This window comes from Aricia agestis, chromosome 7 (assembly GCF_905147365.1).
Source record: "Aricia agestis chromosome 7, ilAriAges1.1, whole genome shotgun sequence".
Lineage (NCBI taxonomy): Eukaryota > Metazoa > Arthropoda > Insecta > Lepidoptera > Lycaenidae > Aricia > Aricia agestis.
Window position 1 is genome coordinate 7,508,945 of NC_056412.1, and position 62,373 is coordinate 7,571,317.

Genomic DNA, 62,373 nt, shown 5'->3' on the forward strand with positions numbered 1-62,373 from the left:
CAGCCGCCCGCATGTCGCAACTCGCAAGTTTATCTTTGGCTAAACTGTAGGTATGTGGACTCGATTAGCCCTTTGATCAAATAATCCGGCGATAAAATAGGGTTTGCCGAGGAAATTTAATTACATTAAATGTCATTGTCCGGGCGCTCTGGCGGCGAAACGGCCCCGGTAATTGCATCGTGATAACTGTAATGTGTATTCATTATTCTATTAGGTACTACTTCATGGTATACATGTGCCTCCCATTGTTATTATTTTGATACAGCATTTTTAATCTGTCCGATACGTAATAAAAAAATAAACGATGAGAATATTTTATCATCTACTTTTTATAATATAAATACTTCTTAGAAAGATTAACAGTGTTTATTTATTGGCTTTTAAATGCTTATTAATATAGCATAATTAATTAGTACTAGAGATCGCTCAATGGTCGAACTTCGACCTTAGTTTCAACGACATTAGGACTGCTACTTTTTTCAAATCTTGTTTTTGGGACTCAGCTGATCTCAGACTGGCTATGTAAGCATTGTCTTAAAGTATCTTAAGATTCAATAAAAAAACTATAATCCATTTTCAATTTGATAACTTGTTGTCAACAGACTTCAACCATAAATAAAAGAGTATAATTCGTATTGCGATTATTCGCTTGTCACTCAAAAATCTTGCATTGTTCCTAGTGTGTGTGTTGTAGTGTGTGTAATGTTTTATTAGTTAAAAAAATGTATGATAAAAGCATAATTTCAAAATAATATTAGCTCGATGCACTCCTTCACCATATAAACTATAACTGTGCAAAATTTCATTCACCTACGTTTCCCCATTTTTCGTCAAAAGGGATACAAAGTTTTTCACTCGCGTATTAATTTAAAGATGTGGTTAAAATTTTTAATAAAGTTAACGTCTACGACGTAGCGCGCCGCTACGAAGCCGCTCGCTTGCTACGCAACGTGTAGCATCGTTGCTACGGGATTACGGTATAATATTATTTTTCTGCAACTCTTTCCCAACCTACGATAGTTTTTAGAAAGTAATAGAAGTACATAAGTAATTAGTTAAATTTAAAAAGATGCACATCTAGAAATATATTTCTCAAATAATTAATAATAGAATCAGGTGTTACTTTGCGGAAATCCAAAGTTTAAAATTAAGTATATAAATATTATTATAGTTAACATTATCCTAAATAAACATTCATTTACTTACAGGTCGAGATATATTTATCAATCCTTCTTACCCGGAAAAAATATATCGTTATACCTCGTTATACTTTAGAATTTTAAACGTTAGGATAACAGTTAAAATTATATACCGTTATACATAATACTCTACTGTTTATAATATAATGGTAGTATGTTTGTTATAAAGTGGTATGTAGGAGGGCAACCTGTGCAGTGGTCAGTCGATTAATACCGACATTAATCTCGGCCGGGGCCCGCCGGGGCTTATTTATGTGCTCGTTGTAACAATTGATGGCCGCGGGGCCATCAATTGATCAACAAAACATATTAAACGGTTTAAATACTCAATCTAATGATATCTAAATATACATTATAGGTACTTGTATTTTAATAACTAGATGACGCCCGCAAGTCCGTTGCGCCTAATCTCGTTTATCGCGCTCAGACCGTACATTTTTCCAGTTAAAATCAAATTGTAGTGGAAGAAGCGGACATGTGTCTTAATTTCTTTCAAAACGCCATTGACTTACAAAAGATTAAGTTTTCTTAGGAATGTAAAAGCACAAGACACTTTATTAAATTCTTCATTTGCTACATAATAAAAACTATAATCTATATATGGATGCTGTTAAGCATTCGTGTACTAACCGACATAAAAATTACGTATTGAGTTACGAATGCAGTTATGTTCTATAAATGATTTAGAACAAGACTGCATTCAAAATTTATCAACAAAAAAAATGTGGGTTAGGACATTAATGCTTAACAGCGACCATATATAAAAATGGATTTCCAATTGTGTTAGTAACGCTAAAACTTGAAAACGGCTGAACGGATTGGGCTAATTTTAGTCTCAAAATATTTGTAGAAATCCAGGGAAGGTTTCAAGTAACACGAAGTTCACCGGGACAGCTAGTACATATTATTTTTATGTAATACCTTAATTTCACCTCCTCCTCCCGATAGCAGTCTGAGAAAAACTCAATTTTCTTAAGCTAGTGCATAGCTTTTATCGCGGACCTTGAGCATGGCGACCGAATTAAGAAATTCCGTAACGAAAATAAACCTCACACCAACCTACTCCGACCGGCACTCCCTCCCCTAGTTCCTTCCCTTCCCTTCCCTACCCTCCTTTATTACCCTATTCCCTCTTAAAAGGCCGGCAACGCACCTGCAGCTCTTCTGATGCTGCGAGTTGGCAGTATTTTTAATCTAGCTCCTAATCCACTTCCCGGCCCGTTGTAGAAGTCGTGCAGGAATGTTCTACACAATATTAGCTATTTATTTTTACAGCTCGTGAGCATTAACGACCGATCCCTCTTGTAGGGGGAGGGGGGGTTGGCTTACGTAATGTGAATAGGTATAATAATATTATATTGCTAGTTACTCACATGCGGTTTTGCTCGATAGTTTTACTCCAAATCGAGTAATAATGACTTTGTGGACCGCAAAACTGACAGCTCGAAGGCCCGCATCGATGGAAACAAATATAGGTATATTTAGAATAAAACTATCGAGCAATGCTGAATGTGTGGACGAAGTCCCGAGCCGCGGGTTTTGCTCGACGTTATTGTTCGATCGAGCAAAACCGTATGTGAGTACTTAAGCATATGATCAAAATCGAAGACATCAACCTTTTTTCCTTATCCGCTTGGCGTGGAATGCATCTATCTCCCACGAAAAATTCGATAAAGTTTTTGAAGCATTCAATGATTCAGGAACATGTTCACAGATTCAGGAATCTTCCATCAACCCCAAGCCCTATGGAGGGACCCTAGACTGTTTAAACCTAAATGTATATGTGCCAAACCCGGAAACAATGGACAGAGCAGTTTATCTTTACATGTATGGGGGCAGTTTCATTAATGGTCAAAAAGGAAAAAGCCTATATGGACCCAAATATCTAGTCCGTCACGATATAATAGTAGTTACTATCAATTATAGACTCGGTCCGTATGGTTTCATGTGTATGGACATACCTGAAATACCCGGTAATCAAGGACTATGGGACCAGTACAAAGCAATTAAATGGGTAAGAGATAATATCCGAGCATTCGGAGGGAACCACCAAAAAATCACCATCGGTGGCCACAGCTCGGGTGCCTTAATGGTTGACATGCATCTATTGACTAATCAGCCCAGGATGTTTCAACAAGCTATAGTGCAAAGTGGAACTGCCACGGCTCCAGGTTTTGTAGCTCCTTCTAACACAAATGCGCTCCTAAGTATTGCTGAAGATCTGGGATTTATAGCAAACGATACATACACTGCTCTGTCATTCCTAGCTAAAGCAGATCCCGAAATTATTATCAAAGCAACAACCGATAAATATGATTGGAAGCCATGTATCGAAAAAGAATTTAAAGGAGTCACACCTTTTATCATCGAAAATCCAGAATTATCAGAAGAAACAAATATTGATGGACTTAACATACTCGGTGGATTTACATTCAAAGAATGCATTTTTAGCTTATATATTCCGTCGTATAAGAAAATTTGGAGTAATCCAGATGCTGTCCTCAGTAGTTTGGAACGAAAGTTCAATTTTAAGAATAATAGTAACGTTGTAAATATAGTAAAGCACTTCTACTTAGGAGACGATACAGATCGTAAAAGTAATAAATACAAAATTGTCGATTTTCTTTCTGATTTCGATTTCGTGTATCCTATACAAAGGCAGTTTAACAAGTATGCAAAACACAGGAACACAAACGTATATCTCTACATGTTCTCTTACGAAGGCCACCTAAATAAAGTAAGAAGGTTCTACAAGATCACAGACGCTGGGGCGACTCACTCTGATGAGCTGGGGTATATTTTCACAATGGATATCGTTCCAGATATACCAAACATCAATGATCAACGTATGATCGATCAAATGTCTACATTATGGACTAACTTCATTAAATACGGGTTGTGAAGTAGCAGCAAACTTAAGTTAATAAAATAATATGTGAAGTGGCAACACCGCGCTTCCGCCCGGCGTAGGCGCCATCATCTGTATTCCAAATATGTCAGTTTCATGTGAGGATTCTAGTAAGCTCACTGTGGAGGAAAATGAAAGGAAACTTATCAGGAAGCGAGGTATTTGTAAACAAAAATTAACACATTTTAAAAAATATTTAGAAACATTAGAGTCATCTCTTTCAGCTGTAAAGATTTGTGAGTTAAATTTGAGATTATCTAAAATAGAGGAATTGTACACAGAATTTGATCTCATCCAATCTGAAATCGAAATTATCTCCCAAATTCCAGAGCATCAGTTCACGGAGCGGGAGGAGTTCGAACTCACTTATTTCGAAACATTGGCAACTGCACGCGAGCTGAGCGGCCGCCATGCAGAGGCTAATGCTACGAGCAACACTACGGGCAGCGAGACGGGTACAGTACTTGCCGCACCAACAGGTCTGAAATTACCCACTATTAAGTTGCCTACATTTTCTGGTCAGTATCAAGATTGGCTTGAGTTTCATGACACATTTACCTCTCTTATACACAACAATAACACAATACCAAATATCAATAAGTTTCATTATTTGAGGGCTGCATTAAAGGATACAGCGGCTTTAGTTATACGTTCTCTTGAATTTTCCTCGGAAAACTATGAAGTTGCTTGGGACTTGCTGTGTGATAGGTTTAATAATGATCGAGTGTTAGTTAACAGTCACATCACTAATTTGTTTAATATGCAACCAATTTACAAGGAATCAGCCCAGGCTTTGCGGGGCATAATTAATAGTACTAATCGAAATCTCAGGGCTCTGAATACCCTGAAGCTGCCTACAGATCAGTGGGACATACTCGTACTCATTATTCATTTTGTAGCTGCTAAATTGGACCCTAGCACAAATAGGGAATGGGAGGAAGAGAGAAACAAAATGAAAGTTCTTCCGACCCTTAAAGATTTTTATGAATTTTTGAAATCTCGTGCGGACATGCTGGAGGCTATGGGTGAGACAAACCTCAAACCTAAACAACATAAAACGTTTATTACCTCTCTGCAGCAGAGCAACGCTAACACTAGTACTAGTAGGTTTGCTTGTCCAGTATGTAAAAACAAGCACTCAATTTATAAATGTTTTAAATTTAAATCATTTTCCACTCCTATGCGAATTCAAAAGGCTAAACAATTAGATTTATGCATAAATTGTTTGCGTTCAGGACATAAAGAAAGGGATTGCAAATTAGGGCCATGTCGTATTTGCTCGCAACGACATAACTCGTTATTACATGGACAGCAGGCAAGTTCTACTTTGGATTCAGCTGCAAGTACCTCGTCCAGCGTAGTCCTCGCAGCGGCTGCACCACAGCCCGCTGCCCCTGCATCGTCGCTCGCACCCCCCGCATCTGTCTCGTCTGACAGATCGTGACATAACGCTGTCGAATACAGGAGGTAAAGTTGTTTTGCTTTCGACGGCTCTGCTAAAGGTTAAAGACAAGTATGGGAAGGAACACCATGTGCGGGCTTTGCTTGACAATGGAAGCACGGCAAGCTTCATAACAGAAAGCTTATGCACTAAATTGCAATTGCCATTTTATTCTACTGCTGCGTCGGTAGAAGGATTAAATTATCAGTCTTCACGTATAACTAAACGTTGTGAAATAAATATTGCTTCACGCATGTATCCATACAATGCGAATGTCAGTTGTTTTATAGTCCCTCACATAACTCAAAACTTACCTACTATGATAATTGATGTCTCATCATTCCAAATCCCCTCTGAATTGAATTTAGCTGATCCGATGTTCCACACCCCTGAAAAAATCGAAATGCTGCTAGGTGCTGATATATTCTGGAATGTTTTATTGAATAACAACATTTCTTTGGGTAAGCACAAGCCCACACTTAGCGATACGAAGCTGGGATGGTTGGTCTCAGGTTCTGTACCGAGTTATCAGGGTATTCCTAAGCACTTCACCGTCCACTGCCATCATTTGTGTGAGAATCAACTCCACTTTGAGATGTCTAAATTTTTCGAGTCTGAAACAATTAATAGTCCTGAGAGTTTAACTCCTGAACAGAAACAGTGCGAACAAGATTTTGTTGCCAATACAAGGCGAGATAGTGAGGGCAGGTTTGTGGTAAAAATACCTTTTAAAGAGGATCCAGATACACTGGGTGACTCATACATTTCTGCTAGGGCTCAGTTCTTAGCAGTAGAACGAAAGATGGCGCGACAGCCGATTTTACAGGAAAGGTACAAAACCTTTATTAAAGAATACTATGACATGGGTCACATGAGTGAGGTAGGTCACGATATTACTAGGCCCACACAATATTTCATGCCTCATCATGCTGTGTGCAATGAGGAGAGCACTAGTACAAAGCTAAGAGTTGTATTCAACGCTTCAAATCCCACATCAAATGGGAAATCCTTAAATGATTTACAGATGGTAGGGGCAACAGTCCAAGATGATTTATTCTCGATTCTAATCCGATTTAGATTGCATAAGTATGTTCTTTGTGGGGACATTGAAAAAATGTATAGGCAAATATTAATTTGTCCTTCGCAGCGTCATCTGCAACTTATATTATGGCGTTTTAACACGAACGACCCAATAACAAAATATACCTTGAATACTGTCACATATGGCACAGCATCGGCTCCCTTCTTAGCCACAAGGTGCTTACGAAAGCTTGCTGAGGAGTGCAATGACCCTCAAGTTAGCAAAGCCATTGCGAATGATTTTTATATAGATGACTACATTTCGGGTGCTGACTCCATAAGTCAGACGGTAGATATAGCAAAGGGTGTAATAAAAGAATTAGAATCCGCAAAATTTAAACTGAGGAAATGGCGGTCTAATAGCCCGCAAATTTTAAATATAATTCAAGGTGCAATTGGAGCGAACGAATCAATCCAATTTCATGATAATAGTACAAAGGCTTTAGGCTTACGTTGGGCATGTGATGATGATCAATTGTATTTCACAACTTCTGACATTTCACATAGTCAGTCCATGCCGACGAAGCGGACAATCTTGTCCACGCTAGCTCAGATTTTCGACCCTTTGGGGCTTATAAATCCATATATATTACAGGCAAAACTTATTTTAAAAAAGGTCTGGGAGTGTAAAATAGGCTGGGAGGACCCACTACCTCCAGAAATTCAATTAGAATGGTCAAAATTTCTTAAAGCGTTGCCAGACTTAAACAATGTTAAAATACCTAGACGTATGTTAGGGAATTCGGCAAAAATTGAACTTCATTCATTTTGTGATGCATCTGGTCAAGCGTACAGTGCATGCATATATGTTCGCACACTCTCTAGTGATCAGACATTCTCTGTTCATTTAGCTGCCGCTAAGAGTAGAGTTCAGTCAGCTCGAAAGACTACTATTCCTCGGTTAGAGCTCTGCGGAGCTCTACTGTCGGCACGACTTACAAAAAAGGTGAATAAGGCGCTCAGTTTGTACAGGGTCATTGACCGGGTGGTATTCTGGTGTGACTCTACCATTGTTATTAGTTGGATTAAAACAGAGTCTTCAAGGCTTAAGGCTTATATTAGGAACAGAGTGGACGAGATAGCTGAATGTTCTGATCCTTTGTCATGGCGTTACGTGCCTACAGCTCTCAATCCAGCCGATATAGGGTGTAGAGGCCTCGATGCCACTCAGCTTCTGCACGAGCAGAGGTGGTGGTCCGGCCCGTCTTTCCTTAAATACGACGAGTCAACATGGCCAGAGAATCCTGTAAAAATAAAGGAAGAATTACTACCTGAGGTAAATAAAAGAAATTTAGCTTCGTCCATTCCTTGCGATGTCGCACTGTCATCTCAAGTAACTTCCAGCGTCTCTAGTGAGATGGGAAATTGGATAGAAAGGTTTTCAAATTTTTGCAAACTACAGAGAGTCATGGCATATATTCAGCGCTTCATATATAACTGCCGTCACTCACACAATAAATACACTGGACATCTAACAGTCAAGGAACTTGTGTCCTCTAATCATACATTATGTAAATTAGCACAAATGGAAATATTTCCTAAAGAATATTCCACTTTATCAAAAAATAATAACTTACCTGCAAAAAATTGTTTACAGAATATGCGACCGTTTATGCATAATGACGGTCTGATACGCGTCGGAGGACGACTATCAAATTCGGAATATTGTTACGATACCAAGCACCCTATCATACTTCATGCTTCACACCATCTTACGAAATTAATCTTCCAACACTATCACATACTCACTATGCATGCGGGACCACAGCATTTATTATCCACAATTCGTCAAAAATACTGGCCAATCGCAGGTCGTAATCTAGCAAGAAAAACAGTTCATGATTGTATTAAGTGCTGACGTTTCGCAGGTAGATCAATCCAACCTGTCATGGGTAACTTGCCAAAGGAACGTCTTTCTATGACGTATCCGTTCTTAAATGTAGCAGTCGATTACGCAGGCCCAATCTTGATTGCTGACAAGAAAGGTAGAGGGTGCAAATTGATTAAATCGTGGATTTGCGTTTTTGTTTGTCTGGCGGTAAAGGCTGTACACGTTGAGCTGGTGACAGACTTGTCAAAAGATGGCTTCCTCGCAGCGCTGCAGAGATTCGTTGCTCGTAGGGGAAAGCCCATCAGTATCTATTCCGATAACGGAACCAATTTTACTGCGGCTAGCAGGGATCTGGCTAGGTTCTTGAAGGCGAGTGGTGAGGAGATAGGTGTCTCGGCATCAGAGTTAGCGATTAATTTTAAATTTTCTCCCGCGTATTCACCACACTTTAACGGCTTAGCAGAAGCAGCAGTAAAGTCGATTAAGCATCATCTAAAAAGAGTTTTAACACTTACCAATTTAACATACGAAGAAATGTACACTCTATTAGTAGGGATAGAAGGCATACTCAATTCTAGGCCCATAACTCCTCTTTCTTCCGATCCCACTGACCTAATCCCACTTACACCGTCCCATTTCCTGATCGGAAGAACAATGACCAATATTCCAGAGCAAATAGATGATCAGAGGCCATTACACCTACAGACTAGATATGAAAGAATAAGCACATTAAAGGGCCACTTCTGGAAACGATTCTACAAAGAATACTTTGCTGAGCTGCAATGCCGCCAAAAATGGAAAGGTGATCACAGTCAACTTCATCTAGGCGAGATGGTGTTGGTCAAGGACGATCGATTGCCTCCGAACCGCTGGCTGCTTGGACGTGTGGTCCACCTCTACCCTGGCTCAGATGGCATCGCGCGAGTAGCAGACATCCAGACGACCTCAGGGACTCTACGGCGCGCCTACAACCGGCTCTGCCCGCTACCTGTTTTGGAATCTTCGCTTCCAACGGGGCCAGCATGTGAAGTAGCAGCAAACTTAAGTTAATAAAATAATATGTGAAGTGGCAACACCGCGCTTCCGCCCGGCGTAGGCGCCATCATCTGTGTCTTGCATTTTGACATTGACCTTTTCGTTTCCGCGCTCTGGCTGGTACTTGTGCCAGCCAGAGCGCCGCGTGTGAACTCTCTTTTTCCAAAAATATATTTTGTCAAGTTCCTAATTAATTATCTTGGTTATTGAATACAAATCGTTCGATAGGAATACCTTTTTCATTTATCGCCTTTACACGGGTAAATACTAAAATAAATATTTTTATACCACGTAAGAATAATTCCTGGTCTTAAGGTTACGTAGTGGGAAAATGGAACCCTCATAAATTCCTCATGACTCTATCTGTCTGTCTGTCGTTCTGTCCTTCCATATGTGATATGACACAGCCTTTTTTCTCGAAAACTATAACACCTATACTGTTGAAGCTTGGTAAATAGCATGCTTGGTGAGCCGCATAAATATTTTAATACATAAAGGAAATAAATAATATATTTTTGGGTTCCCCTACTTAAAACTGAAACTTTATTATTTTTTTAATCATAAAGTGAAAAACGTACCTGTAAGTCAGGTCATCTATGGATAGGTCTTTAAAAATATTGATGTTTCTAATAGGTATCTTTCGTTTCTAGACTAAATAGTTTGCACGAGAGACACTACCAAAGTGGCAAAGAGTGTGTTAAAAAAGAATATAATATGAAATAGAGATCGAGATCTACTAGCAGATTTACAGTTTTTTAATACGTCATAATTCATAAATCGGAAACCACCATTCACTTTTCATTCCATCAACTCGAATATAAAAACAAAAAGTTTTTGCTTATAGCGGTACGGAACCTTCTGTGCGAAAGTCTGTCTCGCACTTGGCCCGTTTTTCTAAGGTCAAAGCAAAATCTTTACCAATCCGCTGTACCGACCTCACTAACCAAGAACAACCGGTGTGGCGTAGAAAACTTGGTGACCGTGGCGTCCGACCGACCTTGGTGAATTTTCCATTTATTTTAGAAAGGAACTTAGTGACTAAGTTCCTTTCTAAAATAAATGGAAAATTTCTAAATATTTACGTGATGTAGAAGGTTTTTGGCCTAAAAGCGAGTTTAAGTACCTACAACTCTTACTGCCACACTCAGGGACCAGCATTAAATACTTGACTATTTTTTTTCTTCTGAGTATTATCTGCGATCAATCCACGGATTGCTCAGCTGGGGAATTATACAGGTTAGTTGACCACCGCCAGTGACTCGGCGGCGGCCAAGTAACCTTCTATTTGTTAAGCACCACCCAGGGGACACGTGTAGGGTGGGTCTTAGGAAAGATGGTAAATCCTACGGACGCAAGCAGCATCATCCCTTAAACTGTCTGACTGTAATTAAATGCAGATTTAGACATAATGACATTCTGCCGCACTCAGAGTGGAACATTATTTACTTAATTGTAATTAATTCAACATTTTGACATAATCCAAATAATTTATCTGTCAAACTCTTCATTAAATTCAAGGTTAATCGTAATTAAATGTCTCTGATTACGGCGGTTTATCTGTTAAACTCTTCATAAAATTAAAGTTCATTATTAAATATCTCTGAGTAAGTACAGCCGATAGGGCTTTTGATTTAACAATATTTTCTTGAATCTTAAATAGCAAATTTAGGGAATATAATACATAAATTGCGGGGGCGCTGCTGGTAAAGGAGAGCTGTCAAAAATGGCAGCGTTAGTTCCTTTTTTCGCCACGTTCATTTAAATCCTTGTCAAGCTCTACAAATTATTTATTTTTGCATATGACGTCATTCCAGGAATCCAACGCCCAATCGCACGGAGCTGCTGCCGGTGTCGTGGCCGCCGCTGACCGCGGACGCCGTGCCGTGTCTGCAAATAGACACCAACTTGACCGTCATCTCGCGACCCTTCCGCAGAAACATTGCATTCTGGGATCTGTTTTATGACGCGCATTTAGATAAGCTTAAAATGTTGTCTGAAGGAAGATAGATACTTAAGAATGTTCATAGTAATAGTATTAAGTATCTGTGAGAATTAAATAAGTAAGTACTCTTAAAATTTTTCATTTAAAACATGGGCTTTTAATGATAATAATTTCATGAAAACGCCAATACCATAGCATGCAAAATATTTGTCCACTTTGTATTTATTGTTTGCAGTTTTTCTCGACTGCATTACTACTTACTAATAAGTACTAAATAAAACTATAAAATTTATTTTTATCAAAATCAAGATTAACATAAATACGTAGGTACTTTGTATATTAGACTCGTACTTTTACAAGTTTCATTCAATTAGTATTTATCGTTTATTTACTAGCTTGAATTGCACGTTTTATTTCCAATTATGCGTGTTATTATTGGTGGTGTGAGGTGTCTTTTTATTTGAATATTAATTAATCTGAAAAATATGTTAATAAGCTATGATCCGTCATACATATTGATTAAAATATCATGTTATATGCCTTAATAATATTTAAATATTTAATATCTTTAATAATATTATGTATTTAAGTCATTTATCGTCACGTTTTCAAGCCTTTTTTTTGTTTCCACTAAAATGTTCACGTGTGCGGCGATCTTGCTGCTGGTCACGAGTCATGTGGAGCTGAGGCTAGTGGTACACACGGAAGTGGACAGTATACAGGGTGTGCCGGCTGACGACGGAGACTATATCATGTTCCTCGGCATATAAAAATTATTCTATCCAAAAAATAATTATTATTAATGAAAACAATTCACATAAAACTATAGTCTTTATCCCGAAACATTCATAATAATTGACAGTAGCCCACTGACCCAAAAAATCAAACATCGTCCCTCTCTCTTCACACTCACGCCCGTCTTTCATATGTCAGGTGAAAAAGGACGACGCGAAATCATCGCCAAGTTAGTTTTACTCGAATATAAGATGAACTATGAAATGAATGAATGATTATGAAAAAAGTGTTTTGAGCAAATTTAGGTTTTATCAATGCCTTTTTAGATATTAAAAAATATTAAAGAAAAGACAGCAAAATCCGAAGATCCAAGCAAAAATGTGTTTAAAACAAGGTTTTTTGTAAAACCTTGTTTTAAACACATTTTTGGGTTTCTTATCTTATCTTATTCTTAAAAAAGAAACCATCGAGAATTTTTTCAGTCATCGTGTTTTCGTCTTGAGCATTTAATCTTCGTGAACTGAAATTACTTGTGTAAAAATCAGTTTTCTAGACCTTACAGATTATGAGATCTAGGTTTAAGTATGTAGTTAAGTTCGGTTCAGGTGCATTCTTAAGTACAATTATTATGCCTTTAAACAAGCTAAGTTTCTTAGTCTATTTAATGAAAATGAACATTTCTGATACACAAGGAGTAACAAAACAAAGTGATTATACTTTAGAGTTTAGAGTGTGTATGTGTGTCCCTTGTATAGAGTTTACTGTGAAAGTAGCAGTGCTGAAAGAGCAGTTTTTTTTTGTGATTTGTATAGGCAAGTGCCCCAGAGTCAGGAGTTTGCCCATACTATTGTTAAAAAAGTAATTCTTTCAGCGCTGCTACTTTCACACACTTTGAACTCTACAGGGTGTAACAAAAATAAGTGATAATACTTTAGGGTGTGTACGTGTTCCTTGTAGAGAGTTCACTGTGAAAGTAGCAGCGCTGAAAGACCAATTTTTTTTTCACTTTTGTATGGGGAAACTCGTGACGCTCGGGCCCTTGCCCATACAAAAGGGTAAAAAAAAATTCGTCTTTCAGCGCTGCTACTTTCACAGTGAACTCTCTACAAGGAACACGTACACACCCTAAAGTATTATCACTTATTTTTGTTACACATTGTATACAGGGGACTCGTACACGCCACAAAGCATTATCACATAGTTTTGTTACACGTTGCATAATATAGATTTATAATAATAATTATTATTATTATAAATCTATATTATGCGACGTGTTGAACTTTAATACTTTTCAATACTTTCAACATATTATGTTGAAAGTATTGAAAAGTATTAAGGTTCAACATTCATTAAAAATATTATACTAACTTTAAAATTATATTTAAAGAAAAATAAATAAGGTAGCATACCTTATAAAATGTCAATGGAAAATTAATTTAATGCAAGGTTACTGTAAGCTATACGTATACGATATACGAAACGAAATCCCTTTAAAATTATGTTTAATATGTTTAACCTAGAGTTTGAGAAATAGGACGTATTAATATGATAATTCCAACTACCAAGTTAGTATAATATTGTAAAATAGTTATCTCCGCCTCGGCTGAACTACGTTATCACCAGTTTCCACCTCAATACGAGAATGAAGTCGGTCCTTTTAGTTCACCCTTTGTGTTTGTCTAGTTAAATTAACTCGAAAATTTATTCCGCACCTATTAGTTTTGTGCCCCCATATCAAAGTCCGAATTATAATTCAGAATGTGTATGAATAATCGCTTTTTGATGACAATAACTTAAAACAAATGCCAACTTAACCGCATCTAAATTACACTTTCAAACTATCTTAAAATTGAATACCACTTTGATGATTCTAATTTTATATATTTGAGCAGAATAATAATATTATCATCATCATAAACTTCATTCAAAATCCTGCTGTCGGTGCAATATATGACGTATCTTCAAAGCATTTTAAGTCGTTTGTGTGAACTTATCAGTTGCAACTTGCATATTATGCATATCACCGTGTCCACTCCCCATGTAAAGCCCTAACATGCGGATTGGAGCTTATAATAATTAAGTATTATGACTTAAGACAACACAGTAGATACACTGTTAGACTACTGGAGTACACTGTTACTTGTGTAATTTTTGGGTATTGTAAACCGTATTTTACAATACCCAAAAATTACACAATCATAGATATTCTATGATTAATCCAATAAAAATAAAATAATAACCATTCCAAGCGGACAATCCGCGAAGAATGCTCAATTTATGTTGCGTTTGATGTCAAAAAAGCGTTTTTTCAAACTTCAGTAATTAATTAAAAATGTTTGGTTCAGCGTCGATGTTTGTGACGGCATCAATCGTCAGTAATCGCAGTCAAAGGTCGAAATAATGAAATCGTGTCGGCGGTGGGCGGCACTCGCCGGCGACCGCACGCCGATCGCCAATTACGATGTAACCGATGTCCAGCGAATTCATTACCTGAGTTATTCATTCAATATTATTTAGTATTCACAAAGCTACCGTTATCCCTAAATTGGTTTGACGTCCATGGGTTTTTGGGCATCATTTTGATACATGCTGTAGTTTTTATTCAAAAGCGATTATTATCGATAGCTTACGATACATGGCATTTTTAGTTAGCGTCGACGTCTGCCATGACTGTAGTTAGTAACGTGCGTCGTGACTCGTGGTTTGTCGGTACTCGGTGGATCTTTCATTGGTCTCAACTGTCAATTATCCAGTCGTTTACAATCCATTCGTATAGTCCACTTAAAAAAGAAGATGTAGAGTGCGTGAGCTGCAACCTAAGCAATTTCTTCAGAAATGTGTTCAGGATGGCCAGAAGGTAAACATACTAAAAGTCCCCGCTCCTACGGGTGGAGCCGGAGTGGGGGGAGGGGGTTAAAGTTCCCATTTTGCTCATATTTTTAAAACGGTGCGTTGTAGAGAAAAGGTGTTTTCTACACAATAAAAGCTGATAAAATTTACTACAACTTTTGTCTTTTATACTTTTAAGAAATTCTAATAAGTTTTCGAGTATCGCGCTCTGAATTAGAGAAAATGAACGGTTTTCAGCATAGCCCGTCATCTGAAGTTGAAAACTATAAATTACATATTTTGTTGATAGCATAAGCTGAAAGTACCTCCAAGCAGTCAAGGCGGACAGTTTGAGATCGCATTTTCGACCAAAAGCGGGTAATGGAGCGAAGTTGGGTCATTACTTTTCCTTCCATATCGCCGATGCCCACAGTCACAGAAACCCGATCTTGCTGGCTGAAACTCCCACTCTCACTATCATCTATGCCTTCGGGCTTATGTTGTCATCGTCTCTTATCTAATTTTAACCTTTGGAAGAAGCCTACCCGGTAACGGAGAAGAGTAGCTGACAGGTCGAAACGATTATTTCATCTACATAGAAGTTAGATACGAATTGCAATGAGTTGTAATAAGTGTCCTGTGTGTGAGGAAGACATCGTTAAAGGGAATAAGGACGTCACTGAGATGAAAGAAAAGGGAATACTGGAATACTTTTATTAGTAAAATCCAGTCAAGAACGGAAAGACCAAAACTTCCGTGGTTTGAAATCCCTTCAAAAATTAGATTCACTCAAATTGCCGCAAAAATTATACCCAAGCTCAATTTATAAGGATTTTTTGTGTGCGCATTATATAAAAGAGGAAACCAAAATACCTTGTAGCAAAAGGAGAATAGTACATAAACCAGAAAACACTAATAAAACACTATTTTTCGTGCACTTTTTCCACTATATTCAGAAATAATTATAAATTTTAACAAATAACATGACCGGTTTCGAAATAAATCATCTTCAGGTGTTTATTTCGAATGTTAAAATTTATAATTATTCCTGAATATAGTGGAAAAAGTGCACGAAAAATAGTGTTTTATTAGTGTTCAACATGAATTTCCACCAAGAACCAACAGTACAATCAATTACATATATAAAGCAGAAACTCTTACTCTTTAGTATAGTAGGTATCAGAGAGGCGTGTTCTATGCGGAGGGATTCCTGGGGGTGACGCTGTCCTTTGTCGCTTGTCTTCGATTATCGATCTTGTGGCTGGAGGAGCAGTATACCATAAAGACTCTTACTATACCTTTGTAAGGCTTAACAATTTCCCAAGATCAAAAGCTAAGAACCCTAGAAACAGCCATTATGGTAAAAATGGATGGATGTATGGATACAAAGGTAAATTAGATTCTGAATTAACCAAGCAAGCTATTTTTTATCCCAAAATAGCACGATTGAAGTAGCAGGCAATAGGTAAGGTTTGATAAGTCGGTATTTTTCGAAAACTTCACTTTTCCAGAACGTGTACGGTAACGGGAATTGTATGTTTACCTTCTGGCCATCCTGAACACATTTCTGAAGAAATTGCTTAGGTTGCAGCTCACGCACTCTACACCTTCATTTTGACTATTCTTTGGGTGGACTAGTGAGGCCGTGTGTAATATAAGTGATATTGTTCTTATTTCTATATTTTGTTGTAGCATAAATCAGAATATATAATGCTAAATATATCTACAATGAACTGGTCAATTCGCTAATTACTCTTTGCGATTTACTCGGCACGTTATTACTTGTTACAAAAGAAAGGGTAAATTATGGACGATTTTCGCCGAATTAATAAACAACTTCACATTCGAAATATTGTAATTAAGTCAAACGATGCCGCCGACGCATCTGTCGCGCAAACAAAACGAAACTCTCGGATCAAATTTAATACTCGTAAAATGAATATTTATAAAGGCGTCAACTGCTAATCCGCCATTGTTACAGTTCTGTGACGGATGGCGTCGAGACAATACAGGCCTCTTATGAGCTATACACCGGTACACTTCTGACGATCGTGCTGGGAATCTGTTGTATATTTTCACTCCCCCAGCTAATATAAGGTGAAAGATTGCGTCAATATCCTTCAAAACTCTTATTTACATTGGTACTGTTATGCCGTATACCTGTCCAAAAGTTTATAATTTACTTTTATCCCCGAAAGTGCAAAAGAGCATTTTACTCTAATTATCTTGAAAACTACTTTAGAGTATCTACAGCTATCGTAGAAAGTAGTATTTTAAGTTTTAGCCCACTTTTACGTTTGAAGTGGGTCAACGACAAAATGAACAGAAATATTATTTTAGATACTACCATATTCATAGCAGGGCACCGTTAATCAAATAGTTAACTTCGTTAATCGTTAATCCGTTAAAAAAAATGTTAGCTTCGTTAAACGTTAAAACGTTACATTTCGGACGAATTAACGCAAGTTAACGTTAATCGTTAATCCGTTAATATGTGAAATATGGCCTTGTTGTAACTTATATCATTGCGTTAGTGTACATATAAAACCTGTTGGTTTAAGGTTTTGGAAGTTAACATGTTAGGGACAAAACAAAATACGTCTATATACCTGACTAAATTATACTGCACTCTTCTTTATCAACATGCAAATGATTTATAATAAGTAATAACAATAAACAAATCACTCTCTCTATAAGCACCGGCGCTGAGTAATGATATGATACAAATCTCTTCTCACTCGCATGCGCCTGAAAATGTATCTAGTCTATGAATAACAAAAACTAGTTTTTGTTATTCGTAGTATCTAGTATTGTTTTTGTTTCGCTGCTGCCGTGCCGCGGCGCCGCGCTACCCACCCGCCCGGCACTTGTCGTTTCATACTCTACCCAGCCGCCCGGCACTTGTCGTTTCATACTAACTGTCTGAACCTGTTTTCGCGCCGCGCCGCGGGGTCGTGTGGTAAATAGTAGGCATTGGATTAACGATTAACGGACTTCTGCATATTAACGGGAGTTAACGAGTCCGTTAATATTTTTAAAAGTTAACTTAAAAGTTAATTCGTTAATCAAAATGTTAACTTCGTTAATTACCGATTAACGGATTAACGAGTTAATGTCCAGCTATGACCATATTATACCAAAATTATTATTATCTAAATATTTGATAAATTAATCTGAAGAACTATGAAAATTTATTAATTGTTAAGTAAATTTGTTCAACATTGTACGTAAATGAATGAAAGCCCTCTTCGCTCAAGAATTAGCGAACAAAGGGCTCGAATCAAACGCCTTTACCGTGTTGTTCGAGAGAGATCCCAACAGTTGACGGCCGGCATTACTTAAGTAGCTTACTGTGCTTTATTATTGCTCGTGTTTTGTCTAAAATCGGATAATTTAAGTACAAAAAATGCCCTTACACCCTACAAAATAAATACTGAATGGACAAAGATTATACTTTTTCGTTGAAATATTTGGTGAACCCTACGTGGGTTAATTTGTTAAATGTCTTGTAGTTCTATCGCAAGTTGCTATTCGTTATTTAATAGTATATTACTAAAAAAAAATCCTTCGAGCCGGATTTGAACCAGCGACCTATGGATGTCAGTTAATCAGCTACAGTCCACCGCTCTACCAACTGAGCTATCGAAGGTACATACGTTGTCGGTTGTATATCATAATCCCATTCACTTTCTGTTTCATACGACGTTTGTTTTCTTGCGTAATTCAAAATGACAGGTTTCACGATGCGATAGCGTAATGAGTAAGGTACAAGTTCGAACCGAGCGACACGCGACCACTGCAGACGACGTGTCGTGCGACACTAGTGGTTCTATCTATTTCTATAAAACACCCTCCGCAGCTAGCGAGTAGCGACACGAAACTAGCGACACTTATTCATTGAAATTGTACGTGGTAGAGCCATGCTTCGGCACGAATGGGCCGGCTCGACCGGAGAAATACCACGGGCGCACAGAAAACCGGAGTGAAACAGCGCTTGCGCTGTGTTTCGCCGAGTGACTGAGTTTACCGGAGGCCCGATTTCCTATCCTTCTCTTCCCTACACTTCCCTATTCCCTTCCTTACCTCCCCTACCCTGTAACCCTATTCCCTCTTAAAAGGCCGGTAACGCACCTCTTCTGATGTTGCGCGTGTCCATGGGCGACGGAAGTTGCTTTCCACCAGGTGACCCGTTTGCTCGTTTTCCCCCTTATTTCATAAAAAAATGCATAGAAACTAGTATTGTCGCAACGACACGTCGTCTGCTGCCGCTTCATGTAGCCGGCTACCAACTTGTACCTTAATGATGACTTTCCGATCTTCGCTTCAAGCGATCGCGACCGACATATTAAATTCAAATAAAATGCTATTATTTTTTTGGCATTTCGGCATTTTGGAACAGACTGCGCAGCTCTGCCAATAGGATACTCGCGGCTATCTCTGACGACTAGGTACTACAATAATATATAATGTACGTGCGGTGGAAGAAGTGATTTTATGATTTGACTCCCCTTTACAGTGTCAACATTATTTTATTTTTAATTTTACATAATATTTTATGTATACTCTCTGGGTACATTTATGCCTGAAATAAACACCTTTTATTTATTTTTATTTATTTTGAATTTTTTCGGTCGGTTGATCGGATCGGTACCTTTAGTGATACTTTATTTCTTTTACCTTAATCTGAATTAAGAAAAAATATGTATCCCTTATTTTTAAACGTAACTTCCAACTTACTTACAAGGTCTTATTCAAACGGAGAAGGTATTTTACTTGATACTTTCTTAAAGTTAAATTTAACCTTGCGAAAAGTTACTTTTTCAACGCATTATAATATCAGGACAACAATCAGTTAAATATCGTATAAATATTAAATTAGAATAATATTATGTTGATAGACGTTATCAAAGAGATTTTACAGTACATTAACATATTATTAACTTTAATTTTATTAAGTTTTTGACTTATACCGTAGCTCACACTTCCTATCAAAGCCTCCATTCAATTAAAGTCAAGTAATCCTGAAAGTGTCTGGCAGTCTGATTGTGGTAGTGTTTAGATAAGCTGAATAACGTATAACTACTGTCCTATGTTCAGGTGTGAGGCCGTCGGGATGTGTCGCGCCGTGATCGATGCGCGGTCGCAAGTCGCCCGACCCGCGCTAAATGACGAATCGTCATCCCCCACAACTTACCTCGTTTGTCATGCGTGTTCCTTCTTAAACTCATGTCACAACTCAACGCTAGATGTTGTTCGCAACTTGAGACAAATTACAAACTAGCAAATGTTTTCTTTTTTCTGGGACTCGAGTATTATACTTAAGACCAAATTTTATGTTCATTAGATTAGTGGTTCGACTTAAAAAGGTAATGAATATTATTAAAAAAAAAAGACAGATCTACTGTAATTTTTATTACAGTATAAATAAAACATTAACATGTTTATGTTATATTACACATCACATACAAGAAATGTTTTATTTTTATTTAAAGATAACTGTTTAAATAAAAATAAAACATTTTTAAACAGAAACTGACTGACGGACAGACATACTATATAAATAAATCTAATTCTAACGAAGTGCAAAAATATGATTAATAGTAATAGTCACGTAATCGGTAAATAAATGTTTTTCAGCGTATCAGGTGTCGCGAGCGGCGGGCGAGAGCGGGCAGGGGCGGGCAGGGGCGGGCGGCGGGCTCGGGCGACGTAAATAATTGATAAATTGCCGCCGAGCTCCCCGAAGTGACCCGACCCAAACTTTGAATTTACGACCATTTAATTGTACTTTGATTCCCAAACTATTTCCTGCTTCACTGAAATATGGCACCCTCGACTAATCCCTGCCTCTTGTAATTTATACCGCGCAGCGCTTCTGCTGTCGTTCAACTTAATTATATAAAGACTTTACCTGCGGACCTGACAGATGTTGTCTTGCATAATATTTCTGATACCCAAATGCATACAAACAGTTCAGTCACAAACACACGTACAGTACGTAACTATACGAGATTATTCATTAAGTGTAACATTTATTGAAATCTATAAATCTTCATTTTATTATTTTACAACTTTTTAAAGCAAGTCAATATTTGACGCTTGATTTCGTTTAAATGTTAGCATTTAGAATCTACACTCTACATCATGCCTACCAGAGTCAGAATACCTTCGCCAGAATAAAGGTCTACCAGAATCTGATGGCAAAAAATGGAAAAAAGAAATTGACGCTATCAATACTGGGGAAATTGGAGCAAAACGTTTGATACTTTATTTTCCTCATAGCGTCTGATTCTGTGTGTGATACATCTCCCATCCGAATTTGCCATGAGATTCTGGTAGACGGTAGACCTATAATTGCTCACATTATTCATGCAATAGTTAGAATTTAAAAATGATGATTAAATTGTAGTTTTAAGTTCCAACTTCTGAACTTCTTTTTATTTATGTCCTATTTTTTTAATCACCTTTTTTATATAATATTATAATGTATGTATGTATTTGTGTATGTATTATTAAAAATATTAAATCCTTATCCAAGTAAATATTGCACATTCACCTAATATCAATAACATACTGTCCTTTGCCTGTGGTTGCCTGGAAGAAATTACTTATTAGTAATAAGGCCGCCATTGTGGTACACTGTAGTCATAAGTTGATAATGTGTTTTTTTTTTACTTCTTAGTGTGTGCGCAATAAAGAATATTTATTATTTATTATTATTATTATTATATGCTCACATTATATGGCAGCCGGGTATAATACAAAACCTACACGTATAAACCATTTTATCCCTAATCACAATAGAGAGTGAAACTGAGCATCGAAGCAAAGGCTCAAGCTAATACAATTTACACTATAACTTGTGTTTGCCGAGCGAAAGCCAAGTAAGCACTAACTTAGAACAACAACTAATCATAAAGCTTTATTAATTACTTCCCCGTAGGAAGGTACGTGTTTGTTTCTCCTTGACTTTGCCCTAACTTTATGTCACTATTTATGAAGTAACGAACTTGCGTCGTAGTCGTGTCAATAATTTTTTAAATGGAATTATTAAAAGCGATCAATTTGGTTGTGGCTGAAGGGCTTTTGTTGCAATATTTAATATCAATGATGCTTTTTGCCCTGACCCCTCGTTCCTTCTTTATCAATCCTTTGAAACATCTTGTCCGACGACATAACGCAATGTAGTGTATTATCATAAAACATACAGGTTGAAACGCCGCAGTTTTGACGTTAGTCGGGGCCGCGTTTTTAATTAATATTAATAATATTATTATTATATCAAATCCGCGATAGATCGGCCCGAGAAAAAGAATGATGTGATGTTTCTCTCATAATACTGATCGTGTGGTATTAGTTTAGTGTTATTAGAGCTCTATTATTTAATGTCGTTAGATTCTAAAACCTTAAAATATCGGCATGCTATCTTTATAGTTCAAAGTACTTGAGAAAATGAAAAAAGTTATAATTATTGTCAACACTTAATTGTACTACTTTTAAAGCTTTTTTAAATAAATAATTGACTGATTTCTCTTCTTTTATAAAATTAGGGAGCGAAGGAGCAAACGGGTCACCTGATGGAAAGCGCATGGACACTAACAAAATCAGAAGATTGCGTTGCCGGCTTTTGATTGAAAAATGCGGCTCTCTCCGATACGCCCTGTCGTGATGTGTGCGTACCATTACGCGTATTTATTGTATTTGGCGATAGGCGATACGCACTAGTATAGTGAGGTAGCGGAGTGAACTATCGCGGTATCTTCACGCTCGGCCGAGCGGAACCCTTCTGCTTCATCACACCGACCGATCCACTCACTTCCCGACACTTGCATAGCCTATTATTATTATGTTTATTGAAATCTATTATAATATTATAAACTAAATTACGCCCGCAACTACGTTGCGCATAAATTTATTTATAGCGCAGGAAGCATACATTTTTCTTAATATCGAATATATATCTATGGACGCTTCACACCACGTTAGTCTGGCCCCGTGCTAAGTACCTGAAGGACTTGTGTTACGGGTACCAGACAACGGAAATTTATTTAAAACTTTTATACTATACATATACCTATTTAAGATTTTTATTATATGATACACATATTTAATACACATCCATGACCCAGGAACTTTGAAAACTTTTTGTTCCGTCGACGAGATTCGAACCCGCAACCCCCGGCTTGAGCTGCCACACACTCAACCGACTGAGCCCCAGAGGTCGTCGAAAGTATCTCTGTCTGTTGCGTCTTCATTTTAAACTTCTAATTTCGTCTTCATTTTTAATCCGATTTCAACGAAATTTCGCACGAAAACGATGTACAGAGAAAGGACAAAGGGTAGTTTAAATCTCAGAAAAATATATACGACTACCTTTGATAAACTAGTGTTTGATAGAATATACTCTATACCTACCTTAATTAACGTAATTAATTCAACGCGATTATGTTTATAAATAAAAATATTCTCGCGGGACCTTTTATTGATTATATATCAATAGATTTTTATAAATATACGCTAATTGTTATGAAAACAGCGCTATAATAATTATTATTAAAGGTAGATTGATTTTAATGAGACCGCTGCAGTAACAATTACAGTTACGCCCTTACTTATAATAACATCCACAATTTGCACGGTACACATAATAATATAAAAAACGTTATAGATACACACAATAATAATTTCAAATTTGTCCTTGCCTGATAAGAGAAGTTAGAATATTTTCAAAGTTGGTACTCTTAGTCACTACTATGCAAACTTTGCATGGACAAAAAAACAATTAAATAGTAGTATGCATTTGTTTATGTTGTGACGGTAAACGCTGTGTAGTGTACACAGTATAACGCTATACAGTACACAGGGTGGTGCTGCCCGGTGCACGTGCCGATGCATAATTCCTCCCTTGGCCATTAATACCAGCATCACTCATCGTTTCATGCAACACCCAACACCAGATTTGATCACGTATTGATGCGATACAATATTAAATTGTAAAGGACAATGGAGATTGTTCCCATTAAACAATGCCAACGTTTTATGTTTTAAGCGCTTTGTTGCATGTTTTTCTGTTATTTACGTAGTTATAATATGAATAATTGTCTTCCTTTTGTGATTTATTAAGATTTTGAAAGTTGTATCTACCGAGTTGAATCTAAGACAAAATACATAATATTAAGGTTCTCTAGAACCTTATGTATATTGCTGTACAACTCGGTTATCTACTGGTGTCAGAAAAATCATTTTTACTTCTTATAAGGATTAAGGTCTATATTTTCTAAGGAACAGATACTAATTCAACTTTAGAAATGCGGTTGTTAATAAGCAAAACAACCTCTCAGTATCCATGTCAGCTTAACCTGTAACCCTGTATAATTAGCAATATTGTAGTATGTAACTGGATACGTACTAGCCAAGGATTAAAGTAGATGCCAAACGGTAAATCAATGAAGCCTGTCTAGTCAGGTTAATCAAATGTATCCGACCGGGCTCAGGGATGTACAGGTACACTCGGAAACATAATACTTTGATTGTTTAGTGCCATATAAATTATTTATTTAAATTCCTTTCACAGTCGAAAAGCACATTAATAAATAACTTTTTTGTAGGTATATCTTATCATAATTTCTTCAAAAGAGACTAGACATAGTAAGACCCAACGTAACGATGCATAATAACAACACACCATTGATAATAATATTATTATAACAAGCTTTAAGGCAAGGGTGGCCAACACGCGGCCCGCGGGCCACATGCGGCTCGCCGTCTGTTACCTTGTGCCCCGCGGAGCTGAGCACATTTTTTTAAAGTAAAAAAAGTTAATACTAAAATTACCTTATCAGACCTACCAGCTATAAAAAGCAAACGAACACTTATTTTCTTTTACTTTTAAAATCAACACATGCTTTATCTACATAAAGTGGGGCTGACTTTAAAATAACGTACCTAACTGTAACTTAGTACTATGTACTAATATATATTCTGTGCTGTAACTAAGTTTGACTAAACGGCCCGCGGTAAAATTCTACTTCCGAATTTTGGCCCAATTGTCGAAAAGGTTGGCCACCCTTGCTTTAACGTATTCCATCATCATAGCGAGCGAAAAACTTTGGATCCCTTTTGACGAAAAATGGGGAAACGTAGGTGAATGAAATTTTGCACAGCTATAGTTTATATGGTGAAAGATCAATATTTCAAAATCATTTTATTGTACATAGAAAAAAAATAGCTCTGATATAAGAATTTTGTAGTCGCCTGTCCGTAATAATGCAGGGCATACACGAGAGCATTCCAGGAATACCTACGTAGTCTGAGTAGGTACCGCTACCAAATACACTTGACTACTGACAATTTAAATATTGATAAATATTTATACCTTGACTATAAAAAGGTACAGTTTGTGTACTGTATGTAATTCTTATTATACACCTAGTATAAGCAATTATAAAAACAAACTCGCCAAAACTTTACTTTCTATCGGCCGCATAAAAAGTACCTACTAAAAATCTTATCACATTGTGGTACGATATGAAAAACGAATATCCTTTAGAAAACTATGATTTATTCAACTGATCAATTTAATACATATTTGATAAAACAAGTACCACCCTCCCCACGGTTTTGCAACGATATTTATCACCATTACCTTTTCAAAATCCCATCTCGATGACAGAGATATATAGAAGTCATCATTTCAGCGGCGTTTTTATGGGCACAATTTCTTTCGCATAACATGAAATCGGGCCGTTTTATAAAAACATTCCTTCAATTGTCATTCATGAGGGCACGGCGCGTATTTGTCACAGCTATGATCGCGGATCGCGCTCCAAATATAAAAAATGCAATTTTAAACAACGCGTGCGGCGTCACTACAAACGGATATCGAATTGTTGAGACGTGACGAACAAAAAAATATAAAGAGTAACTTTCGTTATTTTTCTTCATATAGGTTGGATACATTTTCAGCTTTATGTCTTCAATAAAAGAAGTGACAAAAATAAGTACTTATACAAAATGCGTACTGTGTGAGAGAACAATATTTTGGTAGGTAGACCATAATATCCGAATGTATATGTCGCAGCCGACTGGTTTAAATAGCCGTTCAATCAAACAGCTAGCCCTTTGACTGAACAACGCCATTCAATCACACGGCTATACGTCGTTTAGCCGACTTGTTGACTACAACGTTCGACACTACAGCTAGACGTCGCTTAGCCAACTGGTTTAATGGCAAATTAACTAAGGCGACTATTAGCTTAATATGTAATTTGGGAGAATAGGAAAACTTTTTGTATTTTATTGAAAGATTTTTCTCGGATTACTAAGTTTAGGGGGTGACCAAAAGTTTAAAGCAATAAGTAAAAATAAAAAAATCTGTGACGGTCGCCGGCTGCTGCCGCAGTACAGTCACAGTTCTAACCTAACCTACTTTTGGGCTTTCTGGATTGTATTTGTTTTTGTTTTGGCGAGGGGCTGCGCCCCCCGAGCCCCCCCTTTTATTTGGTGACGGTCGCCGGCTGCTGCCGCAGCACGCTCGCTGAGCTCGCTCGGCTCCCTCTGTGTTGTGGTCTAAGTTCTAACCTAACCTAACCTACTTTTGGACTTTCTGGATTGTGTTTGTTTTTGTTTTGACGGGGGGCTGTGCCCCCCAAGCCCTCCTTTCGGGGGGGCTGCGTCCATTCATTTCATAATCCCGTAATTTCTCCTCGAACATTTGTTGAAATTTTGATTCACTCGTATGTGCCTCCACAATTTTTGTCTCTTTAATAACACTTGTAACTTTTATTAATTACTTTCTTTCCGAAAAACAACCACAAACACCAACAAACACCTGCTAGTTGACGACATATTGTAAATAAAACGCACCTAGCGCCGCAGCGGTGCGCGCTGAACTACTTCAATTAGACGGCGGCTTTTGAATCAGCTGTAGTGTTGAACGTTTTGAGCGACTAAAATATTCAATATAAAAGCTAGGCGTGTGATCGAATGGCGTTGTTCAGTCAAAGGGCTAGCTGTTTGATGGAACGGCTATTTAAACCAGTCGTCTGCGACATATACAAATATTCTAGAATTTAAAAACTATCTCCTTTTGACATCACAATACACCTGCGTGCAGGCGCGGTCCGAAGGGGGGGTCACAGGGGACATGACCCCCCAAAATCTAAGGTAAAATTGAAAAATCTCAAAATCTTGCTAAATAATAAAAGAGCTATCCCCTAACCACCACTTTGTCCGATCTTAGACAGCTGCTGTGAACCCAGAACCGTCCGAGGCGCAGATAAAAAAAAATAGTGTAGTGAGTACTGAGTAAACCCCCCCCCCCCCCCAAATTTGAGGCTGGGACCGCGCCTGCCTGCGTGTTGTAAAAGTCGAGGGACATGCACACAAAAATAGACAGTATAGTCTGTCAAGAAAGTGAAGAAATTAAAAAGTGGCAACATCGTCGTTTCATCCCTTTCAAATTAATCTAAGAAAAAGGGATGACACTACAATGTTGCCACTTTTTAATTTCTTCACTTCCTTGACAGACAATAAATATGGTCCTATAAATTTATATCGAAATCAAACCCCTATCTTTCGCTGGAGGCGTTTTAGTATTCACTGCACCATAGAGGAGACATCAGCGCCAACATGTTGTATTGGCATAATGGTGTCAGGTGCTGCTGTTATCCCACGTGTTGTTTAACAATAAGATTGTTTCGTAGAGGTGAATTTTAAAAACATTATATAAAAATATAATGTTTTTAAAATTCACCTCTACGAAAAATCGTAGAGGTGAAAATCTCATTGCAAAGTTATAGGATATGGGTAATTATATTATATTATACAGGTTTTGTATGAATACTTTTTTATTTTGGTTGCCTGTAAAAGAATATTGCAACTACAAGTCTAGGAAACCTGAAAAAATCATACTCGTATGAGTATGATTATTGATTACATTACATCGATATTAGCCTACGAATATTAAAAACTAATATTAGCATAAAATATACGTCATATTTTCACAACACGCTATTTTACTTTCCAAATGATCTTTTTGCCAGTCTTTTTTATATATGTCCTTATATACATGACAGATTAAACCGTATATTTGAACCAATAGGATCATCGCTGATATATTATGTTTTCCTGAAACGCAGCATTGTGTGAAGATGACGTCATCTTTCGCAAAATCCGAGTGAGTTTACAGCTTCAAGGATTGTCGGGCTTAGTTTTATTGCACTCCAGCGTTTAGACACCCGCGCCGCAGCGAATGCCAAACACCGGAATATTCATATGAAATCCAAAGTTGGGAACTGCCAACTTTTTATTACCGCCATCCAAACAGAATTGTAAAACTTACATGCGGGGAATTCAAAAATATCGCTCGGATAGGAACGAAATTACGTGTTTATTCCGACATGAAAGAGTTTGCAATAAACGAGAAATACACTTTATTTATTATTTAATTTAATTTAACGTGGCATATGCAAAGGTTGCCCGTCGCAGTATTTGTAAAACGCGTACTTAATTAAAACTTTCATTAAATAATTAATAACATTTAATGATGCTCTATTAATAGATCCATTACAATAATTGTCGAGTAAATGATAAATTTTCATGTTTGCGTAGGAATACCAATTAAGAATGAAAAATGATTACTTTCGTTATAATTAAAAAGCCGAGGTGGCGCCTTACGAGTGGCCCTTTGTGTTTTGATTAATATTTTGTTATGACAGCTCATGTCGGGGTGCCATGCATTGTCATACTACGAAACCCGTCGTTTACGAATTGTAATTGTAATGGTATAGATATTGTATGGAATCCTTTGAAACATAGATAAATATATTATATTACCTACGAAACAGGCATCGAAATTGAACTTTTGATATTCCAAAATATAATTATTAAATTATTATTTTTCTTTATACTTATTTCTTTTATTTAACGTGAAATAAATGTTCAATATAAGGTTCAATATAATATAAGGTTTTATAATCTGATAATCAAAATTTTATACCTAAAGCAAATCGGTAATAAGTTTTGTAGCTTTGATTGAAAGTTGTTGTAATGTCGTCAATAATCACCCGTTAAGAACCACTGATTTAAACACAGGGTTTAAATCAGTGGTTCTTAACCGGTGGTCCGTCGACCACTTGTGGTCCCTGGAGGTATTCCAAGTGGTCTGCGAAGACATCCTAATAATATGTGAGAACTCAGAAGTTAGTAAGGAGTATGCACTATGCAGTCACAAAAATCACATCAAATTAAAATCTGTAACTTTTAGATTTTTGCCGAATAAAAAAAAGATTGCTAATTTAAATTTAGTTTGTTATTATTTTTAGCAATATTCCGCGAAAACAACTTCCACCTTTAAGTAAATGAGTGAGTGTACGCATAGGCATGCGTACAGCACCTCCCTCCTCCCACACTGCCTCGCGTACACTCGCATGCAACAACAACACCACCACCACACAAGCAATAATGTTGGCAAATCCGTGCAAGGCCCCTCACCACCATGCAGGTTGAAAACCTCGACGCGCGTTTCGCCCCAACACCGGAGCATCCTCAGGATGTGGACTCTACGAACAACGTCACTTAACGGACGTTGTTCGTAGAGTCCACATGGATGGACAACTATGGATTTCCGCAAAGTAATGCCTGATTCCATTAACTAGATTGCTAATTAGTAATTATAAAGTTGTGCTTCTTTATCAAACAACCATTATTTTAGGTAAACCAATCGGGTGGTCCCCGGCTAGACAAACATTTGGTGAAATGGTCCCTCATGACTAAAAGGTTAAGAACCACTGGTTTAAATACTAGTTAACTAGTTTTCAACAATACAAAACAGTAGCAGCCCTTTACCGAATCCCTGAATATGGACACGATACACTTACACAACCTTCGGATAATGGATGTACATTATAATCCATATCAGTCAAGTTTAAATTGTGTCTCCAAACGAAAATGTCAACTTATAATCTACGTAATTAAGTGAGTGTCAGACGGGTTTAGCTCGGCTGGGGCGCGCGGGATATCGCTTTACAGTAACACGGCACCGGCTTATGTTGTTACTCCATAATACGACAATCTAAACATACAGTCTACTTGATTTAGACGGTGAATTGTTAAAAAAATGTAAGGTATTACGGCTGTTGTCTCATAATATCAAATTTAATTTACGATTTCAAATAATATGACGTACCGATTGACTTTTTGTGACTCAGAAACATACTTCGCTACGAGCGTAGAGACTAAGGGGGCGTCCACAAATTACGTGAGGTATTTAAGGGGGGGAGGGGGTCGAGTCAAATCTCATCTAATCTTACGTTGGGGCGAGGGGGGGTCTCGGCAAATCTCACGTAATTTTTTTTAGGGTTCCATAGCCAAATGGCAAAAAAACGGAACCCTTAAAGATTCGTCATGTCTGTCTGTCCGTCCGTATGTCACAGCCACTTTTCTCCGAAACTATAAGAGCAATACTATTAAAACTTGGTAAGTAGATGTAGTCTGTGAACCGCATTAAGATTTTGATACAAAAATGGAAAAATTATTAAAAAATTTAGGGGTCTCCATAGGTACAACTGAAGCAAAAAAATGTTTTTTTCATCTAAGCTATGTGTGTGGGGTATCTACGGATAGGTCTTCAAAAATCATATTGAAGTTTCTAAAATAATTTTCTGTTAAAAAGAGAGAGACTCTTCCAAAGTGGTAAAATGTGTCGCCCCCCCATTTTTCAACTTCTAAAGTAGGGGCATGATAAGTCAAAAAAAAATATGATATTATACATTACTATTGGGCGAGTCCAACTCGCACTTGGCCGGTTTTTTTCTCATTGTTACAAAAAGTAATATACTATTTTGGTCCATTTCATCCAGATTGTACGTATACTTAAGATTTAATCGTAATCGTAATACAATTTGCATTAAGATCATTCACTAATTCGTTCGAAAGAAAATAATTTCATTCATACTTTTACGTTATACATCGACTGATTGTCAAACAATCCAACGCGTTTAGGTAAGAAATCCACATTTTTTAAATCTTACGTGAGATTGGGGGTGGGGGAGGGGGGTCGAATACTAATTTCTCATGAAATAGCCAGGGGTGAGGGGTCAGAAAATGTGAAAAACACCTCACGTAATTTGTGCCCCCTTAGCCGGCATGCCGCATGCCGCATGGTGTTAACCTATATTGCTATATGCTAATAGTTCAGAGATGTAGTAGAAATAAGTAGGTGACGGCAATTACCCTTCGGGAATCTTTTAACTACTTAAAAAAAATGCTTCAACAAAATGAGCATCGGAACTGTCAAGATACGAAAGGGCCCGCTCGAGCAAACGAACATATCAAACAACGTCAGACACCCCAGAGGCACTCGCGGGTTAACTCCCGCTAAATGAATTATTTCTTCCCGTCGAGGTGGCGCCTCTATTGACGTAGCAAACTTCGCTAAATAGTTCCATTCCCACCGCTATTATTGTTCGCAACTGTCGCCCAACTCGCGCTGACAGTCTGTCGACACAATAGTCGGCGGAGGAGAAACTTATACAGTATACACTCGACTGTATGAATAATGTAACCACAGTTTATTGTGTACGTCAGCGTTACTTTTTAATGTTTTCTTATCACGGTTCGGAAAACTGTAGTCAATATTACAAAAACTAGCTAAGCTTTTAATGAATTAAAAATATTAATCATAAAAATAATAAATCTTCCGTGTGTTTTTAACCAACTTCAAAAAAAGGAAGTTATCAATTCGACGCGTATGTATGTAATTATTTCAGAACTGCCCATTAACCGACTTCAAAAAAGGAGGTTGTCAATTCGACGCGTATGTATGTTATATTTCCAGAACTTCCCAATTTTCGTATATGGTTAGTCTATATCAGCGTCTGAACGAATGTGACCAATTTCAAAAGTGTATGTATATTGTATGTATGTATGTTTTTATGTTTGTGTTCGCATATCTCTAGAACTGCCATTCCGATTTTAGTAATTATTCTTTTTTTGTTGTACTAGGTATTGTTCAACTTAGGGAATAATTCAAGTTTCATCAAAATCGGTTCACTAGTTTTGGAGATGTTTTAATCCTCAATTACGTACAATTTTGAAGTCGGTTTTATCTTTTTAAAATACAGTTATTATTATTGTGTTTTATTCGACCAGGTGTAAGTAACTATATGGCTACCGTGTGTGCTGTCTGGTACTTTATATACTATTCGATGTGCTGCATAGTAGAGTCTAATACTCAGGTAAGTCGCAAAGCAGCTTACTTCTGTGGGCGCGACTCCCAATTAATATGTTAATGTAAGAATGTATGCAGGTTATGCAGGAGGCTGCAAGACGAACGCTCGCACGGATTTGGATTGCATAGCAGCTCCGATTCCGGATTACCCAGCTATAATAATTCTGCATAAACCTAACGCCTCCGGGGTCTAGTGGTATGAGCGCGGCTCTTGACTCGGAGGTCGTGGGTTCGATTCCCGCGTCGGAAACATTTTATTTCCAAGTTTGGTTAGGACAGTACAGGCTGATCACCTGATTGTCTGACAAGTAAGATTATCCATACGTCGGGTGGGCATGTAAAAAGTCGGTCCTGCGCCTGATCTCTCGCCGGTCGTGTCGGTCTTCCGTCCCACTGGGTTATGAGAGTAAAGGAATAGAGAGTGCAAGAGCACAAGAGTACACTCTTGTGCTCTTGCACTCTCTATTCCTGCGCACACACTTGGGCACTATAAAATTACTCTTGCGTAGCTGGCCTGGTTTCAATGAAACCGGCCACCGTCACCGAAACCAGTGTGGGAGCTATTATATTATTATAATAATTCTAATCAAATGTTCGCAGATACACATTCAGCTAGTGATATAATTCTTTAAAAGTATTTGATGTATGCAGTATGTATTTTTTAGTTATGTTACTAATGGAATTGGTATTATATAGTTTATATTGTATTATATTGACATGTTTAAACACATACAGAAATACTTTTTATTATTGAGAATAATTGAGAGCAATAACTTTCTCAAAATGTTGAGTTAATGTGTAGAAAATCTAAGACCTTTCTTTTTTAGTTCCGCAGACCGTAGCTTAATTGAAATAATAATATGTTTCTTCAATAAAACAGGATGTTATATTTTCATGTTCTAAGATAAATTACGAAATTTTTTTCTCCTTCATTTTAGGCAGAGTTAACATAATTTAGATTTAATAAAAAAAACAACTATCCATTTTTAATTTGACAACAGACTTCAACCATATAATATCAATGCATGTATAATATGAAACAAAAGCTGTGTACAATACTTATTTAGATTAATTAATTAATCAATGTATTATTAACTTACTAACCTAATATCCTAAGATCCGACCGTAAAATCCTGCATGAATCGTTTTTTTCGATCAAATATATTTTAAAATAATCTTTAGAACGTATAGAATGGATTAATGTTGGGTTGCCTTGTTAAAAGTAGCCGCAAGTACAAGTCAATATATATATATATATATATATATATATATATATATATATATATATATATATATATATATATATATATATATATATATATATATATATATATGCTATTGACTGACAAGCCAGTGTGCGCGTTGTTATGTGTGTAATATTTTATTTATTAAAATATTATATATTTATAATAAAAGCATATTTTTTAAACAATATTAGCTCGATGCACTCCTTCTCCATATAAACTACAACTGTGCGAGATTTCATGCTCCTACTTTTCCGCATTTTTCGTTAAAAGGGTTCCAAAGTTTTTCGCTCGCAACATAAGGATATCTATAATTATATTAATAAATACATAGATATCCGTAAATCATTTTGTAATTGACAATGTATTTAAAATTTTTAGGCCTTCTCATCTTAATATTAAAATAACAGGTTATCGCTTGCAATATTTATAAACCTGATCTTTAAATATGTTATTCTACGTAATGGTAATAGTGTCCGATTCTTGATTACTCAATAATATTATACCGATATAAAATCAATGTGTAATAATAATTGTAATATAAAAGTTGTTATAATGGTGTTAATTATAATATATTATATTATGTACCTTCATTATACAGTTTTTTATGTACCTTCGATAGCTCAGTTGGTAGAGCGGTGGACTGTAGCTGGTTAACTGACATCCATAGGTCGCTGGTTCAAATCCGGCTCGAAGGATTTTTTACTTTATCAAACTCTGTATAAGACAGTTGCTTGAGCATTCACCCTTTACACCCTTTACTGATTTAGCTCTACATTTTATGCGAATGATAGGTGAGCAATAACTTAAATTGAAATTAATTACGCCACAAACACAACTTTTAATTACTTAAAAATATATAAAAGGTCTCAAGGTAGCAAATAAAAATACAATAAAAAAATAAAGGACAATAGTGCATGCTTAAAGGACAATATTTTGGCAGCTACTCTGCTTTATTTGCGTTGTGCATCGCATCCCAAAAATAGACGCAGCGTTTTTCGATAACCTAACCACAGACTACATAATAATTATAGATATTATGTATAATGTAGGCCTCGTCAAATGCGTATGCATTATGGCCCTCCAGATCGCTGCCTAGCTGTAGTCAATTAGCTGGGGCTTTTACAATACCGAAAACCCTAACTAATTATTGTTCCACACTATAATTAATGTCAGTCCGAAATAAAAGGTTGTGCGGTTACCGAACCACTCACGGACTGGTATGGAGCGCTCTCTTAATCGATTTATTTTGCTATTAACAAGCGGGGGATGGCGCGGCTAATTTGATTTTTTACTAAAAAGAAAAATAAAAACAAACAGCTAAAACCCGGCCAAGTGCGAGTCAAATTGACGCAAGAATTGACTTTTTTACTGTAAGTAAAAAAGTCACACTTTTTTTATAAAATTATTATGGAAATAATATTGCACCGAAAAGTAATGTGGGTTTTGGTCGTACCGGCACCAAATATTAAATCAGTGAAAGATTCAACTTTAGGTGGCTGCCAAATAAAATACAGCCTCTAACAAGCAGATAGACGGACAAGAACACTTCTTAGTGTTGTTTAGAATCATAAAATATGCACGAGAATACAATGTTGATACATACAACACGTTTACACGTCTTACGTAATAATTACGTGCCGAGATTAAGTAGAGCACCTTTCACCTTTATTATATCACGTTATAGATAACTTACTTTTTACAATTTTAAAATGCACCTTCGATAGCTCAGTTGGTAGAGCGGTGGACTGTAGCTGGTCAACTGATATCCATAGGTCGCTGGTTCAAATCCGGCTCGAAGGATTTTTTATAGAGATGATAAGTAACCGGATAAACATTAGAATATGCAACATACTTCTACACAAGCCAGCTAAGAAGTCTTCCATACTTTTAATTTATTTTCAGTGTATCCGCGTCGGTTTAAAGCTGTTTTTAAAAGAAATCTCTTTTAAATTGATGTGGTCTAAGTTTACTCATTGTAATCTAATTGCTCATATATCTGGCAATGTTCTGGTATTTGTTATTTACAATTACTAATAATCGTAATGTAACATAATTATTATCGTTCTTACATTAAGGGCCTGTTTCACCAATTAACTTGACAGATCAAGTATGGAGAATCTGTCAAAAAAGTTGCGAACAGCCTATTAGGCACTTTATCAGAGAGCGGTGAAACAGGCCCTTAATATAACTACTAACCGCCACTACCAATACAGCATTTCACAAGAGACTTGAGGCAACTCCAATTGTGATAACTGCGGAAACAACTCCGCCTGCCGAACTCCCCACACGTCATACAATCACGCTGAGCTGTTCACTGTTCAATTTAGTCTATCACTAATTGTACGCTCCTCAGTATATTTTCGATGGAGGTAGTGCGGTTGAAACACCGTGGGGAGAGTGGGGACCCAGTTTGCATGTCTAATGTGAGTGGCATAAAGATAAGAACGTTTCCGCCTTGACAGACGTCGACCGTCCGACTGGCTAAAATGTCCTTAACTGTAGGTTCTGTAGTCCGCATTGTGTACTTAAACGCATTATACGTAAACTCATAGATTACTGTGCAAACGACTATGTGACACTTCTCAGTCTAATATACAAAGGGCTTACCGACATCGATCTGTTTATGTGATAAACATCTTTTGAGATTTAAGGCATATTTGATAAAATAACTTTAGCCTAATTTAATATTATATAAATAATATAAACATATTAATCCTCTATTAATATAAAGGTTGTAATCCAACCGTCTGTTACCATTTGCCACCACAAAATTAAAACGACTGTAAGCGGCATTTAATACGGGCCCATCAAACAGTCGTTACCGGCGTAGTACGCTCCTGCGGCGCAGGTGTCCAAATCATTACACGACTTCATTTCTTATGCACAAAACTGCCGCAATTTTAAAATTAATCCACCCCCCACCTTAAATATGTATGGGGCAACAGGCATTTGATAAATTGACAGCCATCATACAAAGGGCACCTCCCAAAGATCAAACACGGGCCCGGCGAATAATTCAGTCCGACCCGACACTTAGCATAAGGTCAAACTGACATTTCGTACAGCATTTACGGCCGTCGCTCGTAATGTGGCACACGAGTCACGCCACGATAGGGATGTTCCCATATCGGTAAAAGTTATACTTTCATTGATAAAAGAGTTTTGTTTATCAGTGGTAGAATGAATAAATGAAATATATACAGTATGTTTAAGTGGTGTCCTGTATGTTTTATGTTATTTGTTACTACAATTGTCAATTTATATTGCATAATTTATTGTACAGTTTGCTTGGTGCAACTACATCATTGGGTCCGTATTTCAAAATTAAATATAAGTAATATTTTAAATATTTACCAAGGATGTTTATTATTAAAGTAACGTGGGAGAGCCATGCTTCGGCACGAATGGGCCGGCTCGACCGGATAAATACCACGTTCTCACAGAAAACCGGCGTGAAACAGCGCTTGCGCTGTGTTTCGCCGAGTGAGTGAGTTTACCGGAGGCCCAATCCCCTAACCCCTACCCTATTCCCTTACCTACTCTCAACTATTCCCTTTCCTTCCCTACCATCCCCTATTACCCTATTCCCTCTTAAAAGGCCGGCAACGCACTTGCAGCTCTTCTGATGCTGCGACTGTTCATGGGCGACGGAAGTTGCTTTCCATCAGGTGACCCGTTTGCTCGTTTGCCCCCTTATTTCATAAAAAAAAAAGTAAGATATTATTAATTGTAACATGTATTAAGCAAGTTTTAATTTTTAGATTTCAGGTAAGGTCAGGCTTACAAGGCGGCAAGTGACTAAGCAGCTACTTACATATCGATAAAATTTCCCAGCACTGCGCGTAGTTAAGCTATAATAAGTACCTACTCCAAAGAAATCGCCTCGTACTCGTATTTGTCGCAGCAGTATTTATTTTGACGTTGCGTCCAACTTAATTATTCAAACTGCAGTTTGACATGAAATGCATACTGTTTGACAATTGAAATAGGTAACATAACGATTGATTTGCTTAGGCCAATTGCACAGTGGTAACCCTTGGCTTATTATATTATTGTTATTTATATTACTTATCCTTCATTTAAATACGAAGAATAAAAGATAATTATTCATGATACTAGCGGGCCTGACGGACGTTGTTCCGTGTTTACTATGAAATTACAATTATTATTGTCAATAGCGATAAAGTATTATATTATCACAAATTGTAAACTTTCTTAGTTTCTAATTTTACATGTAATTTTATTAAATTTTTACTCCTTACATTTAAAAAATCTACCGCTCTTGAGGTTAGCAATGACGAACATAATATTATTTAGCTAGTAATTATTATATTTGAAATAATAATTAATTATTTATTTATCCTAAATCTGAACGAGCCTAACAATTAATTTGAATGTTTTCATCATCACAAATCATTTGAATTTAGAAATGAGAACCGCTAAACCGCTGCAAAAACATAATATGCAATAAAATCCATAAAATCAAATAGACCTCCAAAGTAGAATCACTCACTGCTTGAACTAATTTACGATGGATCCAATTAAGTCAATCTGCCATTAAATCCGTTTTCTTAGCGAGTCATCTTCCGTCTCCATAAAACGCGCGAAAACCTAATGCCATTTCACGGCGGAGTAAACCTTTCTCTCGGAGTTAGCGTCTGTTTAAACTTGGCTTAACTTAATCGATCACGAAGGTTCTTAATTAGAGCTTTGTCTTAGCGAGGATCGAAGCGATTTTAATCTAATTACTAATGTTATTCCAAAAGTTTTTAGATCCCTGAAATTACTGAAAAAAAGGTTTATTACACTTTAAAAGAAGAGATTTTCAGTTTTCCTTTTTGTTTGTGTATTCGTGGATATTTTTAAAAGTGCTAGTGCTACAATAGAATTTAGTAACAAAACTTTTAATACCGTTGAGTTACTAGCACTTTTATAGAATCAGGTAAATATAAAAATTGCAAAAATCTTCGTGATGTATTTACGCCGAGTTTATCAGAATTAATATCAAAATCGGTAGAATGACGTGTGACGTAACCCCACGTACCACGTAGAGTTTGTCGCCGCGAGTTAACGTTAAGCCGTAAGCTGAGTGTCTCCATATTAATATTCATAATCGTCGTCTCCGCCTCGTATTAGAGCGACGAAACCCTGATCCTAATACATTTCGACAGATCCGACGTCTGAAATTGGTACCATTTGAATGATATTCATTTTAACGTAAAACTTTGATTCTCCTTTAATGATAGTAACTTGCTATTTTACTATGCGAAGTTATGTTTGACATTATTAAAGTGTATCATGTATGAAAAGAAGTGCAAAGTTTGGCTGACACGACGTACACACAATGTCACATCGCACGTAATATGATATCAGCGCTCGACTCTATATTTCTTAATATACCATAAATCGTAATGTTTGCGCATTTAGAATAAAAGTAAAAATAAACTGTTAAGTCGTGTGACTTGCGTTTCGGAGGGCGGCCGGCGCGCTACCCTTTGGGACCACAAACCGTAATTATGTCTGAAACAATGCTCCACCTTATTTTTATCCATTTTGCGCTCAATAATAATAATAATAATGTACTTTATTCAGCTCGATAACATAAAAACCTTAATCTAGACAATTACAACATGCAAATTATTTTATTTTCAATGGTTTTTTATATTATAATGTTAAGATCGCAACCGGCAGCTTAGCTAGGTTACAGTATAACCTGTGTTAAAGCCGCCGGAAAGGGTTTTCCCAACTACTGATCGCATATCGCTGATTTTACATTTCAGACAATTAAAATTAGATTACAAATCAAATCAATGTTTAAAATTAATCAAGCTTGATACAATAAACAATACAAAATAAAGTATAAGAATTCCAATCAATTATATATCATAAATATTAATTATCAAATTATTACATTAAAATATACAATTAAATATTGGTGGTACAAATTTAATATTATATTAAACCCAATATAATTGGTGTGTATTTATGTGCACATTGTGTTCGTGTGTACTTTGTGCGTGTGGTTGAGGAGTGTTATTAGAGTCAGAGTGTGAGTGAGCCTACAACGTTATAGTCAACAAATCTTCAGTATCTTCGTAAGTCAAACCTAGGAGCCAGTCATTGAGCGTATCTTTACAGTTTTTAGTGTTCAATTCATATATTGGTAAATATTTATTTATTTTGTTATATAAATAAGGAGCTAGAAAGTAGTTATATCTCATCGATTTTACAAAGTTATAGTTATTAATTTGACAGATTTTATCACTGCGGCGTTTGTTTATTTTTTTAAAAGCAGTTGCGGCATGCTGTGCTAGGATTGTGCTCATTATAAAATGTTGTCTTACTGTTAGCACCCTGCAACATTGGTATAATTCCGTCGTGGGAAAGGTATAATTTCTAAATGTGCCAACCTTCAGTATTGCTCTTTGCGCGCGTTCGAGCTTTAGAAGTTGAGATTTAGGTACTCCACCCCAAGAGGAGATGCAATAGGTTAGGGTGGATTGACAAAGAGCATGATAAACCCTCTTAAGGATATGTGGATTGGCTACGTGTCGGAGCGTTTTAAATATATAAATAAGTTTGCGAACTCTAGCTTGAAGGAGGTCTATGTGTGTTGAAAATGAGAGATTGCAATCGAGTATGACACCTAAATATTTAACACTCTGAACACGTGATAGCCGTGGACAATCACAGGGTTGGGAAAAAGTGCGACATGCATGTGCGATTAAAGTCATTGCAGGTGGGGGTTGAGAAGATGCCCGTAAGGAAAAAGTCATGTAGTGTGTTTTGTCAGCATTAAGAGTAAGAGAGTTTGCAGCCAGCCAAGTGGAGACTAAGTCAAATGCACTTTGTGCAGTGACAAAAGCTTCACCCCAGGAATCGCCCACAAACGTAAGTGCCGTATCGTCGGCAAACGCCGTTATTTTGGTATTTTTGTAGGTCAATTGGCATAACTCATTTAGGTACACAAGAAACAGCGTGGGGCCAAGTACACTTCCCTGGGGGACGCCGTAGGTAATTGGGAGCTCTTTGCTTTGGTGTTTATTGATTTTAACACATTGAGTTCGTCCTGTCAAATAGTCTCTCAAAATATCAAGAGAAAGCCCCCTAACACCCACCCTTTCGAGTTTTTTGAGAAGTAGGGGCAAAGAGACCGTGTCAAAGGCTTTTGCGAGGTCCAAAAAGATAGTTAAAACCTTTTTTTTGTTATCTAAGTGTTTGATAATGTGGTTGGTAAGGTTCAAAACAGCTTCAGACGTGGATTTTTTTCTTCGGAAACCGTATTGATTGGGGGATAAAAGGTTTTTTGCCTCTAGGAAATTAGTCAGCCGCTTATTATTATGCGCTCTAAAATTTTGGACAAAGCACTCAAAACTGCAATAGGACGATAATTAGTGACACGGTCTCTAGGGCCACTTTTATGAATAGGGTGTATTATGGCCTTTTTAAAGTAGGTAGGAAATGTCCCAGTTTGGAGGCAAAGATTAAAAATATGTGTTAATGGGGGAAGTAACTGCTTATTAAATCTCTTTAAAAATGCTGTGGATATATTGTCCCACCCAACGGCACAATCTGTCCGGAGGGATAACATAATTGATTTAATTTCATCGTAATCGGTGGGGAGTAAAACAAGCGAGTTGGGAGGCTTGGCACCTAAGTTAAATGACTTAAGGAATGAGGGGTTATGGACGGGTCTAATATTGTCTGCGAGATTTTTTCCAATGGTGGCAAAGAAATCATTAACATTGTTTATGGCGCACTCAGTATTTGAATTTGTATTAAGTAACTCACTTGAAGGTGATGTAGGTTTTACAGAGTTTGTGACTCTTTTTATTACTTGCCATATACGTTTATTATCAGTGCCAGCCTCAGTTAGTTCGTTTTTATCAAATTGACGTTTCAATTTTTTTAGTAATTTGTTGCAGAAATTTCTATACCTACTGTAAGTTACCTTTAGGATTACATTTTCTGGGTTTGCTTTTAGGGACTTGTGCATCGAGTCTCTGTTTCTCATGCAACGTAGTAGGCCCGGAGTTATCCAGGGCTTGAGGATGGTTTTGCGTTTAGGTATCTTAACTGGCATAGAATTGGTTTTTATAACGCCAATAAGACGGTCAACTAACTGGGTTGTAGCCACATTTGCGTCATCCAAAAGAAATATGTCTTCAAAATGCAACCGATCCATATCACGGGATAAGGTTTGATAATTTATCTTGTGGTGGACTAGATGAGTTGGTTTTGTAGTAGATTTAATTCGTTGATTGAGACAAAGAAATATACTGTTGTGATCTGTTATAGACGAGTCTAAGACTAGAGTTTGAGCGTCACGGTTTGATTTGAGTAAGACGTGATCCAGACAGTTCATGCCCCGTGTTGGTAGGGAATGTGCAGGCAAGAGGCCATGACTAGCTGATATATTAAGGTAATCTGAGACGTGTGTGCTTAGTGGTAAATGGCTAATGTCAATATTAATATCGCCAATAATAGCAATACTTTTAAAAGACGACAACGAGTGCAAAACAATATCGAGCGAGGCAATAAAGTTTGACAAGTTGGTAAATGAAGGTGATCTATAGATACATAAGATAGCGATTTCATTGTCCTGTGTTAATAGCAAACATGTACTATCTTTTAAGTCAATCTCAGATACAGAGAATTTGAGATTACATTGGTCATTTAAATATAAGACAATACCATCATTTTGATTCTTATAATTAGAGCTGCAATGTGCGACATACTTGTCTAATACGGGAATTGATATATCATTTTTTAGCCAGCATTCAGTTAAGATTATAATATCACAGTCAAGATCAATTCTATGTAATAAAGTGAGGAAGCTATTAAAGTTACAATTTATTGATCTAATATTTTGAGATAGAATTTTTAAATGTTGTGAGGGTCTCTTTATAATTTTTTTACAATCTTCCGGGCTACAAGTCTGGCTCTGCGATATCGAGTACTCGTCCAGTGAACAGGATATATCAAAGAAGTCGTCGAACTTTTAATGTTTTGTTCGGAGGCTCACAAAAGGATAACTCTCCATAGTATCTTTGGGCGTAGATGAGGATGAAAACAGTAACTATAATATCTAAACTTTTAACATAATGTGAGTGTGTAGAAATATAGGCTCTCTCCAATCCGAGATATTGTATTAATGTACAGTAATAATGTGTTCGTTTTTTAAAATATACTATTTTAACATAATTGAACATTGAGTTTGATATTATAATTGATTTTTGTATAAATATTTGATGTAAACATAAAAAAATAAAGTGTAAACATAGAAAAATGTAATTTAAAATACAATTAAAATTATGCATGCAAAACAAGTGAATATATTTTAAGCCTAGTCACTTATCTACTTGGAAACTTAATTTATTTAAATCATCTTTGTGATCGATGCGTATGGCAGGGGCACCTTCATGCTTCCGTACAAATACCCTACCATGGGCAGTCCAGCAAAACATATAATTATTTTGCTTGATAAATTCGCGGGTCAGGTAGTACAATTTTCTAGAATTTTCGGTCAATCTTTCAGCTATAAAAATTGGTTTAGTTTCTCCGTCGATTTTTAGGTGACTCGTGTTCAACTTGTCCTTAGTAGTTTTATTGAACGACTTTGCAGCAGTAAGAATTTTTTCTTTAAGTAGCACCGAAGAAAAGTCGACAATAATAGGGCGATTGATGCTTTTAGTAGGGAGTCTGAATATATCATGGATTTGTGTCTCGTCAATATTTATATTAAAATATAATTACCACCGCCTCTGGGATACATTGTTTCCACGCCGTCTCACGCTTTCATTATGATTTAGCAGAATAAACAAGTAATGTTATTTATAATTTAAGAGCCTTTTTCTTTACACTCCGAGAAAGACTCAAGTTCTAACGATATACGTTATCGTATCGAGTTAACAGGATATGTAGCTAATAACCCAGTAAAAACATTTCTTGTAAAATGTTGCCGAGACGACCACCCGTGAAGAAGTTGTGAGATCTCATGCAGAGCCAAGCTTCTACCAGTAAATATGTATGGCTTTGCCGTTTCGCCACCGTCGCGGAGGTGATGCGAATATTTAGTTTCTGATCTGAAGTTAGCAACTAATTAAAAACTTTTATTAGAGCTATTCAATTGAGACTTTGTATGTTTAGTGAGTCTATTATTTATCATCATATCCTGTAATTTTCACAGGATATGAACTATCTGGTACATCAGAAACCAACTCTATGAGGGTTCCAAAAACGTCGAAACACTTCGAGAAAAGGTAGGCAGTGCCCTTGCACTTCACTTAGCTCGTCTCGGCGGGTGCACTACCGTGCACCCAGATACTATTAAAAACCCAAAATATAAATCTAGTCAAACAATATGTTTATCAATTTCCTCAAATACGAAGAAAAGTCAACAATACATATCTTCGAAAAGGACTACAACGAAAGCTTTCGCAATTTTTCTTTCGTGAAAATCAAACACTTCTGCGAAAAGGTTGTACCGCGACTTGATCGTGCCGCAAACGTTCGGAAAACAACGGGCCAATACAGCCCGCGCTATTACCTGCTCCTCGTATTTATCTTTTTGTGCGATATAAATGCTTTGTGGGGCGAACAATAGCCGGGGGCGCAGGCCGCAGGGGGGAAGCTTTATAATTTTTTAATTAATTCCGTCGAAAATATCAAAGTCGCCGGACGGGGTACTAGTGGAGAATGCTATTTTTGTGATAACTTTTTCATAAAGCATTCTATAATTTATGGTATTTCCCTCTGAAACGCGGCCATTTTTAAACTGCTGGTAATTAAAATTTAATGCTACGGGTATAACTTTAAAACATTTAAAGTGATTTTATAATATAAGCTTGAGATTATGATTTTATTTCAATTTATTTTAACGGGTGTTCAGTATTCTTAAAGCTAAAAAGCGGCCAAGTGCGAGTTGGACTCGCCCAAGAAGGGTTCCGCAATAATAAGGTTTATTCTAATGAAATTAAAAGGTTTTTGATTTATTTTTATATTTCAGTTAATTTAATGAAAATTAATTTAAGGTTTACCATTTATGACGTATAAAAAAAACTACTTGCTAGATCTCGTTCAAACCAATTTTCATTGGTGGTTTTTATAGTATTTTTAGACTTATCATTCCCCTACTTTAAAAGTTAGAGGGGGGGGGGGGGGGGGGGGGTGACACACAATTCACCACTTTGGAAGAGTCTCTCTCGCAAACTATTCAGGTTAGAAAAAAATGACATGAGAAACTTCAATATGATTTTTGAAGACCTATCCATAGATATGCTACACGTATAGGTTAGATGAAAAAATTTTTTTTTTGTTTACCTATGGGGACCCCTAAAATTTTTTATAATTTTTCCATTTTTCTATCAAAGTCTTAATGCGGTTTACAGACTACATCTACTTATCAATTTTCAATAGTATAGCTCCTATAGTTTCGGAGGAAAGTGGCTGTGACATACGGACGGACAGATAGACAGACAGACATGACGAATCTATATCTTTTTGCTATTTGGCTACGGAACCCTAAAAAGGCCTATAAAGGAGACACGTAAGATTGACATTATGTCTCATCAGCCCCCCGATGCACGATCGTCGGAAAGATCTCACGTGAAAAGATTTCATCTGTCAGTAACGATTTCAATTATGCGTCCATTAATAAGACATACTAAGTAACATCAAATATTCCGAAATCTCTAGTTATATTATAATAAAGAAAAATTATATCACATCTTCCTATTGATGTAAATGTTCACGTAAGTGAAACGTTTTACATACGATTAAACAAATAGGATGTTAGTTAATGAAGTAATTGTATCGGAAAGTGAAGTCGTTTCCGAGGGCGGGCGTCGCGCCCTGAAGTCACTCATCAGGAAAACCGTTAGGAAAACACCAGCTTAAAGGATTTGTCGCTTGAAATATTGCCAACATTACAGATAATTTACACTTTGTTCGATAGACGTTTACAAATTTTATAGATTCAATCATTGTCTTAACGTTGCTTATTTTCCCGATAAACTTAAGTATTTAACAAATCAAGGAGTGTCCATAATCAAGTAGGACGACCATTATTTTTAGGTTAGCCACTATTCGCACTCTAGCAGGTTTAGATTCGATCCCAGCCATTATTGTATGTATTTTTACTTTTAAGTTGGTTTATTAGTTTACTGGATGGACTCTCGTGCGGTAATGCGGTAAACTCGCAGTTGTGAAAAAGGTTATGATATTGTAAGTTCACAATAACATATTTTTCATGACATTTTTGGTGTGCACCGAAGTGGAAACACTAATCAATTGGAATTAGCGAGTGAACTGTAACTATGTCGTTATCGACCGCACCGGCGATTCGCGCCGCAGTCGAGGGGGAATATTGTCCAGACAATGTTTGATAAAATTTTATTACATTCAGTACCCATTGAAAATTAGCGTTATTAGCTCCCGCTCATGTAAATTGCCTTCATAGGAATTAATTGAAGGTAATTTGATTTAATGCGTCTCTTTGTGGACAGTTATCGCTCGGTAGGCGCTATTGAAGCGGCTAGCGGCTCCAAAGGCTTTTGTTTTTGAAATATTGGATCGAATCAATTGCATTTAGAATTTTCGTTCTTTGTTGTCTTGCAGCGGGGTCTGAAAATGCTTTATTTAAATTGGGATTTCATTGTGGTTTGTAACGTTGCATTAAAAAATTATTTATCAAAGATTTGGTAAACTTCTATTTGCAACTTTTAACACAAACATTGTGTCAAAAGTCGCAAATGTTTATTTACTTGCAGTTGCATGCATCAAGCAAAGATTGTATTGTAGAATGCATCAAGCATTTGAAAAATAAAAAATAATATATTTAACTATATACGATTAACGTACGCCATATTAAAATAAACTGCGACCATTTTCGTATCCGATTTTCATAATCCGTTTGATAACCATATCCGGACGAGCGAGGAACCGCGGGTTTATCTTTTAATTGTTGGCGGAGTATCGCGGCTCAGCGGCGCCGATTGCCGCCATAAAACCTTACAGCCCTTTTGTTGGGCCCTTAACGTCGGCTGCTTGTCTTGTGTCGCTGTGTAATAGAGGTGGTTTGTTCGTACAAACAACTTTCGACATAAAAATCTGTGAAAGGTAGTCCCTGCGCAGATTTCTATGCGAAAAGAGAGCTTCGTATTTAGTTCAGGACTTTTTCATTTCAATATCAAGGAGTTGAAACTTGACCAAAATATTTAATAATAGAACAAAGTGCCGTCAAAGAAATTGGTTCATGGCGAACCTACGTCAATTTTTCGGGCTAAGACAATTCAATGTTACATGATATTATTATGATTTGTCGGCTGGGTTTGATATAACGCGACCAAATTTCGTAGGGCCGTCATCTGCCTATGATTTAACTCCTCTGTTAATATATAGAACTGAAATCCAAAAAATAGGATATATTGGTGTCATGAGGGAACAATATTCGACAATAGCCGCGATTCGACAGCCTTTTGTGAAAAATCGTCACGTTTTATACGCATCGCGATTCGCGGTGCGATGTACACTGACGCGTGTTTTGCGTTTCACTCACTAGTGATGATCTATTGAAATATCGATAAGTGCTATCTTTTAAAAATAATATTGGGAGGCAAACGAGTATACGGGTCACCTGATGGGAAGCAATTACCGTCACCCATGGACACTTGCAACTTTAGAATTGTTTCAAGTGCGTTGCCAGTTTTTTAAGAGGAATGACCTCTCTTCTTGAAGGTTTGCAGGTCAATTACGTATCAGGGAAACTGATTTTAGGCTGACCTATACTAATTTGTTCGGGCTATGTAAAACCAAACTGACAGCTCGTATATATCACAACTGATACATATACGAAGTGGTGCTAGAACAGCAGGCTTAGCACGGCCACAGTAAAAATGCGAAAGAATCGAAACGCTGACAAACTGACAGGTTTCCTGATTATAATTCCGTCACTTTGTCTACTTTATCTACTTGCCGTAAGAATAAACCTTTCTATGGTGACCATACTAAGCCTGCAGGGCACGTTATGCTATTACTAATTAACTAATCGCATAACTTTAAATCTTAAATGTTATTTGTACACTATTATTATCATAGGTTCAATAGATCTACTATACTTTACTGTATACTAATTGTCTACAAGACTAACATAATATTTTTGTAAATTACTGAAATAAGTTAAATTATATTTTTATACTGGTATCAAAAAACGATGAAATTCGAATATCGATGTGCCAATATCGAATATCCACGAACCACCTATGAATAAAAGTGAATAGGATTTGTCAATAGTTGGGATCAGTATTTGCAAGGCAAACAGGTCGCTTCTGCGTGGATTGGCTGGAGGCTGTATGTGATCTACTGTTGGCACTGCCGCAATTTTATATCATGAGTCAACACTATGTTGTGCACGTGCCACGTAGTCAGAGCCGAATTTAATCGTGGCTAGCTCTACATATTCATAAAATAATTTTATTAAAAGACAATGATAAAAAAGCAGTGAACAAAGGTTTTTTTTTTTCAAGGTTTGCTGTCGAAGTCATGGGCCTCGGTTGACTTCATCTAAATACGAACCTACACTTAGCAAACAAACAGCTGCTAAATAATATTAGTTCATTAAAAGAGTATATAGTTTTTGTCACTCGAGGGACGTAAACAAAACTAGCTATTTGACCGAGCTTTGCTCGGTATTCGATAAAACACGAATAAAATAACATTTTCTAAAAATGATTCCTAGCTAGATCGATTTATCGCCCCCGAAACTAAATTTCATGAAAATCGTTGGAGCCGATTCCGAGATTCCAATTATATATTTATATATATATACAAGAACTGATTGTTTAAAGATATAAGATATGACGCTACGTTCTATCCAGAAATCTAAATAATCGGCCAAGTGCGAGTCGGACTCGCGCACGAATGGTTCCGTACCGATATAGAGCAAAAATAGGCCAAAAATTGTATTTTTTGTATGGGAGCCCCCCTTAAATTTGTATTTTATTTAAATATTAATCTTTATTATTAAAGTACAGATAATATATCTAAAGCCTTCAAAAAATTTCAAGTGCGTAGGCACTTGAAATTTTCACAAAACTGTTGCCATTATTGACATCGAGCAAAAAAGGCCAAAAATCACGTTTATTGTATGGGAGCCCCCTTAAATATTAATATTATTTTGTTTTTAGTATGTGTTGTTATAGGGGCAATAGATACACAAAATCTTTAAAAATTTCAGAAGTCTAGCTAAAGTGGTTCTTGAGATACAGCCTGGCGACATACAGACAGACATACGGAAAGACAACTAAGTCTTAGTAATAGTGTCCCATTTTTACCCTTTGTGTACGGAACCCTAAAAAGGAGAGATTGTAAGTCGATTCAAAGTTCAAACGTACAAGTTTGGCTCCATCGTGCGTGAACTTTTAATCAGTCAATCAAATAAGTCTATTTGCAAGACTTTAAAGCTGCTATAAATTTAATTAAAGAAGCTAGTGACTAATATTAGAGTTAGAATTGGTTAGCATTGGCCATCACAAACAGTCTCATGGGAATTTCTGGCACAGAACACGTGTAGGTAACAGCAAAAACCTGTGTTACGCGCAAATGATCGCATTGCGGATTAGTCTCACCAACAAAAATACGTCCATAACTCAACAGAACAAACGTGAGGATTGCCACGCGCCTGCGATAATTTGTCAGGTGCTATTTACACAAAGAACACTTTGCGTATAGATACGCCCAACGTTTATTTAGGAAAAGTCAATTATTTGTGTACAGGTAATGTTTGACGAGTAACTGTAGTAAGCTAATACTATAATTTAAATAACCGTATGCTCTAGTGATTTTTTTATATTTTTTATGATTTTAAGTAAATGTAAGGTGCTCATTGAAAATCAGCGTTGCGGATCCCTTCGCAACATTGCTGAATGGGAACCAATTTGGTATTACATAAGTGAGTATTAATAGATAAACTCAAACTCAAACTCAAACTCAAAAATTTTTATTCAGAATAAATTTTTTCAAATATTCTCTGAACGTCGGGGCTACACAGATGCCTACCACCGGTTCGGGAACTAACCCGGCGAGAAGAACCGGCGTAAGAAACTCGCACGGGGCCATCTTTTTCTAAAAAGATGGAAAATTACAAAAAATATATTATTATAAAATAACAGTGTCATTATGACTAAATAAAATACAACGAATGTACAATTATTATACATATTATAATGAAACAGCTCTGCAGGGGGCGACCTTATTCCCATGGTGTACTATCATTCATGAAATCAGTAACTTTATAGTACGCTTTGGTACACAAACGTTCTTTAACAACTTTTTTAAATCTATTAATTGAGAGATTTTGAACGCTTTCTGGGATCTTATTATAAAGGCGTATACATTGACCTTTAAAAGAATTTTTGACTTTAGTAAGTCTAGTCACCGGAATTTCAAGCTTATGTTTATTACGAGTATTTCTCCCATGGGCATCACATTTTTTCGTGAATTGATATATATTCTTTTTAACATATAATACATTTGATAGGACATATTGAGAAGCAACAGTTAAGATTCCAGTTTCCTTAAATTTTTCTCTAAGTGAAGTATTACGGGCCAACTTGTAGATTGCCCGCACAGCTCGCTTCTGCAGCACAAAAATTGTATTTATATCTGCAGCATTGCCCCACAGCAAAATGCCGTAGGACATAATACTATGAAAGTAACTAAAATACACTAGACGTGCTGTTGTTTCATCTGAAAATTGTCTAATCTTACTTACTGCATATGCTGCTGAACTGAGTCTGTCGGCCAACCCAGCAATATGAGGGCCCCACTGAAGCTTGGAGTCTAGTGTAATACCTAAAAATACAGCTGTATCCACTAGCTCCATAACATCACCATTTAAAAGCACATTGGTTTCCGTTTGCCTTACATTGGGCAATTTGAATTTAATACATTTTGTTTTTTTTAATATTAATTGTTATTAGTTTTGTAAGATGCAGTTATACTTAATTTTATTTTTGTTTTATTTTTTATTTTATTTTTGAATTCATATATTTGTATAAAATAAAACAATACAATGAATTACTGACACAGGCTTGTGAGATAAGTACAAGTGATTACGTACTATCAGAGAATTTGATTCATATGCAGATGGTGGATATATCGTAATTTGGTAGGTAGTAAATAAATGTATCAGGATGAGCATTGCTGATGCTCCAACAACCGACTACATTTGTACAGCTAAATGTTCTAAGTCATTTAGCGAACATAACGGTTATAACAGTAGGTTAGGTTTCAGCGTTGGTCTTTGCGAGGAGGCGTGAGAACAGACCGCGACGGCTCCGGCCCGCGTAACGTCTTCTTCCCCGGGAATGAAATATCTAAATGCGAGTCCCTTAATGGTCCTCATTTATTTCTCTCCCGAATCTCACCGCGAGCGCTCGTAATTATTGCGTCTCTAGTAGGGTTATTAAGCTTTGCTTCGGTTAAAATGAGAAATGGCCGCATTCGTTCCCGTTTCAACTTGATATCTTCCCGTGCCAAAGGGTATGAATTTTAATTTGATGATACCGCGGTGTGATTAAATTAATTGCGGTGGTTTCTTATTGTAATTCCCTGCTGCGGTTTAATGCTGATATGTACAGGTACCTGAGACTGCCGGTAATATTATATTGTTCTCGGGAATATTAAATTTTATCATAAATTTTTTTAAATTAAATATGTGTATCATATAATAAAAATCTTAAATATATGTATAGTATAAAAGTATTAAATATATTTCCGTTGTCTGGTACCTGTAACACAAGTCCTTCAGGTACTTTACCACGGGGCCAGACTGACGTGGTGTGAAACGTCCATTGATATTATAGATATTATTATTATTATATGACCGAAAAATTCATGGGTAATTTCATAACTTAAATACCGACAAGACTAAAACGAATTAAAGAAAATAAAACGTTATTTTCTACTTTCTCAAAATTATTAGACAGTTCATCCAAGGATCCTTGTTCTTTAAATAAAAAATCAATCCCTTCTTAGTGTAAGTACTCACATACGATTTTGCTTGATCGAGCAACGTAGAGTAAAAATCACGGCTCGGGCTTTCGTCCAAACATTCAGCATTGCTCGATACTTTTACTCCAGTTCAAAGGAAATTAGCTACGAATAACAAAAACTAGTGTTAAAAAATTTGTCGATTTTGAGTAAACTATTGAGCAAAACCGTATGTGAGTACTTAGCATTAGACACTTCAGTCTTCAAGTACGTTAATAAATTTCGAGATTGCGTTAAGCACTTATCAGGCAGTTAACGTAATGTTAACGTTAAACGCCATAAGGATTATACACGAGCGATACAAAGTGTAGTCTGAAGATCATATTTTATGAAAAGCCCGGCGGCGCTAACAAATTCCTAACTTTGTAAAGATAACACGAGTTGCTTAAGCCCGCCGACTTAGACTTCGCCAAATCCGGCATAATGGGTACACTCGCGTCCAAATATAGGTACAGTGCAGTCGCAATAAAACGTGTTTAATTCCTTCTTAAGTGGAAAGAGACAACAGATTTTGTGACATACTAACATCTTAAAATTGTTCATTCGTCAAACGACTTTTTGAACGTATCAGACATGAACAAAACATTGTACAACTATAACATCTTTCTTCTCTATATTGTTGGCTCTTTAAACTAGGTTTTAGAAAATATACAATCTTCAAATATTGCTACATTGACGTACCATAGGACATAGGATACTTCTATCCCGAAAAAAAGTACAGTTCTCGCGCGAAAAACGCATTTTGGTGCAACGGAGTTGCGGGCGTCATCTAGTTGAAGTGGACTCGCCTCGTTGTTTAACCTCACACGGGTTGAAATCGTTTATGATACTCAGGTAAAATATATGAGATATAGTTATATTATACGTCGGCATTTACATTTCACGTGAGGACGCCAGTAATCCGAAGCGGTCTTGCGATTCCTACACGACGGAGCTATGCGTCCTACGTGATGCGAGCAAATTTACAAATTGCACGACCCGCAGGATGCTCTACTTATGTTTTTCTTAATTAAATTAAAATTAAAACTGTTTGTTATATAAATAAATAAATGATAGGTAAAATACAAGATGCTTATAAATAAATACCATCAATAATGCTGCTCGAAAAATTTTATGGCATTGAGGATAAACGAAAAAAGTATTCAGTCAGCAGCGGTGCTATCAGAGAAAATGATTAATATGCAGATAATGGACCTACGTAATTCGGTCGGGTTATGTCAAGCATAGCTGACAGAAGATATTAAATAAACTTAACCTGACTAAATATATTAGAGCCGCTATCTGCTACTTATTCTAAACAACAAATATCTACAAGGTGATTAAAAACAAAAAATGCAATGTCAGCTTCATTGTAAAAATATGCTCTTTATAGAGCATACTGTATAGAGTTATGTAGTGGTCTCAACTCCAAATGCTCGAAGACCGCCTCGAGGCACGAATGCCAAGACAAGCCGAAATCTTATCAAGCGGCCATGCTGGCTCGTTAATAAGCAAAACTGCAGGTCGCGGCTCACCTGAGCCAGAAGCCTGTTTCTACAGACTATTCAGAGCTATTCTACCTCTGAAGAGACCTCTATGTGGACGATAATATAAAGACCAACCTCATAGGAACTTAGGGGTAAAATTATTCTGAATGGTTTGTTCAGTGAGCACGCCGCCCGCACATCACTTATGAAACATATTTACGCAGGAATTCATATAACTATGCATAATTATGCATGTTATTATAAACTTGGTATTGAATGTACTACCTGGTGGCTGGTACGCTTTGCCTTTATAAGCAAAATTTCAACATTTTTTTTGCATTCAAAAGGTCTAACTTCATTAATAATCGAACTTTACTAAATCGATGTTCGGCAATTTTTTTCGCGGAATTAAATTAAAAGACGTGAAAAATATTTTTTTAGTTGTATAATAACAATCCGTTCATGTGCTTTTATACTTGGTTTTGTGATTTTAGAAGACTTTTGTAGCTTTTATGATTACGTAGCACCGCGCTACACGGCGCGTAGACGGGTCTACGGGCCTATCTACGCCGTCGCGTAGCCGGTAGCGTCAAGTATATTTAGTACTGTAATACTATTATACTGCTTTAGTTTTTATAAAGACGTACGTACATAGAATAAAATTATATTTATATATTCATACTACTTCCACAGTATTTTTTTACTCTTTTACTATATTCATTATTATTGTTTCTGCCCAATCTTCTTAAATAATTTCGACATTTAGGTGCGATAACTTTTAACCGATATTTAGTTCATCATAAAAACGAAAACCAAAAAGAAACATAATAATTTATATATTTTCATTATTCTATTTTTTAATTTCAAAGAAAATTTCTTTACAGTCTCGACAATTGGAAGCCAATAAATGCGAAACCCTTCTACTACAAAAATGTGCCGGTACCAAATTAAAATACTTTTCTCAGCTTTTGATTGGAGAAAAATGCTTTGTTGTTATATTATAAGAGTTTACAAAATTTAAATAATTATACAAATAATTTGTTTTATCAAGAGAAAATCTAATAAAGTTTATTTAAATATTAAAATATTTTCATACGTGGGAGAGCCATGCCCGAAGCATGGCACTCCCACGTATGAAAATATTGTATATATAATACACGAATGGGCCGGCTCGACCGGAGAAATGCCACTTTCTCACAGAAAACCGACGTGAAACAGCGCTTGCGCTGTGTTTCGCCGAGTGAGTGAGTTTACCGGAGGCCCAATCCCCTACCCTATTCCCTTCCCTACCCTCCCCTATTATTACCCTATTCCCTCTTAAAAGGCCGGCAACGCATTTGCAGCTCTTCTGATGCTGCGAGTGTCCATGGGCGACGGAAGTTGCTTTCCATCAGGTGACCCGTTTGCTCCTTTGTCCCCTTATTTCATAAATAAATAGATATATATATATATATATATATATATATATATATATATATATATATATATATATATATATATATATATATATATATATATATATATAGAGCTGCTACTTTCACAATGAACTCTCTACAGGGAACACGTACACACCCTAATCTATTATCACTTGTTTTTGTTACACCCTGTATATATATATATATATATTAACAATTATATCTTACGAACCGATCTACTTTATAAATTACAAAAAATTCAACGACTTTTAGTGAATGTCGTTGAGTTTAGTGAATACAATATCATTTCAACTCTCATTGCATATTTTCATCCGTTAACGTAGAACTTGTTTATTCGATATAGCTTTTATTCTTCGCTATAAATTATATATATTTCGATACATTACTACGAATAATTATTCGTAGAGGTACAGTTAACGCAGAAAACTTTATTTACGTCGTACGACTTGCGCGAGAATGTCGATTAAAATAAAATCAGTACGATTCCCCCGGGGGTGGTTAATTTTATAGCAATTAGCTGGATACGGCACTCTCGTCGCGGCTCAACGACTACCCCTTCTGAAGTTTTAATATCTGCGATTTTGTCGGGTTGAAAGGATGTAAAATTTTTGCCGCGACATTTACGGTCTGCCTGCAGGGCTAAAATGGTCGCTTTGAAGAATCATGATATGAATCATAATATGATTCATTTTTCTAAAATCGCAAAATGCAAGTCTGCTTGCAATTCATTTCTGTATTTTTGTACTGATTTGACATTTGTCAGTTTGACAGTTTTGACAATTCATTTGCTGAATTGATTGAGAGGAATTGCTAAATGTGGTCACATTTAGCCCCGCTGTTCTCGTATTTGATATCGCGTGGAGCGACATATATTTTTATTTGACTTATTTGTACTGTGGTGGTTATATTCACTATGAGTATTTAGTTAATGAGAAATGTTTTGCGCTATGTAGCCGTAGGGTATATCGTGTCAATTGTCGTGTCATACAGCTTTCATATTATGTCACGAAATAGCTTCCATATGTCACGATATAGCTGTCATATCTCTGTCTGATACGACATTTGACACGATAGACCCTACGGCTACATAGCGCCAAACATCCCTCATTCTAACAATAATTGCATTTTGGTTTCGTTACAATTTCCTTTTTTTCTTTAATTGGAATATCAACGACAAAACCACCACAAAACAAATTGTAATAGGGATATCTATACACAAAAATTCATAATATTTTATAATTTTATGAAACGTACGTGTTTTAGGTACGAGTGAAAAATCAAATCAAAAATTTTAGGCCATGGAGGCATCGAAACAAAGAAACATTATGTTTTACAAGAACCAAAAAAAATTGATATTTAACACGACTGTGATATCGTGTCGTATCCTATAAACGGTGCGAGGGAAGCGACTAACTTACTCATCCAAACCAAGTTGTCGGGAAATCTGTAACAAAACGGCCATCGAGGCAACTTCAGACAATAAACAAAGTCAGATAAGCGAGTAGCGACTTCATTGTTCTGTCGGGAATCGCGGGTAGAGCGGGGAGAGTGGGGAACTCCGGTGTAAACGTCTCATGTCAAATTCATATATCTGTCTCCTCGCTAAGTTATCCTTACTACTTACTTACTAATATTAAAAAAGCGATATGCCCGTCTGTGTGTTATATAGTAACGCTTAAAAAGCTAAACCGATTTAGATACATGAAATTAATATGATGATACTTTGACAGACTGGGCAAGCCGCAAGACATCGTCGTAAATTTTTTTGCTGATTTCTTGGTTACCGGTAAACGACACAACGGACTTTTTTTACTTCAAGTGCATTTAATTATGGCCAGTACTAAAAGACAGGGTAGGTATTCCAAATTTTCTCGTACTTATATAAATACGAGCTTTTGCCCGCGGCTTCGCTCGCGTTAAGAAGTATTATTATATACAAACTTTCATCCCCTATTTTAACCCCTTGGAGGTGGAATTGATCAAAATCCTTTCTTAGCGGATGCCGACGTCATAATATCTACCTGCATGCCAAATTTCAGCCCGATCGGTCCAGTGCTCGTCCAGTAGTTTGGGCTGTGCGTTGATAGATCACCATGTCAGTCACCTTTGAGTTTTATATATATAGATAGATAGATGGCATTAAATAAAACAAAAAACACAGTTAAATTTCAACTGGAGAGTATGATTTTGTGCGTACGTTTAAAATCCTAATATCCATATAGCTTTATCTCATTTCCTTCCCAGATCTTAATTTATAATGGTCAATGCAGTTATCTATCCCATACTCGTCTACCCATCGAAACTTCGTTAAAGTAATCACAGTGTGGCTCACTCTCCCCTTGTGAATTGAGCGGGACAAATATATATTCTTCTCGGTGTTAGAAAGAGACAGAATACGTATGATAATATCCTATAATCACAGTTTTGTTTTCCAATCGACGTTAACGATTATTGGCGTGTTGTAAGGATGTCGTTTTGGAATGGCTTTAGTACGGAGACAAGTCGTTAGCAACTCCAATAAAAATTGCTTATTACCTTATCTATTTTTCCGTTTGGCGGGAAAATGGGAAAATGTGGTCATATGGAAAAACGAAGATTAAAATTTCGGTACGTAACGTTACTCAGGGGCGGATCTTGAATTTGTCTTAGGGGCCCTACCTAATTACTCAACTAATTGCCATTTTGACAAGAAACTGTTTTCTGTAGTGATGTAGGTATATCTATCTATACTTTAATATTATAATTCTGCAGAGATTGTTTGTTTGAACGCGCTAATCTCAGGAACTACTGGTCCGATTTGAAAAATTCTTTCAGTGTTAGATAGTCCATTTATTGAAAAAGGCTTTAGGCTATATTTTATCACGCTACAACTAATAGGAGCGAAGAAATAGAGGAAAATATTGAAAAAACGGGAGGAAATTATTTAATTATTTGAAAGGGCTTATTTGAACGTGCTAATCTCAGGAACTACTGGTCTGATTTGAAAAATTATTTCAGCGTTAGATATTCCATTTATCGAGAAAGGCTACAGGCTATATTTATTCACACTACGACTAATAGAAGCGAAGAAAGAGAGGAAAATGTTGAAAAAACGGGAGGAAATTATTTGAAAGGGCTTATTTGAACGCGCTAAACTCAGGAAGTACTGCTCCAATTTGAAAAATTATTTCTGTTTTAGATAGTCCATTTACTGACAAAGGCTATAAGCTATACTTTATCACGCTATGACTAATAGGAGCGAAGAAATAGAGGGAAATGTGGAAAAAACGAGGGAAATTATTTGAAAGGGCGTTTCTCACAAACCACTGGAGGATTTTTTCTGTTATTTGGCACAGATAAGAAGTAGACCACGTGAAGGATCATAGGCTATTTTTGGACTAATTTGTCTGTGAAATATCTAATTTACGCGGGCGGAGCCGCGCGGAATGTCTAGTGTAATATATTATGTTAAGTACAGGAAGAAAATAGGAAAACAAAATATTTAATTTATTTATACTTATGGGTTACTAGCTGTTGCCCGCGACTTCGTCCGCGTGGACTTCAGTTTATAGTGCGCGATGTCAACAAAATTGGTGTCAAAAGCTTTTATAAAAAAACCCTGGTACCACTTAAATCAAAACAGCTGTGCAGTGTGCACATAATATTTCATTTTTTAAATTAAACTTTATATTTTATGCCAAATTTTAAAGAAAAATATACCATAAACTATTTATCATTGATAGGTTTGGTTACGTCACTGCATAAAGTACTGAGTTATTTAATAACGTAGAATAGAAATAACAATCGAAAAAAAAAACGAAACCAGAATATAAGATGATACCACCTCTTATAGAAAGACTTTTGAGGAAGCGTCAGCGCGATGTAGGAGATGCACGGCGCCATCTATTATGAATTTTTGGAACTAACTTAATTTGAACAAATTTACGCATTTTCACCACCTTACAACCCTTTTTTCCGGTAAAAAAGTAGCCTATGTCTTTTCTCGGGCTTTAGACTGTCTGTATACAAAATTTCATTACAATCGGTTCGGTAGTTTTGGCGTGAAAGCGAGACAGATAGACAGACAGAGATACTTTCGCATTTATAATATTAGTATAGAGTATAGATAAAATATGGTTATGTTATACTATACGTTCCGCGCGGCTTCGCCCACCTAAATAAGATATTTCACAGACAAATTAGTCCACAAAAATAGCCTATGATCCTTCACGTGGTCTACTTCTTATCTGTGCGAAATAACAGAAAAATTGCTGCTCCAGTAGTTCGTGAGATAAGCCCTTTCAAATAATTTCCCCCGTTTTTCCATAATTACCTCTATTTCTTGGCTCTTATTAACCTTAGCGTAATAAAATATAGCTTATAGCCTTCCTCGATAAATGTTCTATCCAACACTGAAAGGATTTTTCAAATCGGACCAGTAGTTCCTGAGATTAGCGCGTTCAAATAAGCCCTGTCAAATAATTTCTCCCCGTTGTTTTCCACATTTTCCTCTATTTTTTCGCTCCTATTAGTATTATCGTGATAAAATATAGCCTATAGCCCTTCTCGATAAATGGGCTATCTAACACTGAAAGAATTTTTCAAATCGGACCAGTAGCCTTAGCACGGCCACCAGTAGAAATGCGAAAGTAAGGACAAACTGCGGACATAAACTAAAGGTGCCGTTCCGATCTCTACCGCGGCCAATCGCGACCGACAAAAATTCAATTAAAATGCCACTTTATGACAGACTATAGTATATGTCATAGAGTAGGATATTATTTGAATTTTTAGGACTATAGTCTGTCATAAAGTGGCATTTTAATTTAATTTTTGGGAACGAAAAAATATCGGAACGCTATCTTAAGTTTATCTCCACACCTTATGATCAGATTTTTTTAATTCTAGATAATTTTTATTATTGACAATATCGTTTATTGGTTTCAGTTCGGTTGGGGGCCCTCTGTATTCGCGGGGCCCTGGGCTGCAGCCCAAAAAGCCTTATGGTAGATCCGCCCCTGACGTTACTAGTATAGTTCATAGTAAATAGTAAATATCCCGTTTTTACCCTTTGGATACGGAACCCTAAAAACGATCAGACTTAGAATCAATATTATATTCTACTGTTTATATGGTGAAATGTATACCCACAGTTATCGTGGATGTACTTTTTTTTCGCGGCACAAAGTCGCAAAAAACGTCTATCAAGTAAGTAGTAATTATACCCTTAAATCAAAATAACAAAGACCCAATTCCTTTTGCATTTAAAAAAAGTTTATTTATGTATCTGTTTTAAATTTTTCGCATATAAAAGAGAATTTATTCCCAACAATCGACACTAGATTCAGATTACCTGCTACTGAAATCCGAAAAAGCTTTGAGAAAGTTTTCCATAAATTAAAATTCATGTTTAGTTAAAAAACGTAAATCCAAAATATCAAGTGACCCGTGGCGGCGTGTGCTCTAAAGCCTGCGCCACATTGCCTGCGGAAAACGCGACACGAACTTTTCACGAACGTGAATAATGATTATTGTGACTGTAAATTCTTATCCGTCTTGCTTGATTGAGCGTTAGTGTCTAAACACTAGGCCGAAAATACGCGGCCGAAGTTCGGCAAGATTACGCCAGTAATGCACTACGCATACAATACGCGACGTAATTTCGGCATGGTGTGTCATCGGTAATATAAAACAGCCCCAAACATTGCAGGCGTAATCATGCCGAACTTCGGTCGCGTTTTTTTGGCCTAGTGTGTTTAGATAGGTTCCCGATTCTCGTGAAGTTGCAACTGATTTCAAGCTTGAAGTAAAGTTTTTTCTTGATTTTAAGCCAGAACTACGGATTCGCAGTGTTCTTCGCGAATTTTACGTGGTGTCGCACGGTTTACGTAGGCAGTGTGGAGCAGACCTTAAAAGTATGAATATTTGAGGTTTTAACATTGCAGATTGGCAGCTAATACAAATTCGTCGACGAATTTTGTATATATCCACAACAATAATGCTGCTATATTATTTCACGACACTTATATTACATACCGACTTTATTAATTTGAAGATTTTTTGTTTTTATGTAAGCGATACATTTTAAGCTAAATTATAAGTTTCTAGAATAATGATTGCTTAAACATAAACGGTCTTACTACAAAACATTTAAACACCTGTTGAACAGTTGATTACAGAAAAAATTCAGTACAAAATGGTCTCAAAACAACTATTCAACAGATGTTTAGTTTTTTGCGGTAAGGCCGAAAGCTTTTGTCTCATAATATGAGATCTTATCTTATCTTATTTTAAATTAACATAATATTATGTTAACTTAAAGTAAGATGTTACTAAGTTAATGTTTAATCACACGTACGGAATACGGATTTTGTTGCGGAGCACTTTCCTTATTCCCGACGTTTCGGCACAAATTACCTACTATAGTTACCGTCGGCTGCTTTCCATCGGCCGTGGTCACGGGTGGACTGAGATGACAGGCATACTCGTTGTTCAACTACCCGCAGATTCATCAATTATTATTTGTGTTCTGGCCACTGACCTCCATTATACAAGTATAATGGAGGTAAGTTCTGGCCTACGCAGAACGCACTAATTACAGTGTCTTGTGCCGCGGTATTTTAAATTTGTTCTTTAATTAATTTATTTGTTTTTTAATCTATTGAAATCAGTAAGTGATGTTTAGTAATAATATTATGTGTAATACTCGCGTAAACCTAATACCTAAGTCGTAAGGTGTTACTAAATTTATTTTTCCAGATAAATTCTTGTCAACCTTTTTCGTCATTGAAAAGAAAAAATCTGGGGGCACGGGAGTGCCCCCGCCAAGATGAGTAACTCCTTGTCGAGTAAGTACTTAAAATTTAAAATCATTTTTTATACGTCTTGCTAAAACAATTCCCAAATCATTGTTGCTACGCCATGCTCTATCGAGCCATTTGGAACAATATTTATAAATAAATGAAAAAGCAAAGTAATTTATTATACACTCGTTTGTCGTTAAGTGTATCGCATTCATAGTATAAAGGACTACAGCGCCAGCTTAACGTTTAAATTAGTTTGTCCCCCTCGAGCGGGGCCGCGGCGAAGGGTTGGGAAATTTAAATTACAAATAAAAGTACTGAAAAATATCTATGAGCGGTAGTGGCTAAATAACGAGGTTCTTTAATTAAAGGGATAGGGTAATAAAGAGAAACCATGACTTTCATTATCAAACGCAGTAATTGGACGCTAAAGAATTATTCTCAGTGTCCCCAAAATAGTGATTTTTGGGGACACTTAATACTTTGCTCTTAATGACACGTTGCGTAAGAAATTAAGTTCTTAGTTAATTCATTAACCTTCCAAAAACGTAGTAGATTTTCACTTTAGTGTGCTAAGTTTCTTACGTCTAAGTGTGTCTTTTATGTGCGCTGGCCAAATCATACAGAGTGTAACAAAATTAAGTGATAATTATATACTTGAAGGTGTGAATGTATACATAATTTCACAGCTAAATCTATACAGCTATGTATATAATATGTATAGCCGTATAGATTTCGCTGTAAAGTAAGTGCTGTAAGCAGAAAGAGTCACTTTTTTTCACTTTTGTACGGAAAATTTATAACGCTGGGGGCGGGGCGCTTGCCCATACAAGTCACAAAAATTTGCTCTTTCAGTGCTGCTCCCTTCACAGTGAACTCTATATAAGGGACACATATTATACACCTAATAAGGGCTCCCACACATAACTGCGAATGTGCGAATTCGCATCGTAATGTCATTTTAGGGTTCCGTACCCAAACTGTAAAAACGGGACCCTATTACTAAGCCTTCGATGTCTCCAGGCTGTATCTCAAGAACGGTGATACCTAGAGAGTTGAAATTTTCACAGTATATAATAATATGTATTTCTGTCGCCGCTATAACGATAAAAACAAAATACCTATATCAAATATTTAAGGGGGCTTTCATAAAATAAACTT

At 36.5% G+C, this 62,373-nt stretch overlaps 1 protein-coding gene, 1 long non-coding RNA gene and 3 other non-coding genes across 5 annotated transcripts; 4 read left to right on the plus strand and 1 right to left on the minus strand.

Annotated features, from left to right (window-relative positions):
- The first annotated feature begins 8,492 nt into the window (after positions 1 to 8,492).
- LOC121728851 lies at positions 8,493 to 9,646 on the plus strand. Its single transcript, XM_042117159.1, has one exon. The coding sequence runs from the start codon at positions 8,517 to 8,519 to the stop codon at positions 9,507 to 9,509; it is 993 nt and encodes a 330-aa protein (XP_041973093.1). The 5' UTR covers positions 8,493 to 8,516; the 3' UTR covers positions 9,510 to 9,646.
- Positions 9,647 to 18,563: 8,917 nt separating this feature from the next.
- On the minus strand, positions 18,564 to 18,649 carry Trnay-gua. Its single transcript is given in 2 exon segments — positions 18,564 to 18,599; positions 18,613 to 18,649. It is a non-coding gene; the product is annotated as a tRNA-Tyr (tRNA).
- A 6,372-nt stretch (positions 18,650 to 25,021) lies between these two features.
- LOC121728852 lies at positions 25,022 to 45,422 on the plus strand. The gene is made up of 3 exons (XR_006035876.1): positions 25,022 to 25,078; positions 30,399 to 30,402; positions 45,411 to 45,422. It is a non-coding gene; the product is annotated as an uncharacterized LOC121728852 (long non-coding RNA).
- On the plus strand, positions 34,087 to 34,172 carry Trnay-gua. Its single transcript is given in 2 exon segments — positions 34,087 to 34,123; positions 34,137 to 34,172. It is a non-coding gene; the product is annotated as a tRNA-Tyr (tRNA).
- Positions 35,192 to 35,277, plus strand: Trnay-gua. The gene is given in 2 exon segments: positions 35,192 to 35,228; positions 35,242 to 35,277. It is a non-coding gene; the product is annotated as a tRNA-Tyr (tRNA).
- Positions 45,423 to 62,373: the final 16,951 nt, after the last annotated feature.

Bases quoted from the DNA above. Each gene is read 5' to 3' on its own strand.
- LOC121728851 (XM_042117159.1), top strand. From the start codon at position 8,517: ATGGGTAACTTGCCAAAGGAACGTCTTTCTATGACGTATCCGTTCTTA.